The following is a 72,089-nucleotide window of genomic DNA, read 5'->3' as shown; positions in this document are numbered from 1 at the left end:
AAGGCTGCCATGTTTCTGTAGTCCTGCATTTTGCGGTGGTCTTCCATTAAAAATGGCGGCCATGACAGTGGAGCCCTGTGGGCGGTGATTTCGGCGGTGGGAGCCCCTCCTCATCCCCTGGTGCTGATTATCCAGGTGGCTGCAGGTGCTTGTTTCTACAGGTCCCAACCATCCATCGATGCACTGACGGTGGTCCTGGAGTCCTTTTGTGTCCCGGGTGGAGGTGGCTTTTGGGCAATGGGCTTGCAAAAAGCCCCCCCCCCCCCGCGTTCCTCTGTCTCATCTGGTCCACCGTGGATGTGGGTAACCCTGCTGGGGTCTGCGACCACGTGCCCGGAGTCCTCGGATAGTGAGGATGATTCCTCCACATCTGCAACTGCACAGTAAAAGGCGCTGGTGGAAGCACTGATTGTGTCTGTGCATGAGACTTTGAACATGGATGATGCAGCTGCGATGGAGGTGCAGGTTCCCTTTGGCACTCGCAAGCCATCTAGAGCGGCAAAAGGATTGTGAATGGCAAAGGGAACCTGCGCCCTGCCTATATTTTCAGGTTGAACAAGGCAACCATTATTCCGGTTGAAGAGTGCCCGGCCTTTAAGGATCCAGCTGAGAGGAAGTCGGAGGCTGTGGCCCGCAATATGTAGACTCTGGCTGGTTCGGCACTGAGGCAGGTATTCACCATTGCCCTGGTGTCGCAAACTTGAACTGAGTGGGCTAAGCTTTTATGCCGTGACCTGGAGGGAGAACAGCTCCCCTCTGCCTTTGCTGAGCTGGTGGACCAGCTGGTCCAGGGGCTGCAGTTTATCTGTGATGTCTCTTTAGATGTGGCTTCCTTAGTGGCTCGGCTCTCTGTTTCGGCAGTGGTCCTTCGACATGTCTTTTGGCTTAAATGCTGATCTGCGGACCTTGACTGATCTCCTCTTTCAAAGGGATCGCTTGTTTGGGGCTACCTCGATGACCTCATTAAAGGTCTCACAGTGGGAAAGAGTACTTTTCTTCCACAGGCTACTAAGGGCAAGGAACCTTGTCGTAGACGTGGGCCCTCCTTCTCGACTCATAAGAGGTTTTTTCGTCCCTCAGGGTCGACTGACAAGAGCTCAAAGCTTTTCAGGGCCTACCCTGGAGGATCCAGACAATCCTGGTCTGGCAAGCCGAGAGTGGGCTTTTCCAGACCCGCAGACAAGGCTCCTTTAGCATGAAGGTGCGCTCTTACCCGTATCGGGGGTGGGGGAACGTTGTCGCTGGTTTCCGGCCCGTGGACTTCCCAGGGAAAAGACAAGTGGGTCCACAAAGTGATTTGGTCTGGCTACAAGATCGAGTTTTGCGCTTTGCCCTGGCAAGGTTCTTTCCTTCTAACTTGCGCCTGTCCCCAGATCGCTTACAGGGTCTGTTTGGGGCAGTACAAGACCTGTTGCTTCACAGGGTGATTGTCCCGGTTCCGACTTAGGAACGTTTTCAGGGTTTCTACTCAAACCTGTTTTACAGTTCCCAGGAAGGAAGGCAAGATGCATCCAATCCTGGACCTCAAGGCGCTGAACTGCTTTGTGCGGGTGCAGAAGTTCAGGATGGAGTCCATTCGCACAGTGGTGGCATCCCTGCATCTGGGATTTTCTTTCCTCTATCGAAATCAAGGATGTTTACCTTCACATTCCAATATATGCCAGTCACCAGTGCTTCCTCAGCTTTGTCAGAGGAGCGGAGCATTATCAGTTTGTGTCGTTACCCTTTGATCTCGCCTCTGCTCCTCGAGTCTTCACAAAAGAGCATTGTTCCGCCAACAGGGGATCGCGGTACTGGGCTATTTGGACAACTTTCTTCTGCCAACGGAGTCTCCTACTGCTCTGGTGAAAAACCTGGAAATCCCCATAAGAACTCTGAGGGAGTTCGGCTGGATTCTGAATTTTCTGAAGTCTGATCTGGTTCTTTCCACAAAGCTGGACTATCTGGGTCTGACTTTGGACTCGGCCCTAGCCAGAGTGCTCCTTCCTCTGGACAAATTCCATAAACTGCAGGCTGCAATTCATTTCCTACTGTCCAGCAGATGGTCATCCCTCCAGGTTTGCACATAAGGAGTCTACCATCAAGGCGTTTCCGTCTGCACAGGTCGAGGTCCCTGCAAAGGGAGATTTCGGCCACATGGGACAAGACTCTGCAGTCTCTGGAAAATCAGATCCGGCTGAGCTGGGGAACAAAGGAGTCCCTGATATGGTGGCTTCGTTCTCCAGCTGGGCAAATCCTCCACTTGTATTGGACAGTGGTCACCACGGATGCCAGCCTGTCCGGCTGGTAAGGCATCCTCGGCAAAAATTCTGCTCAGGGGATCTGGACACAGGAATAGTCCAGACTACTGATCAATGTCTTGGAACTCCGAGCGATCAGACTGGATCGTCTTCAGGGATGTCCAGTGTGCATTCAATTGGACAATGCCATGGTCGTGGCTTATGTCATTCACAAAGGAGGCGCAAAAAGTGTCCTGGCGGCTGTGGAGTTAGCCGGCATTCTGAGGTGGGCAGAACGGTTCGTTCCAGCCCTCTCCGCCGTACACATTCCTGGGGTGAAAAACTGGCAGGCGGATTACCTCACTTGGCAGGCGTTGGACCAATGGGGGTGGTCCCTTCATCCGGAGGTGTTTCATCAGTTGTGTCTCCGGTGGGGCATCCCTGAGGTGGATCTGTTGTCGTCAGAAAGGTGCAGAGGTTTGTGGCTCGGTCATGGGATCCTCTGGTGGACACCACAGACGCGCTGGTGGCCCTCGCGGGGTCAGTATCGTCTGATTTGCGCCTTCCCTCCTCTCAAGCTTCTGCCAAGACTTCTACGCAGGATCGAGGCAGAAGGGGTTCCGGTCATCTTAGTGTCTCCAGACTGGCCTCGCGGGGCTTGGTCTGCTGATCTGATGCAGCTGGTCGCCGACGTTCCTTGGAAGCTTCCTCCTTACATCCTGCCTTACAGTCGCTGGCTTTGATGGCTTGGCTGTTGAATGCCATGTGCTGATGGATAGAGGTTTATAGAGTCGGTGATTCCAACGCTGTTAAAAGCTAGGAAATCTACTTCTAGGAAGATCTACCATTGTACGTGAAAGACATACATTGCGTGGTGTGAGTCTCTTGAAGTTCATCTTCCCTCCTTCTCTGATCTTGACCTTCCTTTAACGGGGGTTGAACATAAATTGGCCTTGAGTACCATCAAGGGCCAGGGGTCGGCTTTTGCAGTCTTCTTCCAACAACCCTTGGCCACACGCTCCTTGGTGCGTACCTTTCTTCAGGTGGTCCGACATTTGGTTCCTCCAGTGGGGTCTCCGTTGCTGCCTTGGGACCTCAATTTGGTGCTTTCGGTCCTCCAAAAACCTCCCTTTGAGAATCTTCAGGAGATTCCCTTGCTTACGCTGTCTCAGAAGGTGCCTTTTTTTGGTGTCTATCATCTCTGCTCGCAGGGTGTCGGAACTGGCGACGTTATCCTGTCATTCAACTTACTTGGTGATTCACAGAGGTAAGGTGGTTATTCGCCCTTGTCCATCGTTCCCCCCCAAAGGTTGTCTCTGATTTTCATTCGAATGAAGACATTGTGTTGCCTTCCCTGTGTCCCAGGCCAAAACATCCGAAGGAAATTGCCTTGGATGTGGTCCGGGCAATAAGGGTGTACCTGGCATCTATGGAGTCTTTTAGGAAGTCAGACTCCCTATTTGTGCTCACGAATGGGCCTCAGAAAGGGTTGTCTGCTTACTTTGCAACCATTTCCAAATGGATCAGACAGACAGTTAGTCAGGCCTATTCCATCAGGGTTTAGGTGCCTCCTTTCCCTGTCAAGACGCACTCTAATTGGGCACTTAGTGCCTCTTGGGCCTTCCGTCATCGGGCATCAGTAACGCAGGTTTGCAAGGCGGACACCTGGTCATTGGTGCACACTTTCACAAAGTTCTATAAAGTGGATGTGTTGGCATCTGCGGATGCTTCTTTTGGCTGCAAGGTTGTGCAGGCTGCTGTTAGGGGACCTGACCCTCTTTGAGGGTGTATTGTTTTTTCAGGTGGGATCCAGTTGTTTTTGGTTGAGCTCCTGTTGCCTGGTTGGCTACTGTTTAGCCTTGGGGGATTTTTTTTTGCTGTTCCCACCCCTAACGTTTAACACTGCTTTGGGACGTCCCAATGGTCATGAAGATCAGGCACTATGTCCGTCGATGAACGAAAGAGAAAATGGGATTTTTGACCTACCGTAAAATTCATTTCTCTGATGTTCATTGATGGACACAGCATCCGACCCCCTATGGAGTTGTAATTCTTCTGACACTGCCTGTAACAAAACTGAGTAACTATAGCAGAGAGAGGGACTGCCCATAGGCATAGCCAGATTCTTTTTCTGCCTAGTGTCCTACTCTTGTAGGGGGCAGTATAACCCATTGGTCATGAAGATCAGGAGCTGTGTCCGTCAATGAACATCAGAGAAATATAATGTTTTGGGGTTCTAAGTAGTTTTCAGGAAAAAAATGATACATGGTAACTAGTTGTTTTTGAGTGGCTCAGCTAATACAATGTATCAATGTTGGTTTTACATTTTACCAAGCACTGATGTTGAAACAAGTGTTTCTGGTGATCCTTTCTCAAGTTGCAATTTATTTCAGCTGTCTCGCAAATTGGTACCACAACGATGTATTCTAGGGCACACAAATTTATGTCCCTGAGCCCCCTAACTGGTCATAGTTTAAAGTGGTTCTAAAGCCTTAAAGAGGAAGTAAATGCTGCAAAGTAAAGGTGTAATGTGCTCGTATGCATCACATACTAGCACTTTATGTGACACCTATCTGCAAACAAAGCCCTCGTTGTCACCACTGGAAGCCGCATCCATCTTCCTTGCGGGTCCGCAGACTCTGGCTATGTGACTGGCCAGAGCCGCGGGAGGTGCCAGTCACAGCACAGGACTCTAAGGAAATGGCACAGGTAGCCGTTCCTTCAGATGCATGCGCTGATGATGTCATTGGCAGCATACACAGTAAAAATATTTACAGTACCTATAGGTAAGCCCTATTATAGGCTTACTTATGGGTTCAAACGATCCATGGAAGTTTACTTCCTCTTTAAGGTTTTTTACCTTCTTGCATTCTATGCATTAAGGTGAAAAACCTTCTGTGCTGCAGTCCCCCCCCCCCCCCCAAACCCCCCTTATTCTTATCTGAGTCCGATCCCATCCAGCGATGTGCACAAGCACTGTCTCTCTCCAGGGCCAAGTTTCGCTGTCTGCGTCAATTAACGCAGCAGTGGGACTCCAAAACGAGCCCGCACGGGTGCCCCCAAGGAAAGTGGCTTTCCATGGGGGTACCCAATGAAGAGAAGGGGCTTGGAGCGCCGGCGGGGGGACCCCAGAAAAAGAGGGTAAGAGCAGGTAAGTATAGGCATGTTTGTTATTTTTATAAAAAAAAAAATGTTTACAACCACTTTAACTCCTTGGTGACAGCATAAGGTGTATATGCAGCAGCCCATTGCTGTTGACCCCTATTTGCTCTGCTACATGCCACAGTATTGTTCTGGGAAAAGCTTAAAGTGGATGTAAACCCTCACATATACCCAGTGAAGTGAACAGCCTCACACTTTACACAGGGAATAAACAAATCCTCTTACATAAGTTTTACTTGTATATGTGCAGTCTTCAGCTTTCTAGACTGTTCAGAAAGTGCACATCCTATTAGAATTTTCTCTTCCTGATTAACCTGTGGGAGAAATGTTTGGCCATACACCATGAGACAGCTGTTTGGAGGAAAGCCACACACTCCCTTCTCCACATATGCAGAAACAGGAAGAGCTGTGCTGTGAATAGACCAGCTCTCTGCTAATCTATTTATAGCACCCACCCCGACAAAAAATTCAGCCTGGTTTTATCTGTTGACGGAGCAGGAGAATGCCTCCGGACTTAGTGCTTTGAAGAGAGATAGGTAAACACTACAGATATATGTGCCCAGGTCAAATTTCATGAATCAGGAATTTACATCCACTTTATTTGATGCCTCCAGAATGGACATCAACAGCTTACTGTCAACTACTAGTAATCGGTATTACAGGCTTCTGCTAATGTCATCAATATGCAGCCATTCTTATATTTATTCACTTTTGTCCTTGTTTACCACAGGATGGCGCTGTTTCCCATTTTCCTCAGCTTTACAATTACTACCCTCTTTGGTAACGCTATCGCCTTTGCAACTGGAGTTTTATATGGACTGTCTGCTCTGGGGAAGAAGTAAGTTGTTATGGATACAAGTCGTTTATTAATCTTTAGATGCTTATTTTAGCTTCATGTGGCTGCTTTTTAAAGAAGAGCTCCAGCCCCCGCACAAAAAAATGAAAAGTCAGCAGCTACAAATACTGTAGCTGCTGACTTTTAATATTAGGAAACGTAACTGTCCTGGAATCCAGCGATATTGGCACCCCAGCCTATATTTCCATCAGCTCTCGGGTGCTGCCGCTGCCATTGTCTGTAAGGGAAACCAGCAGTGAAGCCTTGTGGCTTCACAGCCGATTCCCTAATGCACATGCGCGAAGCGTGCTGCGCTTTGTGAATGGCCCGGTGGCGAAGGAAGGAGAAGGTAGCCGAACTTCCGGGGGACCTTGGCGCATCTAGCCGCAGCCAGGTCTCCCGGAAATTCCAATTTAGGGTGGAACTCCGCTTTAAAGAGGCGTTCCGCTTGGGGGGGAAAAAAAATTAAAAGTCAGCAGCTACAAATACTGTAGCTGCTGACTTTTAATACACCACAAATTTTCATATTGGCTGTTCAGATGCTGTCCCCGCCATTCGTCATTAGAGAAATCCGCAGTGAAGCCTTTTGCCTTCACAGCCGGTACCCTACTGTGCATGCTCTTTCTAATTGGCCCAGCAGCAGGGGCAGGAGGAGGGGGCCCAACTTCCATGGGACGGCACCTCGCTGCCATCTCCTGGAAGTGGGGAAGGGTACATGTCTTAAAACAGGTACCGTTACCCCCTCCCCCCTGAAAGGTACCAAATGTTTCACGGGGGGGGGGGGGGAGGAAGTAGATCAGCAGAAGTTCCACTTTTGGGTGGAACTCCACTTTAAGTTCAGTCACTTGCCAGCTTCTTTTATCTCTGGAGGCTCCAATGGTAAGAGATCTCTAACAGAATTCCTCATTTTTCCAACTGTCACAGCTGTTACAAATCCAAATAATGATTGCACACTTCCCCAATGGGTACTGCCTAAGTAAGTGGTATTTTTATGGGCACCAACCACATGACACCTTTTTTGTAAACCTAAAATAATACTATTTTAGTTAACCTCATACTGTTATTGTATTGTTCCCATATCTATCCATCCAAAGGAAATGAACTTCTCTCTCTTGATGTAATAATATCTTTTTCCTAGTACAGTGATGGCAGACCTTGGCACCCCAGATGTTTTGGAACTACATTTCCCATGCTGCTCAACTACACTGTAGCATGAATGAGCATCATGGGAAATGTAGTCCCAAAATATCTGGGGAAAAAAAAAAAACACGACTATGTAAGAGCGCTAAAACCGCCAGCATATGAAGGGTAAATTAGGGAGAGGTGGACCGCTGAGCCATAGACTGCTTCATGTACGGATAGACGGCACCCTCCAGAGGAAAAACCTACAATCTTTGAATTTACACTGCCTGTATAATGTGGCTTCTAGTGAGTTGCTACATTTTATGCCTTATCTAATAATAAATATTGTCTGCACTTAGAGCGCTTTTCTCTCTTTTTTTCAAAATATCTGGGGTGCCAAGGTTCGCCATCACTGCGTATGTTCGCTTTCACAACTGGAAGATATATGCTGGTAGTTTTTGCCAAAGAGGTCTTGGTGCAGAGAGATGCCCAACCCTATGAACCCCATAACCTTAACCCTCTCTGTAACCCACTCACTAACACTCCCCCCCCCCCCCCCCCAACTCTGATACAAACCTGCCCCATCACCCATGTACTGACCACTGTATATGGGGTTGCTGGGATCCTTTGTGTTGAAGACCAAACCTTCCTATGTCGAAGGATCCCAGCACTGAAGAACCAGAACCTCTTGCCTCCAGCTTTCCCAGCTATGCTCCTGCATTATTTGTGCTGTCAATCACATTGGTGTAGTGATGAGGTGACACAACAACCCTGCGACTAATTATCTTCCTTCTTTACAGGGGTGATGGAGTTGGTTACGCCAAGCTTCAGCAACAGAAGAAGCAGACAGATGAAGAGAAACAGGCCGGGACATAAATAATTTAGAGCCTCACACCTAGTCTTCTAGCTTTAACCAATTCCATTTTCTCTTTTTTTTTTTTTTTTTTTGATGTGATCATGTGATTTTAAAAAGACTTTTGGATCCTTTGTGAACCGTTTTTACATCTGAGAATGGAACTCTCAGAATTTTTTTTTTCTTTCAACTGACGATCCAATTTTATAATAAGCTTCAGATATTGGAACTCTTTCTGGCAAACATTACATGTTTTGTCAAGCACAAAATAAAAGGGAAGTCTTGCCTCCCCTTTAGATTCTAATGGTAAATCTGCAATGTCCATATTTAAACAAGGAATCGCAGACCTTCCAGTGGTTGCAGACCCAGCATTTTTGTGTAATTTAAACTTTTTAACTTGCGAATGGAGCTGAATTTCACTTTTTGGATTTAGCGTTTAGTGGAATGCTAGTACGATGATCTGAATTTAGTTTCACCTCCTTTATCTGAAAACTTTTAGGAGATATCAGTTTGGGAATTTTTTGAATCATTTTCCTCGAGGTGGCTTTGCTTTCTAATATGATCTATTTAGTAATCTAAAGGTTCATCCTTGATATCCATTTCAAAATAGTTTGGAGTGCTTTGAAAGTGGAGAGTATCAGACCTCATCCGATGTTGAGAACAGCGTGTTTGGGTTGTGTCCACGTTCTTGGAACCAGAAAAACCTTTTAACACAAGTAATTTGGAGAGATTTTTCCCGAGAACCGTTTCTACAAAGGTGGAAGGTTTTTGCACACAGTTTTTATTGGAAATAACGCACCTGACTGTATCCAAGGCACTCTGGGATTATCGTCACTGTTTTTAAAGACTTTCTGCTGGTGGGAGGAAGATGTCGCTGATTAATAGCTCTGCCCTAAACTACACATAATCCTGTATTTTTAGTAGAGATGAGCAGTTCCATTTTTGTAGCTTGCCGCTCCGAACTTCTACAAATAGAAAAATGTAGAGATGAAGTGGGGTGATATTCGGCAAAACGAAATGCAATTATTTGAGCAGTTTTTAGTAGGCCCTCAGGTCTGTGCTGTCTCGGATTTTGCAGGCGGTTGTGTCGGCTTGTTTCAGTGCCTCCCAGGACTACCAGGACTCCTCATCTTGACTCAGGAAAATCTTAATGCAGGGATACCATCATCCTTTACACTCGGAGATAAAAGAAATGTTTGGATACAGAGTTCATCCAGCAGGCTGGAAACTCTCCAGTTGGCAGAAATGTTTCAGTGTTTGATCTTGGATTACACCTCACAGAGCTCTTTGTCCAAATATTGCTCCAACATTCAGTGCAAGCCCCCAAACCTGGAATCTCTGTGTAACAGAACCGTGACCCACACTGTTTGTGGGCTTCCGCCAGAAAACTGCTTCCTTCAGTCTTGAACATAGATATTACAGCGCCCCATACAAAACTAGCCGAGAATAGCTTGTATAGATCTGGAACAATTATTGAACAGACTCACACACAATATATACCACACAGGTCAGGTGCCTGATTACATTATCATATGCAGATGAAATTGTGTACAGAAATATAATTAACCTGAGCTATTTACCTAGCCATCTGGACAGAAACAATAGGTGAGTTTATTAACAATTCAAAATGGGACAGACATGCTTAACAGAAAACACATCACACCTTAATACACAGACAATAGCAGGAGACCACCAGTAACAGACTGCCGTCTCTTACATTGAAGAACATGGAACAGAGGCCAATGTTACCAGCTCTTTCAATGAACATGTTCAGAATCAAACAGGCCAGGAATAGTCTCCATATATTTTTTGAGATAGATGGTTGGTAAATATTACTGTCCCATTTGAAGTAATCCAAACCATATTCTCAGTGTCCATTAAGTAGCTGTCCATGATTTCCTTGGTCGCCCTGTGTCCCTAATAGACACAGGGTGACTTACACATAAGAGGGGCCTAGGGAGCTGAGAGAGGGATTTCTCAAACTCTCTAAGCTAAGCTGGGTTCCACAGGACTTCCAGCTCACTTACTAGCCAGCCTGCAACAAACCGAATTGTCCTGTCAAAAAGTTCATGGTAAAAACCAAGGGGGTTTAGTTTGCACATGTTTTTAAATACATGCATAAGCTCCAGTGGCCACGTCATGGCACCCCAGTGTACTGCAGTCCTAACTCTATCATTTTGAGAGTCTCCGGAGTTGGAGCACATATATAATAGTGGATAGATTGAGGGTAGGTATGCCAGGATATGCTCACCCCTTTTTAAAGGTATAGGGACTCACTGGACACCAAGCAATAGCACAATATAAGTGAAGGTATCCAGTGTGCTCCCTCACCATATCACAACCAATACAAATAAATGACAACCACCCCAACCTATCAGTGACCTTTGGAAGGGCAACGCATGTAAAAAAAACAACAAAGAAAAATTCCCAGCTCCCTTACCAGCCAGCCTGCAACAAACCAAATTGACCCCTGTCTAACAGTACATTAAAATAACAAGGGGTTTAGTTTACACACATCTGCAAATACATGCGTAAGCCTCAGCACCCCAGCGTATTTCAGTAATAACTCTCTAAATATGAGAGTCTCCTGAATTGGAGTCCACCCTCCTTAAAAGTATAGGGACACCCAGCAATAGCACAAAGGCAGTGAAGTTATCCAGTGTGTCCTCTCACCAATTCACCAACCATACAAACAAATGGCAACCACCCCAACTTATAGCTGGCCTTTGCAGCAAGAAGCACATGGAAGGGCGATGCATGTCAAAAACAAACCTATGCCTATGAGGAAAGTGTGTAGTCACTAATTTGATGAGGAAAGTGTGTGTGTGTGAGCGCATCTTTTTTTAATGAAAGTGCAAGTGTCCTCATGTTCCTTCTCTCTTGCTATTGAGTGAGTGAAAGATTGGTCCTTTCACACATTGATTTTCTGGCAATTTGAAAAATCTTTATGGCAGCTGGGCCATTGAAAGGGCTAACTTTTTTGGTTTTTAGGGTAGTCCTAATCAGGCTGTTAACCCCAACTGGGATTGGGGCAGGATCTGGCTGTTTTATGGCTATTTTAGGTGCAGTTTCCTACAGGCAGAGTCTCTATAGGAGCTTGGCACATAAGCAGTCCCCATATCTCAGCCTCTTTGAACAATGGCGGGGCAGAGGAGGGCAGTAACCCGGATAGAGGAAGAATTTTTTTTTTTTTTCTGTCCTCAGAGTGGCATAAAAGGACATCAGAGAGGTAGCAGGGCAAACACAGAAAATGCCATCTCTCTCTCTTATCGCCTGTGGCAGACACAGAGGTGATGGACATGCCTTTTTCGTCACCCCTGCTCCATGCTGTCTCTCCATAGTTTTTCATTTTGAAAGAAAACATGACAGAGCGGAGGAAGACCTTTTTTTACCATGTTCCACGCAGAGTTTGAAGGGCTGGTCCACTTGGAACTGGAAATTAGTTTTTTTTATATCCTTCGAGAACTTGGTGATTCCTGCGCAGGTCTTCCGTTCTGCATAGCTGCTGTTCCTGCAGCCTTTACTCTGTTTGGATTTTAAGCTAGAAAATGGTGGAAGAAAATGGAGCTACTCTGTTAAACCACGCAGTCATCAAACGCTTCTAAAGTAGAGACTACTGGGAAATCAACAGCAGAATGGATTCTTGTGCATAATTTGAATGTTAACAATTTCTGAAAAACTAATTTTATTGTAGGTCACTTTTTGTTTACATAGTTTAACACTTGTAATGTAAAAATTACTAGGATATTATAAGGGACATTATTCAGGAAACAATGGGGGAGATTTATCATCTTTGCTGTTTTAGGAAGACAGTGCGAAGTAGGAGCAGAATTGTGTTTATTATCCAGATTCGCTATAGGCTCGCACCTTGTTTCCAAAATTGCTTCTCAAAATCTCAGGAATAACTGCTACAAAATAAAACCTGACCAGAGCAATTCTTACAGCTCTGTCTGTTTTTCAAGGATAATTGTGTTTTAACTTTAAAAAAAAATCTTTAACCACTTGCTGACCGCCCGCTGGCTTTTTACTATGGCAGGGCGGCTCGGCTGCGTCCAGTCACTTAGTATTACGTGACTGGAGTGCATGTGGTTTTGGCGGGGCCACGCTCCCGGCCACGTTGAGACACAGCGGGAGGCGGGCCGTGGGAGGAGAGGCGGCGATTGCCGCCTTCCTCCCGCGATCATCTGGGAAATGGAGAGAAGACCCGCCTGATTATGTAAACAAAGCAGGCGGGTCTTCTCTCAGACAGGCAGGGACAGATCATCAGCTTTATTGCCCTAAACTGATTAAAAAAATTGAATTTTTAAATTTTTTCTATTGTGAATGTTTTATAGCAGAAAGTAAAAAATATGGCTTTTTTTTTTTTTTTTTTTTTTTCAAAATTGTCGCTCTTTTTTTGTTTATAGTGCAAAATCTAAAAACCGCAGAGGTGATCAAATTCCACCAAAAGAAAGCTCTACTTGTGTAAAAAAATTACATCAATTTTATTTGGGTACAGCGTCGCACGATTGCGCAATTTTCCGTTAAAGTAACACAGTGCCGAATCGCAAAAAATGGCTTGGTCATTAAGGGGGCAAATCCTTCCGGGGCAGAAGTGGTTAAAGTAATTGTAAAGTCTTGTGTGTTTTTTTTTTTCTATTAAAATAACAAACATGTCATACTTGCCTGCTCTGTGCAGCTGGTTTTGCACAGGGCAGCCCGGATCCTCCTCTTCTTGGGTCCCTGGCTGACGCTCCAGGCCCCTTTCCCCTGTTGAGTGCCCCCGCAGCAAGTAGTTTGCTATGGAGGCAGCCAAGCTAAGTGGAGCCACAGTTTGGCCCTTTTCCCTCTCCCTCCTTATTGGCTAACTGAGTTTGACAGCAGCAGGAGCCAATGGCGCTGCGGCTGTGTCCCAGCCAATCAGGAGGAAGATTCCTAGATGGCCGAGGCGTTCGTGGGCAACGCTGGACCGAGGGGGCTCAGGTAAGTATTAGGGGGGCTGCTGCACACAGAAGGCTTTTTATCTTCATGCATAGAATGCATTCTAAGAAAAAAAAATCCTTTTGCCTTTACAACCACTTTAAGCCACTCTTAGCATCACTCAGAAAAAAGCTAATTAAACTGTAGTTTGATTCAAGACAAATGCTGCTGTTGGCCAGGCTGGGGACAGAAGTAGTGGAGTCTGTGGCATACCTGACCCACCTCCCCCAGACTTTGTGTTTAAAGTGGTTGTCAACCTCCGACCTAAAATATGAAAACAAATCCCTCTATAGTGTACTTGTCTCAATCCAGAGCATTAAGTGTCATTTCTGACTGTTGCTTCCTTCCTCTGCTATCAGCATGAGTCACTTCTGACAAATTTTCCTGACACCAAGAGAAAATTGGTGACAGGGGAGGGATCTCTAGCAGATTGACAGCCTCAGCTCTATGGATGGAGGTGTGTCTCCTCCCTCCAATCAGCTATCAGAGCTCTCCTCACTTATGTAATTTTAAGCTCTCCGCCCCCTGCTTTTCAGAGCTTGAAGATCCTTTGTAACTTCTGCACTTTGAATGGATGTAGGGGTAAGACGGCTGTAGATAAACAGGTAAAGCTTATTTAGGGAGGATTTGTTTCATCTCTGTATATCACCTGAGGCCAGTCACTTCCATTTTAAATGTACAGGTTAGCAAGCTAGAAAACGCCACCCTAACCAATGGCACATTGTTTTTTCTTAAAAATAAAGGTATCTTGATAGATTTTTGGCAGGGGTGTCCAGGAATATTGCGTGTAGATTTTTCCTACTTCAAAAGTGAAAATATCCTTTCATTTAAAAATGTCATTGGTATAGAAAATACATTTTGGTGCAAATGTTTGCACAACCATTGTGGCAGTATATCCAGGAGCACACAGAAAGCACATGTATTTCTTCCATGAATAAGAGGCAGTAATCTCCCCGATAAATATTTTTTTCCTAGGAATAATAGTGAGATATGTTTTAGGAGGACTTTCTTAAATTGTATCTGGTTTTTCTGAGCTAACTGAATTTTTTTGTGTATTTATAATTTGAACAGGATGACCTAAACTAATATTTCCTAGGATCAAACTTTGCAGCTGAGTGATGTCACAAGTTCATCAGTGATCACATTCTCGAATTTTGGTTTTGGAAAATAAGGCAAAGCAAAAAGTGACATCCAAATTTAGTTGGCCATCCATCCAACCAGACAGTAGTTTCCTGAACATCAGAGCGATGTCTGGTTGCCACACTTGTCACATCCTAGTTGCTCTGCCTATGCCTAAATAAACTTGGATAAGTCCATGCTTATTCATTCACGTATGTCTTGTTGAATGATACTGAAAACTAGTTTAAGCCATACACAAAGGAACTTTGTGACTTAATGAATTTTGTACACATCAAAGCTGAAGTCTAAAACTTGCCGCCCTGTGAAACTACAAATTGTCCTATGATTTTCACAAGTGGTACCAAAGAACTGGACTTCCCTTGTAGTAATCTGGTCATGCAAACATGATTAGGAGTGTTTGGAAATGAGGAACGTCAACCTTGCAGGCTGATGTCCATCAAAAGTAATCTTGTATAGGTCAATTCTTGGCTGCTACAGGAATAGACAATGGCATCCAATTCAATTTTTTTTTTTTTGCCTTCCCTTTAGACTTGGCAAAAATATTTTCTTCTTAATGGGGATCCCTAAAGACAACTTGCACTAAAATTAAAACAGTCCTTTTGGTGGAACTCTGCATGGTGCTAACCTTTGTCAAATCCAGGGGCGTAACTACAGGGGTTGCAGGGGTTGCAATTGCAACTGGGCCTTATGCTCCAGGGGGCCTGTGCGGCTCCCCTGTACACCTGGATAGGAGGGGTGGCGGGGGCAGCATGTAGAGAAATCACTGTCCTCCTTTTTCCTCCTAGTTCCTCTTTCCTCTGTATGCTGCCCGCTCCACTCCTCCTATCCAGTTCACTTGTGTTCTGCTGTCTCTGGGCCCCTGTGTGCTCCCATTGTTCTCCCCCCCCCCCCCCCACTGTGCTCCCTTCCCTCTCCTGCCGGCTGCTGCAGGGGATGTGTCACAATACAGAACCAGGAAGGGGTCGGTAAATGTTATTTGCCAGCTCCTTCCTTTTCTGAATGGACAGAGTCATAGTCAGTGACATTGTAAAAAAATAAAATGATAAAAAATAATACAATTAAAATACCTAAAATGAAAAACTACTGACACCAGTGGGTGAACTTCCAGGATTGCAAAGGTCACACTTGCAACCGGGTCCTGGCATTCGACCACCGTGGGGAGGACCCAAGATGGCAGGAAGGGGGCCCACTGCAGAAAGGGTCCCACTGTGGGACCGTAATAAAGGACCCCGCATCGAGAGTAATCAGTGGGAAGAGCCCCAGGCTTGAAGGGAAGGGCCCTGGCCAGGGGGGGGGCCTTCATGGTTTCTTGCTCCGGGGGCCCTGAAGGTTCTAGTTACGCCTCTGGTCAAATCTTTATTTCTCTGTGGCACTGCTACTCTTGGCACACTGGGGAACCAATAGGAAGGTCATTTTATCCTGCCAGCAGAGCTAGTTGTTAAAGTGGAACTTTATTCCGAAAATTAAGCCATGCTAGATGACTTCTGGCTGGCCCTTTTTGCAGGTATAAATATGTAAAACATTAAAAATAAGCGCCTATACTGTTTAAAATCCAGTAATACGCTGTCTCACCCTGCTCTGAGTTGCTCTCTATGTTTAGGCACTGTGCCGAATATGTAGAGGCCGATCTGTTGACAGCCTGAAGATTTAGGCCTCTTGCACACTGCAGCTTAAAGCTCGGTACAGCTTTTTTTTTTTTACTGAGCTAATATACAGCCGAATAATTATAATGTGCATATGCACACAGGCACGTAAACGAGCACTGTGCATTCTTCAGTAAAAACAAAATGGAAAAATCTGCATTTTTGGTCAGTAATTTACACCTCATGCGCGCAAATACGCCCGTTTGTGCACACGTGCGCAAATGCCTATTTACATATAGTGCAGAACAAGAATGAGAGAATAAGTTTACGTGCATTTGCACAAAAATTTGCGCAAATACATACAAAAAAAAAAGTCTTAAAAAGTAGATGCTCAAACAGGAGTTTAGTGTGCAAGAGGCCTTACTGCTGTTCAGGACCTCTGGGCTTCAGCAAAATGGCAGCCTCCAGCAAGAAGAATTAGTAACAATGCTGGAGACAATATATAGCACACGTTTATTTTGGTAGCATAATTATTATCGTTGAATGTATGTTTCAAAATATATTTTTATTAAATTTATGGGTTTAAGTTCCACTTGAACTGGAGCTTTCTCCGCATTACCATGTTAAATCCACTAGAGGGCACTGAGCACAGAAATACTATATACCAGGGATCTTCAAACTACGGCCCTCCAACTGTTGCAGAACTACACATCCCATGAGACATTGTAAAACTCTGACATTCACAGACATGAATGGGATGATGGGAATTGTAGTTCCTGAACAACTGGAGGGCCATAGTTTGATGACCCCTGCCATATACTATTCCTTCTGGTGAATTTATTATAGAAATATGGTATATAGAAATGTTCAGAGGCAAGACCGCAATAGACAAGGCAATGTGTGAGCTTTCAGTGTGTCACAGCCTGGCGGGGAGGTGAGGACTCCCTTGTGCTGTTAAATACGTTTTTTTTCTTTATCTGTTTTGTGAGATTCCTCTCTTTCTGTCATTTTTGCTGGACAGGAAATAACAAAAAGAAAAAAAAAAAACAATTTTTCCTCTGCTCAGGACGCTGGCACCAGTCAAAACCATTACAACTGGCCGCTGTCTTTTCCGGACTGCAATTTAATCCCTAAAGAGAAGGGGCATTGTTCAAGCCCCCCAAAACGCATGGGTTGTTTTATCCTGTTTATGGTCTAATTTATATTTTTGGGCTCTTGATTCTTTCCAATTTTCAAGAAATCAAAACCTGACCAGTAGTAACCCTCTCGCTCCAAGAAGCATTCTGTCTTGCCATTAACAATAGGCGTTCTGAAAACTGTTCCGCCAGTAGTTGCTGCGCTTTTTTTTTTCTGACTATAGATGTACACAATGCTAGGATTGTTACTTTCTTGGCTTTTTTTCAGTCATTTTACACTCAAGCAACAGAAATTTTTGAGCCAGGCGCAGGCTCCTATCACAGGCTATCACCCCGATAGGAACGCTTGTAATCAGCCATTGGTTATGCCTTACCAGATTACTGCAAACAGCTCCAGTCTTTGTTGTACCGGGAAAAAAAATGTGTAATAATAGCTTATGTATCCATCAAGATGGCTGAAGCATTCTAGCTTTGTCTTGGCTGGTGGACCATATGACCACACTACATGGTAGCCTTCATTATTGCTGGTTGTAAACAAGAAACTCTTGATCCTGCTAGTACAGGCTCGTTATTTTCTGTTCAAATATTTGCAGCAATGGTCAATACTCTTCCCAACTTGTTTCATAATGCAATGCAGAGCGCAGGGAATGTGTGCAATGGGGAGTAACCCACAGCAACCAAAACCATCTTTGAAATCTCATTGGTTTCTCTGGCTTGCAGCAAATTGCACATTGGTCTTTGCATTGCCCTCTCTAAACCAGCCCGATTGTATTGTCTTTTATGATTATTTGATTCAAATTTGTAGCAATTTTGCGAACACTAATGTGTTATACTGTGAACTGGAATTGTATATTTATGTATGTAGCATCTTACCAGCACAATTTTCTCTCTTAGTAATTTCTAGCAGAGCTAACAGGAGATTTACTAATCTCATTAATAAATACACTACGTTGATACTTTTTAAAATTGCTGTAATATTAATGTAGTATTTTCAGGTACTGCAGTAGTCTTCTTAATAGTTACTTAACGTTGAGATTTATTGACTTCCTGTCTATGCAGTGAATAAAGACGATACCTTTCTACCTCCAAATGTCACGGTCTATTGTTTGTCTGTATTTTAGAAGGAAATCCCCCCCCCCCCTCCCAAAAAAAAAAAAAAAACCTGATATTTTTAAGATTGATGGGCGCTGAGGTTTTATTTAGAAAAAAGGAACACAAGGGGTGCCAGCTAAGTGCAGCATCAATGGGTTTATTACGATTAAAAAGCCAAATGCAAACTCAAAGAAATACAAAATCACAGAGCTTGTCTGCAGCCATACCACATTGGATGAAAGCTGTCCACCAAAAGAGCCACTTTGACAGCAAACAGCCTGTAGTTCTTGAGGAAACTAAGTATGGCTAAGTAGAGGCTAACACATGTGGATGGTGCATTGTCATTTGTTGGTGCCACGATTCAGATGTTTGTGCAGAGGTTTAATTTAGGTTAATCTCCAGGATTAATTTGCCTGTAAATGGTTCATTGGCCCAAACAAACTATTTGCTACACTAACCGGCAGTTTCTGGGCACGCTGTATAAACTTTGTGTAGCCTCAGCTACATACAGTATACGTGGGTTCCAGCAGTGAGATAGGAACTTCCTGTCTTGCTCCTGAAACAAAATAGAGTCGGTCTGTGTGCCTGTCAGCCATTAACAGGAATCTTTGTATTTGTATCGCTTTCTCTGATTGGCTGAAGTGAAAAGGTGGACAAATGACATCACAATTTCTGACTTAGCCATTCAGAGGATGCTTTGTATTCATTAATAGAATACAAAGCTTCCTGTGAATGACTGAAATGCGCTCAGACTAATTCCATTTTTTTCCAGGAGCAGGATGGATAGCCCCTGTCTCAACTGCCGAAACACAGCACTGTGTACACCATATGTAGCTAAGGCTGCATATAGTTAATATTGTGTGCCCAGCAAGCACACCTGTTAGTGCATTAAATAGTTTGGGCAAGCATTTGCAGGCTTTAAAGAGACAGTAAGCAAGAATAATCACTTTAAACCGCTTGACCATTTCATATATCTCTTGGGAGATCTGTTTGAGATCTCTACACTGAGTTTGAGTCTATATACCGAATGTGACCATTATGTGGGATATTTTATTTATATTATGTGGAATGAACCTGAGGAGGGGGGACACCCAAAATTCCAAGGTGTACAGAGTTTTATATTGAAGTATCATGCTGTAATATTCAAGACCTATATGAAACTGGGGCTTAGTCTTCCCCCCCACATTTAAACTAAAATATCACTTTTTCGATGAATAGACTGTTTAAGTCATGGGAGCTCAACTTTTGGCTCTCCAGCTGTTGCAGGACTACAAGTCCCATTAGGCATTTCAAGCTGTTGACAATTACAAGCATGACTCCCAAAGGCAGAGGCATTATGAGAGTTTCAGTTCTGCAACAGCTGGAGGGCCACAGATTGAGTACCCATGGTTTATGTGGTAATAAGAAGAGCCAGCCTACAGCTGCCATATGTCTGCTGCTCTTAAGATGATAAAGGCAACCTTAACCACTCAAGCCCCGGAAGATTTTACCCCCTTCCTGACCAGGGCCTATTTTGCGATTCGGCACTGCGTGTCTTTAACGGACAATTGCGCGGTCGTTCGCTGTACCTAAACGAATTTGATGTCCCTTTTTTCCCCACAAACAGAGCTTTCTTTTGGTGGTATTTGATCACCTGTGCGATTTTTTTGATCATGCGCTATAAACAAAAAAAGTGCGACAATTTTGCAAAAATAACAATATTTTTCACATTTTTTTAAATTAAATTCCCCAAAAAAAATGTAAAAATCAAAATTTTTTAACATTTTAGGCCAATTTGTTTTATGCTACATATGTTTGGTTAAAAAAAATCGCAAAAAGCGTATTTTGATTGGTTTGCGCAAAAGTTATTGCGTTTACTAAGGGAAAGATTTTTGTTTTTTTTTTTTAACGAGTAATGGGGGCTATCTGCGATATTTTTTTTTTTTTTTTGCGGGACTGCGACATTGCGGCGGACAGATCGGACCATTGACTGACATTTTTGACACTTTTGGGGTTACCAGTGACATTACTTCAGTAATCAGTGCTATACATATGCACTGTTACTGTAAAAATGACACTGGCAGTGAAGGGGTTAACTTTTGAGAGAGACGGGTTAAGTGTGTCCCTAGGGGCGTGATTCTAACTGTGATTGGATGTGGCTTGAAGTGTAAGAACAGAGATCAATGGTCCTACATAGCAGAACCGTTTGATCTCCATTCTTACACAGGGAAGAATGACAGGCGGCTTTGTTTACATTAGCCGCCTGCCTTTCTCCCGCTGTAACGGACGATCGCGAGTGACCGGCGGACATCGGGTCCCCCGGTCACACGTGCGGGGGGGGGGGTCCGTGACCGAGCGGGAGCGCGCCTTCCGGGGCGCGCGCTCGCTCCCTAGAGCCTCACAGGCTAGCGACGTAGTCCTACGTCGCTTTGCCTGTGAGGGGCTGACCGCCGCAGCGGTCGGCAAGCGGTTAAGATTGCTGTTGCCAAGAGCCTGTTTTTCTTTTCTATTGGAATGAGTCCTAGGTCTGCAGAATTGTAAAAACAACTACAAATGCAATTATTATGGATCCAATCTGACTTCATACCATTTGGCCTCCCCCTACTGCTTCTCATGTAGGTAATATATAAATGTAATGCACTTTTTACCATACCTTTACTCTTTATATAGCTAATAAAACTGAACTTTAGACAAATGGCTACATGCATATAATGGAAATGTTTTACTTGCCATATGATTTGTAATTCTGTTCAGCAAGTCTTTTGAGGCAAGCTTACCTGCCAGACAGCACAGCCAGGTCCCTAACACAACAGGATGTTAAAGCAAATCTCCCCAGCAGGTACACAGACTACAAGAATCCTTCTCCCATTCCATCCAAATCTAATGGCTCGTACACACGCAACGATTGTTGGCCGTGAATTTTCGGCCAACGTCCGATCGGCCAATTGTCGGCTTGTTAGTATGATGCTTCCGACAACCGACTTCGACTTTTCAGCCGAACAAAATCTGGTGTGCATGCTATAAAATTTTTGTTCGCCGTCAACAGAACGGCCGATTTTCCGTCAGTCAGTACAGATTTCAGGAGACAAAAATCTGATGAGCAAGACTGGGCATGCTCAGAGAAGAAAAAACACACGGAAAGTAAACCAGCACATGACATCACTTCAGAAGTTGGTTTTTGTTGGCCGAGAAAATTTGTGTGCAGTCTAGGCACATTCCAACCAACACAACAACACTGGACAAAAGTCGGCCGATAATCGTTGCGTGTGTACGAGGCTTAAGAAAAAAACCCTTGGACTTTTGGTTTAAGCATTGTGCCACAGAGAAAGCATTTGCTGGGGAATGATATTACATTTCTCAGTTATTATTGCTCCTTACCTATTTCTTTAACCATGCCAAGTAAAGGAGAACTGGAGGGAGAGCTAAGGAAATGTGTGTTTGCTAATGTCCTGTATATGTAGTGTCGTAGGTCAGTGCCAGCTTCCCACAAACAAATGGCGTAAGAGGTGATCACACAGGCAGTTCCAGTAATAGACACACTGTCATGACGTTTTACTTTGAGTTAAAGTGAACCTGTCACCTTCTGACTTCACTAAAGAACGCCCAGCGCTTGATAGACTCCAGAGTTGGTTTATGTGACGTGATCTCTGCTATTAAGAAGAGGTCTCAAGGCAGATGCAGAGTTGGCCATTCAGCAGCAACTCTTCACCCTTCGGCAGAGACCATAGGCAGTGTTGGCCTATCGGCAGCAACTCTTCACCCTTCGGCAGAGACCATAGGCAGTGTTGGCCTATCGGCAGCAACTCTTCACCCTTCGGCAGAGACCATAGGCAGTGTTGGCCATGTGGCTTATACTGCAGGAGGAAAGAGTTTAGAGGATTAAAAAAAAAGATGTATTTGACACCTCAGTGATTTTTATTACATAAATGTTAGTGAATTATATCATTCCACATTTAGGAAAACACAAGTCTTGTAACTAATTTACAATGTATACATTGTTTACAGTAAATAGCTGTTTATCCATGTCTGCTTTGCTTTTTGAATGCACTTTTGGATGTCAGAACTTCATTTCCAGAATCTTATGCTCAATCCAGTGTCTTTGTACCACAAACACACCAGACCCTTGTGGCATTTGAAGCAGCAATAGACTGTCCCACATACTATGACCGCAAAAGTGACCCAGTTGCTGGAATCTGAATTTAATCTCCAGTGCAGGGATCTTTGCACCTGAAATATAGTCCAGAGTGGTGGAACAATGTTTTGTCCTATAGGTACCTCAATGTACATTCAGACTCATTGGAGAACTAGAATTGTTTTTTTGAACCTGTCTCTTTGGCACACATCCAGTTTTGGTAGCACGAAGCTACTGGTTAAATTTCACAGCAGTCTTTCTACCTCAGCGCTAGAAGGCCTTCCCTGACTATCTGATGAAAGAACGTCGACCTGACTGGAAATAGCATTCAATCTGCTCCAGTGTCCGCCCTTTGGTTTCCGGCACAGCAAAGTAGGTGAAGATGAGGCAGCAGACACAGATAAAGGTGAAGAAGAAAAAAGGAGTCTCCAGCTGGAAGGCGCTCTGAAAAAAAATTAAGAAATTTGTTCAACTTTTTTATGTCCGATGAGAGGAAATCCACCATCTTTTAAATTGGGGTCTCCAAACTCATTAAACAAAGGGCAGGTCAGTTTATTGTCCTTCAGGCTCTAGGGAGGGGGGCAAACCATAGCCAGTGTGAGTAGAAAATGTCCCAGCATAAGTGGGAGTAAACGGTGTCCCATCATTGGTCTTAACAGGAGGAACAGTGCCGCTTTGTTGGTTTTAGCAGAAGGAATAGTGCCCAATGGTTGATATCAATGGGAAAATAAGTGCCTCATTGATGGTGTTAGTGGGAGGAATAGCACCCCTATCAATGGTCTTAGTAGGAGGAATAGTGGCCCATCGATGATGTCAGTGGGAGAAGAGTGCCCCATTAATGGTGTCAGTGGGAGGAATGGAGAGACCCATCATTGGTCTTGATAGGAGGAATAGTGCCCCATCAAAGATGTGAGTGGGAGAAGAATGCCCCATTAATGGTGTCAGTGTGAGGAATAGTGCCCCATTGATTATTTGAATGGGAGAAGAGTTCCCTATTAATGGTGTCAGTGGGAGAAATGGTGCCTCATCATTGATGTCAGTTGGAGGAATGGTGTCCCAAGGGCTGGATAGAAGCAAGCAAAGGGCCATGATTTGGAGACCACTGGTTTAGAAGAACGTCAACAATTACCATCTGTATGTAAATATAGAACCTTTATCATTTAACAATATAGAAAGGCAATGGTCAACTGCTTACCACGACAGGAAGGAAAGCCTCAGTAAGAACAAAGCCTGTGAGCCAGCTGACCACCACACATAGACCAGATGCCACTCCACGAGCTTTTAGTGGCAGAATCTCCGACATCAGGAGCCAGGTGATTGGACCCCAGCCAAAGGCATAGCCTGAAGAGGACACAGAAGGCACTCAGTTTTTTATCAGAAGAAATTATAGGGAAGGAAAACAGCAAAACCAGCACAGATACTAAGAATTATGTCTGGCATACTGAACAAGAGAAGTGCTACTGTGCTGCATCCACACATTCAAAATAAGAACCAAAACAGAAAACTATATCTTACCTACAGAATAAAATAAATATTACCTAGCAGATTTCATACATACAGAATAATAATGAAAAATAAAATTAAACCAGCATACAAAACATGAAAAGTGCTGTTGTTTATACATACAGAATAAGAGCAGAAGCTCAGAATTTCACTCTACATATAGAACAAGAGAAGTAGTACTGTGCAGCAGAAAATGGATTCATACTACAGTATGGTGACTATTAAATTGTTAACGTCACAAACACAGACTATGAACATTTTCTATGCAAAGCACATAATGAAGGAAACTGTATTTCCACTTACCTAAAATATACAACATGATGCATACAAGGGGGATAACAGTCAGATAGTTTGTCTCTACGTGAGGCCCAGGCCCAATCAGTGTCATATTGAAGGTTGTGGTATTGTGTTTTGCGTCGACTGTGAAATGAACATAGAGGCCCATTGCCAGGGAGGCCACCATCATCAAAGAGCCTAAAGTGTATAAAATCATTATTATTACACAGGATTTATATAGCGCCAACAGTTTGCGCAGCGCTTTACAATGTGGGGGAAGACAATACAGTTACAGTACAATTTAATAAAGGAGGAATCAGAGGGACCTGCTCGTTAGAGCTTACAATCTAGAAGAGGAGAGGGATAAGGGTGGAAAACATTTGTAACTGTATTACCTTTACATGGCTTGATATGTTTATTTCTATGGTTACAACTGTTGTTTGAAAGAATCCAGTTGTGCCAATCTCTTTTTCTTTTCTTCTAAGAAGTGAAAGTTTTTTTGCTTTTGCTCACATGTGTAGAACCCTCTAGCTAAGTGTGCTAGTGTACCTAGTTGTAGTGTAGAAAATTTGGCTTTGGATTGAATCTGGTTCAGGGCTGAGTGACTCATGGAGGCTGGATGACTCAGCAAGCAGCACCTCTGGTAACTCCCCCCCTGCTCTCTGGAACCTTGTAGAAGCTTCCAGACGTAGAGGGTGGATTCTAGGAGGAGCTGCTTGGAGTATTGATGAGGGCCCCAGCCAATCCCAAGCAAAATAAGCTGGCAGGAGGCAGGCACCTCATAACCACTTCAGCTCCGGAAGATTTACCCCCTCCTTCCTGACCGGGCCATTTTTTGCGATACGGCACTGCATTATTTTAACTGAAAATAGCGCAGTCGTGGGAGGCTGTACCCAAATAAAATCTATGTCCTTTTTTTTTTTCCCACAAGTGGAGCTTTCTTTAGAGTGTATCTGATCACCACTGCAGTTTTTAGTTTTTGCACTATAGACAAAAAAATACGACATTTTAATATACAGTATATATATATATATATATATATATACACAGCTGCAAGAAAAAGTATGGGAACCCTTTGGAATGATATTGATTTCTGCACAAATTGGTCATAAAATGTGATTTGATCATCATCTAAGTAACAACAATAGACAATCACAGTCTGCTTAAACTAATAACACACAAAGAATGAAATGTTGCCATGTTTTTATTGAACACACCATGTAAACATTCACAGTGCAGGTGGAAAAAGTATGTGAACCCTTGGATTTAATAACTGGTTGAACCTCCTTTGGCAGCAATAACTTCAACCAAACATTTCCTGTAGTTTACAGGTAAGTAGTCTGGATGGCTACCTATAGCGCTTGCTTTAAATTGATTACCATATAGATTAGAGTGAATAAATAAATTAAATAAAATTAATAGTGACCAATAATCAAATGTGAAAAATAATCAAATCTGTTTTCATATAAAATGTCCACCGTGGACATTTTATATGAAAACAGATTTGATTATTTTTCACATTTGATTATTGGTCACTATTAATTTTATGTAATTTATTTATTCACTCTAATCTATATGGTAATCAATTTAAAGCAAGCGCTATAGGTAGCCATTCAGACTACTTACCTGTAAACAACTTTTATTTTCTATAGCAGTTGCTACGAATACACATTTTAAAATATTTTATGCACACAATCAATTGTCATTCACAGGAATTTTAATATTTATTTACATATTTATAATATAAAATAAACACGTGGCGCGGGGCATATACACTAGTATATTCCTTACATATTTCCTGTAGTTGCAGATCAGACGTGCACAACGGTCAGGAGTAATTCTTGACCATTCCTCTTTACAGAATTGTTTCAGTTCAGCAATATTCTTGGGATGTCTAGTGTGAATCGCTTTCTTGAGGTCATGCCACAGCATCTCAATCGGGTTTGAGGTCAGGACTCTGACTGGGCCACTTCAGAAGGCGTATTTTCTTCTGTTTAAGCCATTCTGTTGTTGATATACTTCTATGCTTTGGGTCATTGCCCTGTTGCAACACCCATCTTCTGTTGAGCTTCAGCTGGTAGACAGGTGGCCTTAACTTCTCCTGCAAAATGTCTTGATAAACTTGGGAATTCATTTTTCCTTCGATAATAACAATCCGTCCAGGCCCTGACGCAGCGAAGCAGCCCCAAACCATGATGCCCCCACCACCATACTTCACAGTTGGGATGAGGTTTTGATGTTGGTGTGCTGTGCCTCTTTTTCGCCACACATAGTGTTGTGTGTTTCTTCCAAACAACTCAACTTTGGTTTCATCTGTCCACAGAATATTTTGCCAGTACTGCTGTGGAACATCCAGGTGCTCTTGAGCAAACTGTAAACGTGCAGCAATGTTTTGTTTGGACAGCAGTGGCTTCCTCTGTGGTATCCTCCCATGAAATACATTCTTGTTTAGTGTTTTACGTATTGTAGATTCGCTAACAGAGATGTTAGCATTTGCCAGTGACTTTTGTAAGTCTTTAGCTGACACTCTAGGATTCTTCTTCACCTCATTGATCAGTCTGCGCTGTGCTCTTGCAGTCATCTTTACAGGACGGCCACTCCTAGGGAGAGTAGCAGCAGTGCTGAACTGTCTCCATTTATAGACAATTTGTCTTACCGTGGATGAACAGCAAGGCTTTTGGAGATACTTTTATAACCCTTTCCAGCTTTATGCAAGTCAACAATTCTTAATCGTAGGTCTTCTGAGAGCTCTTTTGTGCTAGGCATCATTCACATCAGGCAATGCTTCTTGTGAAAAGCAAACCCAGAACTGGTGTGTGTTTTTTATAGGGCAGGGCAGCTGTAACCAACACCTCCAATCTCATCTCATTGATTGGACTCCAGTTGGCTGACATCTCACTCCAATTAGCTCTTGGAGATGTCATTAGTCTAGGGGTTCACATACTTTTTCCACCTGCACTGTGAATGTTTACATGGTGTGTTCAATAAAAACATGGCAACATTGCATTCTTTGTGTGTTATTAGTTTAACCACTTAAGCCCCAGCCCTATTTCGGACACTTTTTGTTTACAAGTTAAAACCAGTATTTTTTCCTAGAAAACTACTTAGAACCCCCAAACATTATGTATATTTTTTTAGCAAAGACTCTGGAGAATAAAATGTCGGTCATTGCAAAACTTTTTGTCAAGCGGTATTTGCGCAGCGGTCTTTAAAACGCCATTTTTTTGGAAAAAAATTGAAAAATCACATTTCACTGCATTTAAAAAATACTAAACAGTAAAGTTAGCCCATTTTTTTTGTATATTGTGAAAAATGATGTCATGCCGAGTAAATAGATACCCAACATGTTACGGTTTAAAATTGCGCCCCCCCGTGGGATGGCGACAAGCTACGGTCAATAGAGATCTCAATCTGCGATGCTTTAAATTTATTTAACGGTTACCAGTTTAGAGGTAGAGTGTAGCTCTTTTTTTTTAATTATTGCGCACGCTCTGGCGATCGCGGCGATACCTCACATGTGGGGTTTGAACAGCGATTTCATTCGCGGCTCGACTTGCGTATACGGTTTTTTTTGTGCGCGAGCTAACGGTGACGGGGCGGCGAAATTTTTTTTTTCCTATTTATTTTTTATTTTTTTTAAACTTTATTACAGGTTTTTTAAAAAAAAAAAATCTGATCACTTTTATTGCTGTCACAAGCAATGTAAACATCCCTTGTGGCAGCAATATGTGTGAAAGGTACACTTTATGGAGGGATCGAGGGTCTAAAAGACCCTAGACCCCTCCACTACACTTCCCTGTATGCAAAACGCCCAAAAACTGCATTTTTGCATACAGCCGTTTTGCAGCACAGTAACCCGGAAGTGACGTCATGGACGCCGCCTCCGGGTTACGTCATCGGAGCCCCGATCTATGCCGTTTCCGGCATTCATCGGGACTCCATCCAGCCGGCGGACGTGCCGGCTGGGTGCTCGGGGCTCCCGGTGGGACGGGAGCCCCGGGCAAAGCCACGGAAGGTAACGATCGAGAGGCTCCAGAGCCAAACCACGGTACCGGGATGATGCCTCTAACTAGAGGCATCATCCCGGTATAAACCCGCAAAGTGTACCGACGTATCGGTACGTTACTATGCGGTAAGTGGTTAAGCAGACTGTGATTGTCTATTGTTGTGACTTATGCCCCGTACACACGTGCAGATTATCTGCAGACTTTTGTCTGCAGACTTACCTTTTCTATGTAGTGCAAGGGCCTGCCGGATTGCATACAAATTGAAAGTGTTTAGGTTTGACCTCATATTATATGGTTTTGGTAAGTCTGCAGACAAAAGTCTGCAGATAATCTGCACGTATATGGGGCATTAGATGAGGATCAGATCACATTTTATGACCAATTTGTGCAGAAATCCATATCATTCCAAAAGGGTTCACATACTTTTTCTTGCAGCTGTATATATTTATTTTTTTGTAACTTTTGGATAAAAAACACATCCAATTAAAAAAAATTAAAAAAATCGAATTTCTTCATAAATGTAGACCAATATGTATTCTGCTACATTTTTTTGTTAAAAAAATCCCAATAAGCGCATATTGATTGGTTTGCGCAAACGTTTTTAGCGTTTACAAACTATGGAGTATATTTATGGAATTTTTTTTTTCTACTGGTATTGGCGCCGATATTGCAGTGGACAAATTGGACACTAACTGACACTTTTGACACTTTTTTTGGGGACCAGTGACATTTTAACAGTGATCAGTGCTTAAAATATGCACTGTCACTGTACTAATGACACTGGCAGGGAGGGGGTTAACATCAGCAGTGATCAAAGGGTTAACTGTGTGCCTAACTGGTGATTTAGTGCAGTGGAATAGGCACTTTGACTAGTGGAAGGCATGAATCGATATTCCTGCTTTACAGGATGTTTTGAAAAGGGAGCGCGGCTACCGCAACACTCGCAGCGCGCATGCTCAGAAACGCATCGCAGACTGGCGACGCCACAATCCCACGCCAGCAGCGTCTCAAGCCTTGTTTTGGTCGGATCCACCACCACCATACAGCCGGCTTTTCCACAGAGACCAACAAGACTGCATGACATCAGGACCGCTCTGCAGGACGCCGCTAGCACCAGGGACTTGACCTCCACTGGGGATCTAATATGGATGTGCCTGTCTACATTTACCTCAATGTGAGTTTATATTGTTTTTATTACATTAAAACTGGAAAATCTACACTTAGAGGCGCCTCTCTCCTTTATCTCTTGTTTACAGAGACACATTGCCGTTCTGTCTGTGTACAGAGCGATCAGTGGGTGCCAGCAGACATAAGGTTGGCGGGACCCGCTGATCATCTTCCGCTGTGTATAATCACAGCAGGCACCCACTTGAATTCACCTGAGTGATCTGGTGAATGTGAACCTGCAATTTGATTGTCAGATTATCTGCTATGGATTTTTAGCATTAGGTGAACCAATAAAGTTTGTACCTATTACCAATCCACTTCCAGATAACATTGCTCCATATTTACTAAGTGTGGCTTCAATAAACTACATGGTGAATAACATTTTTAGCGGTTATTGAGAAGTACACTCTTTTTGTCCTATCTATAGAAGACACTCAGGAGTGGTGATTAGCAGACTTGCTGGCACAATCTGTAACTGGGTGCCAAAAAATTGGTAAGGGATTATACTGTTGGAGTAAATTGGAAACTTGCAGCAAACACATTTGGTGAGCCAGTTCACTTATCACTAGGGCTTGTCCAGTTGTGACAATCAATGTCACAATCTGTCACATCATGTGCTAATGATCGTGCCAGACACGAGAGACATCAGAAGGAGGTCAGAAGATCAGAATTGCTCATTGTGGAATTATATTGACCTAACCATAAAAGCTTGCTCCAGCCAAGAATACGTGTTGATGGCCTGTGCTTTAATATTATCACTGATGAATAAAAGCAGAGGAGAAAATGTATTTCTTCTAACTGAATATTCAGAGCTGGCCAGAAGACACTACATAGTCATTCTGTGTATACAGGCACACATTTGTATCCTATACTGACTGTATTGGTCAAAACAGACAATGATTATCTCAAGTCTGTAGTCTGACATAAATTTAAGCTAACCATAGATGAGTCTGCTTTTTTTTTTTGTACAACCAGCGGGCTGAATGAAAAAAACTGACCAGATTCCCCCATCTACACATTTGTGGGAAAATCCTCCCTGCTGTGTCATTGTATTCTAACAGGGAGACTTCCCCATTATCTGAATGCACTGATCAGTGCTGTAGGTTATAACTTGCAGTGCTGATCAAGAGGAATATTTTCCAGCAGGGCAGTTGTACAGAAGTCGATCAGTAGATGGACTTCTGTACAGCCACAGTGCCCATGTCTCATGGATCGAAAATATGGGCGGTCTTTACTGAACTTCCCAAATTTTTATTAATCCATGAACATCTTTACTGTGTGCCAAGTCTTTTTTTCCTTTATCAATATGTATTAGGGTTCTTTCACACAGGGCGGACTCTGCCTGCAATCCGCTTGCTCAGCAGGTGATCTGTCCACTGATCCCCGCTGAGCAGGCAGGTGATAGGTCCGTGCCTGCTCTGCTTATGCAGTGCAGACACATCCCGCTCTCCTCTATGGGTGGTTGGATGTACACAGATCACCTGTAAGTAACAGTGAATACCATAGATGCATTTTTAAACTAAAAAAATATATAAAAAATAAATTAATTAAAATTGAATACAATATGTAAATCCTGTGGTCTAATAACCACCTCTAAGAAACCCCAAAAATACATCAGTATCCAAAGCAGAAACATAAATAATAGAAACATCCAATACACCAGAGGAATAATTATATAATATCAGTTCGTAATAATAATAAACTGTCAAAGGAGAACCTAAGGAGTTGCAGAACCTGATATGTAATAAATTTCACGTGTAATATAATTATAATTCATATTGGTACCTCCTCCAAAGAGAAATGGAGGACTAAAAGTTTAATTGTAATAAACACCTGGAATATATTAATATAACACGCCAGGTGTAACTTGACATCAAGTAACAGCCTACGTGTGCTCTATTTCGGCTCTGAAGTTAGCATTGGATATTGTTGCGGGATTACACACCTTTTTACAACCCATTGTTTACGTGTGTATAACCTTTTGTTTTGCCCGGCAACAATCGCATCACGTTTGAGCTGTTTTTTTCTATTGGCCGCAGTAAAACATCTAACTCCAGTTGCGTCCGGTTGCCTAGTAACCACCTGGTATAAATATAAGCGGAGATGGCGTGGCTGACGCTGCTCTTGATGATGTCATATCGACGAAATGCGCAGAGCGTCATCGCGTCATTCCCGCTGGGTTGGAATGCATTTCCGGAATTTGGAACGCACTGCGTTCCAGAAGTGTGCCGCGATATTGGAACCAAGCGGCTTCTGTTACTGCTCGTTTTTTACCTTCTGTTTGTGAGTCCCTTTCTTTTTGATTGAATAAAAGGTTGGAATTTAACAAAACTTTACTATATGAGCTCTTTCCTTTCTTTACACGTCCCAGATCTCTATATACATACAGTGGGTACGGAAAGTATTCAGACCCCCTTAAATTTTTCACTCTTTGTTATATTGCAGCCATTTGCTAAAATCATTTAAGTTCATTCTTCTTCCTCATGAATGTACACATAGCACCCCATACTGACAGAAAAACACAGAATTGTTGACATTGTTGCAGATTTATTAAAAAAGAAAAACTGAAATATCACATGGTCCTAAGTATTCAGACCCTTTGCTGTGACACTCATATATTTAACTCAGGTGCTTTCCATTTCTTCTGATCATCCTTGAGATGGTTCTACACCTTCATTTGAGTCCAGCTGTGTTTGATTATACTGATTGGACTGGATTAGGAAAGCCACACACCTGTCTATATAAGACCTTCCAGATCACAATGCATGTCAGAGCAAATGAGAATCATGAGGTCAAAGGAACTGCCTGAAGAGCTCAGAGACAGAATTGTGGCAAGGCACAGATCTGGCCAAGGTTACAAAAAGATTTCTGCTGCACTTAAGGTTCCTAAGAGCACAGTGGCCTCCATAATCCTCAAATGGAAGATGTTTGGGACGACCAGAACCCTTCCTAGAGCTGGCCGTCCGGCCAAACTGAGCTATCGGGGGAGAAGAGCCTTGGTGAAAGAGGTAAAGAAGAACCCAAAGATCACTGTGGCTGAGCTCCAGAGATGCAGTCAGGAGATGGGAGAAAGTTGTAGAAAGTCAACCATCACTGCAGCCCTCCACCAGTCGGGGCTTTATGGCAGAGTGGCCCGACGGAAGCCTCTCCTCAGTGTAAGACACATGAAAGCCCGCATGGAGTTTCCTAAAAAAACACCTGAAGGACTCCAAGATGGTGAGAAATAAGATTCTCTGGTCTGATGAGACCAAAATAGAACTTTTTGGCCTTAATTCTAAGCAGTATGTGTGGAGAAAACCAGGCACTGCTCATCACCTGTCCAATACAGTCCCAACAGTGAAGCATGGTGGTGGCAGCATCATGCTGTGGGGGTGTTTTTCAGCTGCAGGGACAGGACGACTGATTGCAATCGAGGGAAAGATGAATGCGACCAAGTACAGGGATATCCTGGACAAAAACCTTCTCCAGAGTGCTCTGGACCTCAGACTGGGCCGAAGGTTTACCTTCCAACAAGACAATGACCCTAAGCACACAGCTAAAATAACGAAGGAGTGGCTTCACAACAATTCCGTGACTGTTCTTGAATGGCCCAGCCAGAGCCCTGACTTAAACCCAATTGAGCATCTCTGGAGAGACCTAAAAATGGCTGTCCATCAACGTTTACCATCCAACCTGACAGAACTGGAGAGGATCTGCAAGGAGGAATGGCAGAGGATCCCCAAATCCAGGTGTGAAAGACTTGTTGCATCTTTCCCAAAAAGACTCCTGGCTGTATTAGATCAAAAGGGGGCTTCTACTAAATACTGAGCAAAGGGTCTGAATACTTAGGACCATGTGATATTTCAGTTTTTCTTTTTTAATAAATCTGCAACAATGTCAACAATTCTGTGTTTTTCTGTCAGTATGGGGTGCTATGTGTACATTCATGAGGAAGAAGAATGAACTTAATTGATTTTAGCAAATGGCTGCAATATAACAAAGAGTGAAAAATTTAAGGGGGTCTGAATACTTTCTGTACCCACTGTATACCATCTACTGATGCCCTTGATTGAGTGAGATACATCCCTGTGAGCCTTATTTCGCCTACTACCCCTGTGGGCACATATATCTGGATTTCTATATACAGTAAAACGTTGGTTTGAGAGTAACTTGGTTTGAGAGCGCTTTGCAAGACAAGCACATTTTTTAAATAAATTTTGACTTGATATACAAGTGATGTCTTGATATACAAGTAGTGTCATGTCACAACTGGGTATAAAAGAGAAGAGAGGCACCTCTAAGTGTAGCAATATGGTTACATTCAATGAAGGTTCAATATTTAGCAGCTCACATGGTTGATGATTAAAACAGGCACACCTAAGTATGCAGGCATCTGGGGTAAAGCTGTCCACATAGACCATCCTCCGCACTGCCATCTTCATCACACCCTTCCACGCTGCGCTCCACGAGCGATTCAAATTCTCGCTTTCAGATCACTCTACTGCAGGGTAGTCTTCCCAATCACAATTGCAGACTGACATCTGTGAGAGCCAGTGGTTCAGGAGATGGTCTATGTGGACAGCTTTACCCCGGATGCCTGCATACTTAGGTGTGCCTCTTTAATCATCAACCATGTGAGTTGCTAAATGTTGTACCTTCATTAAATGTCCCCATACTGCTACACTCTCTTCTCTTTTATACTCTGTGGCTCCTGCTGGATTTTGCTTCTAATCCCCTTGTGGAGGCTGCCATTTGTGGATGGACATTTTATAATGACACAACCTATCACATTGCTATAATCTTTGTATATAGACTATAAACTGAAAGACTTATGAATAAATGGTTGTGGAACGAATCATCTGAGTTTCCATTATTTCTTATGGGAAAATTTGCTTTGATATACGAGTGCTTTGGATTACAAGCATGTTTCCGGAACGAATTATGCTCGCAATCCAAGGTTTTACTGTATATATGTATACCATCTATTGATGTACTTGATTGGATGGGAATATCCTCTTGAGCATAACTACGCTTGTTACCCCTGTGGGGGTACATATATCTGGTAAGTGCGTTCTTTACAGATAGCAGAGCACCAGAGTTTCAGTCACCTTTGGATCACTTTAAGATTTTTTACATTTTCTGAATTTAATAAATTTTTAATTTTTAAATTTTTTCACTTATATGGACTATGGCCTGATGTGCACTAAGCCACTCTGCACTAGTCCCTTTATTATATTTATTTGTGACATGCATCAAGTCACTTTGCCCTAGTCACTTTATTTATATTAATTGTGAATTGTATATTGGATGGATTAATTACGATTGCAATATTTATCAATTAACAGTGAATAATTCACTTTATGTCACTCATCCTTGCACATTGAGTCACACTTTTGGTTTATGATATTATTTATGTATAAGTGACACATTTATACTCCACTATTGTACTTTGGCACTTTTGTCACTCCAATATTTATTGTTTTTTGTTGATTTTTAATCCTTTTTAGTGATGTGTTACTGTCACTAGACATTTTGTATACGTTTATGCTATTGACACTTAGACCCGGTCCACACTAGCGCGACTTGTCAGGCGGCTTGTCAATCTGACAAGTCGCGCTCCCTCGCAGTTCATTGACTGCTACAGGACCCGTTCTAATAGGAGCGACACAAGTTGCTCCAACTTAGAAAAAGGGTCCTGTACTACTTCGGGGCAACCTCGGAGTGACTTGCATAGACTTCCATTATGTGAAGTCCATGCAAGTCGCTCCGAAGTCGTGGTGCATGGGAATGCACAAGTCGCCCCAGAAGTAGTACAGAGTCTTGTCGCCCCAGTGTGAACCGACTCTTAGGCAGCACCATATACCTTCATTTAACTTTCCATCACACAGTAGGAGTGTTTGGAAGAATCCCTCACCAAAGGAAAGGTTCATACCTACCCATACCCCAAGAGATGGACTACTCGGTCAAAAGTATTCAATTGAGCTTAGAAATATCTCACTCCAACTCTCCACTCATATGAGGTGAAAGATCTCTAGCAAGCTGACAGGATCCACCAATAGACTCTCAAAGCATATACATGTAGGGATAAGCAGGGAAAAACTTAATTGGGCAGTATTACTCACAAAAAGTTTATTGAACAGAGCCAAAGTACCTACAAACAGAAGCATTAAAATCTCATGTCAATCCTCATGGTATTAGTAATGTTTCCAACCGATGAAACACAAGCGACGTCACGTGACCAGACTCCTCCCGACACATTTTGTCATACACAGACATCATCAGGGGCGTGGTCACGCATAAGCGTATCACTAAATTTATATAGCAGGGGCCAGAAGTAGAAATAACTAATAGCGCCATTAGAAACCCGGAAGGAGACCAACAAAACTATACCGTGACGTGACTGCATTCCAGAAAGCGGACATGGTACATCGCTTAACCAGAAATGATGCAGGAGCGTTCCGGGCAAAGAGAATGCCAACAACATCCGGAGGACAACTAAATATTGTCAAAGGAAATAGCACATCTCCCATCACTAAGTCCATTTGGTAAATGATAAATAAAAAATAAAATAAAACTAGCTCATATTTCATGACAAACTTGAGCTAATCTTAAATATATATATATATATATATATATATATATATATATATATATATATATAATTTTTTTTTTTTTTACCAATACCATGAGAATTGACATGCGATTTTAATGCTTCTGTTTGTAAGCAATTTGGCTCTGTTCAATAACATTTTTGTAAGTAATACAGTGCAATGAGGCTTTTCTCTGCTTATACCTACATGTACTGTATATGCTGTTAGAGTCTATTGGTGGATCGTGTCAGCTTCCTAGAGATCTTTTACCTCATATGAGTGGAAAGTTGGAGTGAGATATTTCTAATCTCAAATGACTACTTTTGGCCGAGTAGTCCATTTCTTGGGATAAGGGTCAGTGTGAACCTTTCCTTTGGTGACGAATCCTTCCAAACACTCTTCCTGTGTGGATTTGCACTTTTAGACTATTTTTCTTAAAGATGTTCTTCAATACAGTTTGATCCATAGAGGAGAATGGAGGTTCCGATCAGACCCAATTGGGAATGAGGCCTTGGTTTTAGTAATATTGACTGAGGTAACCTGCAGTGAAAAGTGAATTGCACAATTAAATAAAACCCCCCTTTCAGGATTGTTTCCTAATTCCATACACCTAGTATTTACCAGAGATGAAGAGCAGAATTTTCCTTCCAGCTTTATCCATAACTGTGGCAGAAACCAGGACTGCCACCAGTCTTACCAGTCCAACAAGCGCAGCATCATACTTTCCTGGCTAAAGAGGAGGAAAAGAGAAACGTATCAGTCAAGTCACCCCAAATACTACATGACAAGATATCTGTGTAATATAAAGATCACAGAATATCTGAACCGGAAACTATACAACATCTTGAAAATGGTTTTCAGTGTAAAAATTAGATTTTGAAATACCCCTTTATTAACAATAAGTGTAAAATTAATGAACAACTACTACTGGGACTATATAAGGGAAGGGTAGAAAGGAAAAAAAGGAACTTATTAGAAGTTTTGTTCTATTTTTGCCCTAATTTAAAAAAATAAAAGTTAATAAATAAATAAATACATTGAAATTTCCGATGACAAAAATTTGATATAGTGGGAATAACAGAAACCTGGCTTGAATAAAGTCATGACTAAATAATGATTTTGGAATGGATAAAGAAGTCAAAAAATTTTATCTTTGTAAAATCTTTGATAACACTGAATTACTGTCTTACAGGAATATCCTTTTTTGTATAGTACTGATTTTAATCCAGGGAATGAAACCTGGCCCCATGCTCACTGGACGTTATCAAAACTGCATTAGAAAGCTGTAGCTGAATAATTCGTTTTTCAGCATTTTTGCAGTACCGTTTTTAGCATTTTTTAGCGCTTTTCAGCTGTAGTAATATTTAGCTTTTTTTTTAGCAAAACTATACTCCCACAAAAGTTTATGGCTCAAAAACACTGATAAATGCAGAAAAGCTGCAGGAGTTTTTTGGCATTTTTCAGCATTTTTAAGCTTTTATTAGTTAGAGTGTTTTTACAGCTGAAAAACTCCTCTCAAAACCCACTAGTTCTGGGGGTATTTCCAGCCAGAAAATGCCCCTGCCAAAAACTGCTGATAACTAACTGCTGATAACTAACCGTTATGACTGTGTGAAAGGACCTATTGGTCCTTTCACACGGTCCGCTCCATCGGCGGACTCCGTGCTGCTCAGCGGGGGATCTATACACTGATCCCCGCTGAGCAGTCAGGTGACAGCTTCCTCTCCGCTCTGTGTGCGGAGAGGGAGGTGTCAGAGGCCCATGCATCTCTATGGGGGAATCGGATGAGACCGGACCGCCTTTCCGCTCTCATCCAATCCCATTCGATCCCCTGGATGGATGGAAAATAGGGTTTCCATTCATCCAGATTTCACGGACAGGATCGGATGGGGATGGCAGCGGGTGTCAGCGGACATGTTTCCGCTGACATCCGCTGCCCCATAGGGATGTATGGGGGATCCAATCAGATCAGCCTAAAAAACTGACAGGCATATCTGATCGGATCGTTCGTGTGAAAGGACCCTATGTGTGCATGGACACATAGGATAACATGCTGGTGAGTTTATTGGCTGCAGAAAAACATGTCTGAAGCCAAAAACAGCAGCTATAACCAATGTGCATGAGGCCTAAAGGCCCATACACACGCACCGATTGTTGGCCGTAAATAGTTGTTAGTATGATGCTTCCGACAACCGACTGCGACTTTTCGGCCGAACAAAATCTGGTGTGCAGGCTATAAAATTTTTGTTGGCCAACAAAGAATGGCCGATTGTTCGTCAGTCAGTACAGATTTCGGCCGACAAAAATGTGATGATCAAGACTGGGCATGCTCAGTGAAGAAAAAACACACGAAAAGTAGACCATCACATGACATAACTTCTGAAGTTGGTTGTTGTTGGCCGACAAAATTCATGTGCAGTCTTGAGCACTTTTCAACCAACAAAACAGCACCGGACAAAAGACGGCCGAACGGTCGGTACGTGTGTACGGGCTTTAGAATCAGCAATTGCCCCCTCCTTCCCACCTGATGAGATAAAATTGCCCAATGTTTAGTTTTGCTTTCCTTTGGCCTCGAATTGCTAGAGGCTCTGAATGGTTGAACGCCATAGTCAAGATTCTTTATTTCAACTTTGTAACTATGGAACTACGGAACTCACAGTATTATCTTTGTAGATATGGTTTATAATTGTGCTGTCAAACAGTAGGTGATAGTGTTATCACTAATCTTGTCTGTATTCCCATCGCACACGTTCCTGAATTACAGGCCCATCTGCAGCGGGTGCTGTAGCGATTAGCAGCTGGACACTGGATACATCACAGATAAATACACGTTTACCAGCACACCATGGACCCTAACCCACGCAGGACCCTTTCGTCAGGCATGTGATCACATGCCCAACAAAGGGGTCCTGCAAGGTTCCATAAAGTTGCACTTATTCTGTTGCGATATGATCTTCCCCCGCAATAAAAGTTTTGGACTACAATTGAAGATACATGGTGTGCTAGCGAACATGTGTATTTAATTAAGTGTTATCACTTATTCACTGGTAATACACAATGTTTAGGGGCTGGGGATAATAACCAGGTAACTTTGGGTCAACATAGGGCAAGTTAAAGGTTCCCAGTCTGTTCCAACCCTCTGATTGCCAAGTAAATGTGGAGAAAAGTTAATTTTATCTCCTGTGTATCAACATCTTCATCCGCAAGTTGTACATTAGCAAGTCTGAGCCTGAAATAAAAACTTAAAGGATTGGTTCACCTTTACTAAAAAACTGCCTACGCATATAGGGGGCGTCTGTAGATAGAAATAAAGCTTTGCGCAGCTTTGACCAAACTTGAATAATGCTTTTGCTATAGGTGTAGGCCATTTACAGTGGGTACGGAAAGTATTCAGACCCCCTTAAATTTTTCACTCTTTGTTATATTGCAGCCATTTGCTAAAATCATTTAAGTTTATTCTTCTTCCTCATGAATGTACACATAGCACCCCATACTGACAGAAAAACACAGAATTGTTGACATTGTTGCAGATTTATTAAAAAAGAAAAACTGAAATATCACATGGTCCTAAGTATTCAGACCCTTTGCTCAGTATTTAGTAGAAGCCCCCTTTTGATCTAATACAGCCAGGAGTCTTTTTGGGAAAGATGCAACAAGTCTTTCACACCTGGATTTGGGGATCCTCTGCCATTCCTCCTTGCAGATCCTCTCCAGTTCTGTCAGGTTGGATGGTAAACGTTGGTGGACAGCCATTTTTAGGTCTCTCCAGAGATGCTCAATTGGGTTTAAGTCAGGGCTCGGGCTGGGCCATTCAAGAACAGTCACGGAGCTGTTGTGAAGCCACTCCTTCGTTATTTTAGCTGTGTGCTTAGGGTCATTGTCTTGTTGGAAGGTAAACCTTCGGCCCAGTCTGAGGTCCAGAGCACTCTGGAGAAGGTTTTTGTCCAGGATATCCGTGTACTTGGCCGCATTCATCTTTCCCTCGATTGCAACCAGTCGTCCTGTCCCTGCAGCTGAAAAACACCCCCACAGCATGATGCTGCCACCACCATGCTTCACTGTTGGGACTGTATTGGACAGGTGATGAGCAGTGCCTGGTTTTCTCCACACATACCGCTTAGAATTAAGGCCAAAAAGTTCTATTTTGGTCTCATCAGACCAGAGAATCTTATTTCTCACCATCTTGGAGTCCTTCAGGTGTTTTTTAGCAAACTCCATGCGGGCTTTCATGTGTTTTACACTGAGGAGAGGCTTCCGTCTGGCCACTCTGCCATAAAGCCCCGACTGGTGGAGGGCTGCAGTGATGGTTGACTTTCTACAACTTTCTCCCATCTCCTTACTGCATCTCTGGAGCTCAGCCACAGTGATCTTTGGGTTCTTCTTTACCTCTCTCACCAAGGCTCTTCTCCCCCGATAGCTCAGTTTGGCCGGACGGCCAGCTCTAGGGAGGGTTCTGGTCGTCCCAAACGTCTTCCATTTGAGGATTATGGAGGCCACTGTGCTCTTAGGAACCTTAAGTGCAGCAGAAATATTTTTTGTAACCTTGGCCAGATCTGTGCCTTGCCACAATTCTGTCTCTGAGCTCTTCAGGCAGTTCCTTTGACCTCATGATTCTCATTTGCTCTGACATGCATTGTGATCTGGAAGGTCTTATATAGACAGGTGTGTGGCTTTCCTAATCAAGTCCAATCAGTATAATCAAACACAGCTGGACTCAAATGAAGGTGTAGAACCATCTCAAGGATGATCAGAAGAAATGGAAAGCACCTGAGTTAAATATATGAGTGTCACAGCAAAGGGTCTGAATACTTAGGACCATGTGATATTTCAGTTTTTCTTTTTTAATAAATCTGCAACAATGTCAACAATTCTGTGTTTTTCTGTCAGTATGGGGTGCTATGTGTACATTCATGAGGAAGAAGAATGAACCTAAATGATTTTAGCAAATGGCTGCAATATAACAAAGAGTGAAAAATTTAAGGGGGTCTGAATACTTTCCGTACCCACTGTATGTACCTTATAAAGCCTGATTGGAAAGCTCCCAGAGATTGCATCTCCCTTGTCTTTTTGCTAGGACGTTCCTATGACACTCCCACCTGTTACTGTTCTCCACCATCACAGGAGTGAGATTTAAACCTTCTTACATGCATCTTCTCTCTCCTAATGCGGTAGCTCTGAGCTCACTCCTGATGAGGAGTCTTGTCTTTACTCTTTTCTTTTCTGGTCTGCATAATTGTTCTGGGGTGGTGTCGCAAAACGTTAGAGCTAATTAGCATTGTCAGAAATAGGCCAGCAATTGTGGCCACTTTATTCCTCAGTACAAAATTACTTAAAGCCCAAATCCAGGCTCAGATTCCAATGCATAATACAATACATTCTCTGAATATACCACAGCCCTACCAGAATGACTTTGGTCTTGTTGAAGATGGGCTCCAGGTATGTCAATATTGGGTTGATTCCAGACATCTGTTGTAAGAACCTCATCAGGACAGCAATGAGGATGGGTTTGTAGTAGTGCCGTTCGGACAGCTCCCTGCAGGTTATTGAACTGTTCTGAAACAAGATGTGACAGCATTAATGCTGATTAACCTTTTTACAAATTAATGGCATACTTCACATCTCATCAAATATCAGTGTGTCACTATTCTAGGGTGCCCAAATGTCAGTGTTTTAATATTCTGGGGACACCTATTTGTCAGTATGTCAGTGTTCTTGAAACCCCAACCCCCCCCCCCCCCCCCCCGTCAGTGACAGTGCAATTGTTTCTCTCCCCAAAAATCAGTTTGTCATTTTCTGGAACTCCCCTATATATGTTTTGTCATTGTTCTTGATCCCTAGGTGGCAGTGTGTTATTCTTTTTTCACCATCAAATGTCAATGTGCCATTATTCTGAGAGCCCCTAAATGTCAGTGCTTCATTTTTCTGAGAGACCCTAAATGTCAGGGTGTCCTTTTTCTAGCAACCCCAAGTATCAGAGTAGCACTGTTTTGGACCCTAAGTGGCACTGTTCTGAAGATCCCAAGTGTTAGTGCGTCATTGTCCTGGGGCCCCTCAAAGTGTCACTGTGTCATTTTTCAGGGAACCCCCATGTGTCACTGTCAGAGTTCTTTGATCCCAAATTGTTAGTGTGTCATTGCTTTGGAATACCAAGTGTCAGACTGTCATTATCCTGGGGACACTGATTTGTCAGTATGTCAATGTATATTAGTCATGTTGGTCCCCAAGAATCAGTTTGTCATAGTCCTGGGACACCCTTTCCCTACTGTGTCATTGTTCTGGATCCCTTGTATCATTGTAGTATTATTCTGGACCTCGATATGTGTTAGCATACAAGGTTTGTATTTAATCAGCAACAACCACTGTATGTCATTACTGTGTGCCTATTACATTGTATGACCACTAGATGGCAGTGTTACATTTGTGAGTTCATGTTTTTGTCTATGCCTCAAAAGGAATAAACGAGTTCCTGCTCCGAACAAAAGCAGTGTTCAGTGAAACAACAGACTGTCTACCTGTACTTTGTTTAGCTCCAAAAGGTTATGTCTAACAGGTTATGGGCCCAGTATGTAGTTGGCATATCAGCATCAAATAGCATGCTCCTCCCACTTTCACACAGTGTGCGGTTCATTCTCTCTGCAACTCCATTTTGCTCTGGGTTATATGGAACTGTTGTCTGGAACATAATTCCATGCTTCCTGAGAATGGCTTGTGTTTTACCACTTGTATATTCTGAGCCATTATCTGTTCGTAGCACTCTGGGCATTCCGCCAAAAATATTATTTACTTGAGCGAGATACTCTTCTAATTTCTCTGGCACTTCATCCTTATTGTGAAGTAGAAATACTGTGGTATATCTGGAGTAATCATCAATGAAGGTCAGGAAGTACTTTTTCTTTCCTGGAGTCATAGTTTTCATTGGACCACAAAGATCTGAATGTATTAAGTCCAGAGGTTTTTGGGATTTGCTGTTGGTCTGCTTGGGAAAAGGTGTCCTTGCCATTTTTCCTTTAATACAGCTTGTACAAATCATTATGTGATCACATGGATTAATCTTAATACCACTTGCATAGTTATTCTCAACTATTTTCTTTATTGTATCAGAATTTCTGTGCCCCAATCGTCTGTGCCAAGTGTGGATGCAGTTTGAATGTTTATCCTCTTTGGCTATTTTAACCATTTCACTGCAGTTCAGCTGATACAGTTCATCTATGATTTTAGGCTTTGCAAGCAAGCAATCCCCTTTTGTTATGATACAACTGTCACCCTGAAATGTGACTACATTGCCTTGGTTAGTGAGTTTCTTTACTGACAAAAGGTTGCTTTCAAGATCTGGCACATACAGAACATTCCTCATATGGATCTTTTTAGTGATATCTGGAGAGATAGGACAGTATAGAAAGCCATCTCCTATTCCCACTGATTTCATAAATTGTCCATTAGCTGTAGTTATCCCTTCTGTTTTGCTTTCATCAAGCTGAGTGAAGAAACTTCGGTCATTTGTCATGTGACTTGTAGCACCTGAGTCCACACACCATGCTTGCACAGAGGTGACACAATTTTTGGATCCGAATGCATACTCCTTTGTTTCTATGACATTCTTAGCTTGTTGCAATGCACTTTGTTTTTGCATTATAGCTTTCCAGATTCTACAATCTGCTTTTAGGTGTCCTGGTTTCTTGCACACAAAGCATTCCCGCTTTTCTAGCTGCACGTTACTGTGTACCTGTACTTTGTTTAGCTCCAAAAGGTTATGTCTAACAATATGTCAGTGTGCCATTGTTCTAGACTTATAAATGTCAGTATGGCATGGTTTTGGAACTCCTAAATGTCAATGTGTCATAGTTCTAGACTTGCATATGTCAGCATGACATCGTTTTGGATCTCCCAAGTGTCAGTGTGACATTGTGCTTGGATGCATCATGTTAGTGTGTGATTGGATTGGGCCTCCTAAATGTCAGTATATCACTATTATTGGATCCCAGTTGTCAGGGTATCACTGTTGTGGGGCCATCAAGTGTCAGGATGATTTTGTTTTGGTTTCCTCAAGTATCAGCGTGTTGCCTTTTGGCCAGCAATACCTTGTTCAGGATGCTTTCCTCAATTCTCTTGAACTCATCTCTGTATGCTGTATTTGACCCTCGGAGCCACTCTAGAGCCTTAAGGGCTCTTTCCGTTTTCCCTTTTGAAATTAGGAATCGTGGGGAGTCTGGCATGAAGCACAGGAGGAGGATCATGGTAATTACAGGTAATTCACCCACTATCGCCAGCCAGCGCCATGGCACAACTAAACCTGAAAAGACAAATTTAATACTCATCTGCATTGAAAAATCTGGATATGTTACTTTGAGGTAATAAGAAAAATAATTACAGATGGTGGGAAAGCTTATGTAAAAGAAAAGTGAATAACATTTATGAATAGACATGTTAATATTTTCAAATTTCTTCAAAAACAGACATTTGTGAAACAAAGTGTATTCTGCATAGCCTAAATTCTGCTCATAGCTGTCTTTTAGCCTCCTAATTTGTTATAATGACTACTGTCACAGAAACATAAAGTAGCAGGAAATCCAAAATGTTATGGCTCTCACCATAACAAGAAGTGAGCAGGAAAAGAAAAGACATGTTGTCCAAATCCCGAAATAAAAATATAATTTTTTGCAGCTTACTGGCCTTTAGATGTGGTGGCTGCATTTGTTTTCTTTATTTTCAACTGGTAATCCTGTGAACAACACACTTCATGCTCCTTCATGTCTACACTAATTTCTGCAATGCATCAATGGAGGGAGCCATGGTCACAGAGGCTGGACTTCAAAACACCTTTAACTTTGTTCATTTCCATTACAAGGGGAAATGGGGAGATTAGTAGTCGACACCAGTATTTCAACCAGGGTGCTGTTTGGGTTCAGAAATGAAAATAGTGATGCTGAGCACCCTGCTCCTGCTCTCAGAACTAGGTCCTCAGGCTGCCTCTATCCCGGAACTCACACTTGGCATCCACTATGGCTAAGCTTTGCTGCCCTCTACGACCGGGGTGGTCAATAAAACACTGCAAAAAAAAAACAAAGAAAAGGGCGCACCAGCCTAGCGCATTATCCTCAGCGGGCTTTTAATAACATAAGTTTAAAATCAGCTACTCACAAACATGCCTAATAATCCAGCATATCAATTCCATAGCGCAGCATCTTTTTAAAAGTCCAATGTCTCGTGAAGACGGAGGGCTGACGCGTTTCGAGGCCGTGCCTCTTCCTTAAAAAGATGCTGCTCTATGGAATTGATATGCTGGATTATTACGCATGTTTGTAAGTAGGTGATTTTAAACTTATGTTATTAAAAGCCCGCTGAGGATAATGCGCTGGGCTGGTGAGCCCTTTTCTTTGTTTTTATTTGCAGTGCTGTTTGGGTTCCCCTGGGGTGTCGTGAGAATTAGACCCAGTTTGTCCTGGATCAGAGTCATAAGTTTCCTTGGTGTGGGTGGGCTGGCCCCAGCACTATAACAGCCAATGACGTTCTAGGGCAGTAAAGGCAGCATCATTACTATGGTGTTGTGGACCAGCCTTTCACACCCCCACACCACAGCTACACTAGACACTGATTCAGGGCAGAAGGCATGCAGGACTACCTCAAGCATTCAGTAAAGGACAAAAGTCTTGACTCCTCCAGATCTCCTGCCCTCTGTGGTGCTGCTGTAGCTAACAGGTCTGTTGTGAAAAAGAGACTCAGTCACTGGGTGGCTCTGTTATTAGGGGTCTTTGGTGCGATGAGAACATTTGGTGACGAGGGACTCTGATGTAAAGGGGGTTCTTTGACATATAGGAAGGACTCTGATTTGATGAGGGGACTCTGAACCGACGGGGGGGCTCAAATTTTCTGGCATCCTCCTGCTTACTGAAATAGGCTCATAGCATCTCCTAGAAGTGTACAGTGAGGTCAAGTAGCATTTAACCTGTTGCATATGTTGAGATATACTGCCCTCTACTGTCTAAATTTGTAAATGTATGTAAATACAGTAAATTGTGTATGCACTTCCTGCCCCTGGTTTGTTGGCCAGTGAGAAGTCCTGTTCCAGGCTGGTTTGACAACAGTTGGAGGATACCTCCATGACCACTGATCTTGTCTTCAGGTCTCCGACACATCACACCACATCATCCTCAGGGGTTCCTGCAACTTGACTTTGCTACAACATTCAGCCGGAGATATCGCTATAAAAAATAATATATATACCCAGGTTTATGTACACAAAACCTCCTATCAGGCCTTTTCTTGATAATATCCGTACATTATATTGTACATTGTATGTGTGTACTGTTATTAGTCTCTTCTTATATAAAGCTTGTATTCTTTCTTTACTGACATGCATCTATATGCTTATAGTTAAAGTGATTGTAAACGATCACCTTGTAAAACAACCCATTCACTTTAAAATAGAAATGAAAGGCAAAACATTTGTGTATAGATATATATAAAAAAAAACATTATAACAACCTTTTTTCCCCTTTTTTTATAAGTGATCACATTCCCTCTGTTCTCAGCTACGTAAAAGCTAGAGGAGGAGAAGCAGCAGCACACCGAGGTTCCCAGTGAATAGCTGTGCAGTGGGGGCATGTCTGGACAAGTCTGATCATTGGAAGAGAGCAGGCTGAGTTCCCAGCATAGCCAGAGAACTGACCCCAGTGTTCTCTCCTGCTTAGTGTGATCAGTTTTTAATAGGAAAGCAAGGGGACTAGAAGGAACACCAGGTATGGCTCTTAAAGGAAGCAATAATAAGAGAACAGGATACTTTCTCTTACAAGTACATGGTACAGCAGGCACATATCAGGAATATGAAATGTTGGGGTAACAAACGCTTTATTGTTATATGCTGGTTGCAGTAGTTCTGCCTTCAATCGCTTTAATGATATTATTGGTTAATTTCCCATGATCCCTCTGTTCACAGAGGCCCTGTCCTGGGTGGAGGCACTGCCAACTTTATTATCAAATCCACTTTTCCACTTAGCAAAGGTTCTGTTTCTCCTAATCTCCATGGATACCGCCAAATCCTGTTTTTTTCTTTTTTTTTTGGGGGGGGGGGGGACTTCTCATAACCCCTCCCTAAAAGAGGGCTTCACATAGAATATGGGATCCCTGGCAATGAGTTTAGGTTTACTGGACAGAAATGTTCAACTCTTGTGCCAATTTGCCTGCCAATTTGCCTGAAAGGCCTGACATTAAATAAAGGTGCAAGTTGGGGCTGTTATCTGACTGTTGTATAATTTGCACTCTATAACGAAAATGACATCACAGTTCATCAGAATGGCTCTGCACCTTGGTATTTTAAACTATAGCTGCCTTAGAAAGTAGATACGAATTGAGAGCTGCCCCTTACGTGCCATAATCCCAATATTGTATAACACAGGAAAAAATGGAAGGTACAACATAAGTTGTCCAAACATGTATTGTGGCGGACTTTCAAGGCACACGTTGAGTACACATACTTATTTATTTAAAATACTTGTATTTATTAAGAAAGTTTTTTAAAAAACATACAAAAAAAGGTAGTTTAAATGAACATTGACATAATTGCGCTTTCCTATACTTCCTATACTTTAGAAAGTATATATTTTTAGGTTAAAGTAAAACTTCAGCCAAAACTTTTTTTATTATAAAAAGTAATCCTCATCAGGGCTATACATACTGAGTGCGTACAGGACCAAGGCACCACACACTGCCATGAGCTGAGGACAAGCCCCCAGTGCGCCCCTCACTCCCGCGTGAGAGATTTCTGAGATATAAACCTGCAATATAAACAGACATGATACATTGTTCAGTATATAAGGCAAAGTCAATGACAAAATAAGTATAGAATACGTTTTTTTAACTATTGAGCTAAAGTGTATTACATGAGTTAATCATTAAAACAAGAACCAGTTTGTTAAAGGAGAAGTAGGGCCAAAGCTCTTTTGGCCCTACTTTTCCTGGGGGTCACAGGAGTGCAGTTCTGTGACCCAGATGAAGCTGACAGTGGGCTAAAGTCTGCTGTCAGCTGATTTCACGGCAGCAGCCCAGGCTCTGCAGGGATCCCGACAATGATGTTGGGATCTGCCCAGATGCCTGACTGGCAGCTGGCTCAACCTCTCATTTGAGCCAGCCGCTCTGGCCCCTTCCGCAGCCCGACGCTCCGGTAAAGGAGGGGCACAGCACAAAGCAGTGATTGACAAGCACCATTTGTTGAGTGGACCCGAGAACTGAGTGTTCAATTGCTCAGTTCCTGATGTAGAGCCACAGAGAGTATATATATATATATATATATATATATATATACTGCATATATACAGTATATATACATTATATATTTCTTTTTTTTTTTTTTACCCACATTTCTCTTTTAAGACCAGTACATGTCCTATTCTATGTCAGACATGAACAAGCGCCAGATGTTAAATTATCAAATAACTACTTGAGCCAGCATACCCTGTCAACAAGCCACCCCTGCCAGAGAATGCAACATTTGGGGGATACCAGCTGCAGCAAATAAAAGGGCTTAACAGGGGTGCACTAGGTCGGTGAAATGTGTGTAATAGTTCTCTGGTTTGATAGAGACAATAAGGGAGCAATTCAGTTACAGTAAAATGGTCTCCTAAACAAACTGGGCTGACTTGAAAATCCATAGGAATAAAAATAGCAAACCTGACAATACACAGTCTATAGATGGGCAAATCCGATAATATTTGGCAATGTATAGAAAATCATGACAATGCTCAGGCAACTAACAGGCAGTTTTACATGGACAAACAAATAGGCCAATTATGACAGTTGTGAACAGAAAACATGCAATGGTGCAATATCAATAAATGAGCCATTGTTTCAATACAAAAGCAACAAGCGTGCTCTCATTACAATACACAAACTGGCAATAGTGAAAATGCATGGGCAACAAATGGGCAATTCATAAACTGGCCATACACTGATCAATATTTGTCAAAAGTGTGGATATTATTGCTCAACAGAAGTCAATCATTTGACTTTTGTTGAAGAGACATGTTGGAAAATGTTCCTCAATCAGAGACTGCAGCCAATCAGCTGTAGTCGCTCATCAGTTGATTCTGATAGCAGCAGGTGCCGCTGTTAGAATACAATATCCTAAAAGGGGAATTCCTTCATCTACTTTGCTTATATTGATGGAGGAATCCACTAGCTGAATAAGGGCTCTTTCACACAGGCTGACCGTTCAGATCCGCCTGTAAGTTTTTTTGGCGGACCTTAATGGTCACCCCATGCATCTCTATGTCTATATCACATGTCCACTGACATCCGATCCGTCAAATCTGGACGGATGGAAACCCTATTTTCGATCCGTCCAGCCGATCGGATGGGATCGGATGAGAACGGACAGACGGTCCGTTCCCATCCGATTCCCCCATAGAGATGCATGGGAACCTGACAGCTGTGTCTCCGCACACAGCACGGGGAACAGCTGTCATCCTCCTGCTCAGCAGGGGAATCGGCAGATCGATCCCCCGCTGAGAAAAACTAAGTCCGTCCGACAGACTCCACGTGTGAAAGAGCCCTAAAAAAATTTGATTTGGAGTTCAGATTTGAACCTGTTGCGCACACATCCACTAACACCTACTAGACAGGAATGATAGCGAGAAGTTGGATGCTTTGTTTTTGAGGCAGATTTGGGCATTTTGGCCCCACAGACTTCAATGGAAAAAGCTGTAAACACTTGAATCAAGCGTTTTCCAGGTTTATTTCAGAACTGACCTTCTCCACCTAGTGCTTTCAATTGGCTAGAAGACTCGCATTTTTAAGGCGTTTTCAAGCAGAAAAGACACCTAAGTGCTCAAAAACACACAAAAAAGTGTGAAAAAGCATGAAAAAGCTGAAAAAAAAAGAAGAAGCTCAAAGCAGCTCGAAAACACACACAAAAAAAAAATAGGAAATGAGCTGGGGGGGGGGGGGGGGGTTGTGAAAAAAAACAAAACATTTATGCTCAAAAAAGCTCAAAGGAGCTCAAAGAAGCTCAATGAAAACAGGCAAAAGAGCCCAAAAAAGCATAAGCTGAAATAGAAGTTCAAAACAAATAGAACAATGAACAATGTAACAATGTATCTCTCTTATAGGGTTTTAGCAGGAATTTCTGCAGATCCTGGCATCCCAAATTTCAGCAAATATAGATTTCCTGCCAGTCACACATCAGTGTAAATTTTATGGCAAGTGATTGTGAATTTACCCGTGTCACCACTAAGTACAAAAGCCGCACTGTCCCCAATCACACAGAGATGACAGTGACAGCGTTCCACACATTTCTCCATGTATGAGCCTCATGTCTCTGTTCCAGGAATATTACTCTATTGGAAACCTTCTGACTGCACTGAACATCCCTACATTACACCACTGTATGCAGGTTGATGTTTTATTAAATAAAAAAAAGGTAATTGAAACGTTTTCTTTCACATCTTGTCTTGTATAATGAAAGGCTAACCTTTTACTTAGAAACACTTTGGCTGTGGGAACACACTCAGAAAATGTGCATGTCCCCGTAGTGCACAAATAAAGTTCCTTTTTTGTAGGAGTGCTACAGTGCCATTAATTGTTATTGGCTCCTCTACTCACCTAGCTAAAGTGCATGAGAAACCATGCAAGAAAAAGCAGTAACAAAGTACCATACATTTTACTATGGCGCAATTTAAAAAAAAAAAAAAGGGCCATGAGCTCCTTTGGTGTGATTTATATGCAGGAGGCAGTCCATTCAAATGAAAAGGCTGCCCTACCACAACGCATGTATATATGTGCAGCAACAAATGTGTGTTGCTGTATTGCATAACATATGTGATCCAACACTTACAGCCATTCTACAGGAAAGACCCAAAGGATTGTTTACCTGCCCTTGCATTTTCACGGAAAAGAGAAGGGCTATGTGATATCGGAGTCCAGGTCTGTAATTAATTGTATTTAAAAAGATCAGCCTACAGGAGTGGCGATTCCATAAATATTTCTGTGAAAATTCACCCATGGCAGTATTTCCCTTAACAACTAACGTATCTCATCACTGCTGCTTTCAGATAAGGGATAAAACTTCGCACAGCCCTTAGCATTCCCATGGACATTATTATATAGAGGGATATAAATCTTTATTAAAAAAGAATAGCGCGCAAATGTAAAAGAAATTACTACCAAATCTGAAGACAATCCATAAATAAAAATGGGGATTTGGTCCCACCACATGGCCATATCGTGCTCAGGCACACTACTGCGTCAAAGTACCCCATTATCAGTGGGTCCTACACTATCCATGAAAAAGAGATGAATCCAGCCTTTCTAACCCTTGGAGATAATACTCCTTGCTGGGAAAGATGTGCAAATGCACTACAGGGGACTCCTCCTATATCCACTTGATGGTGGACACTGATTGAGTACAGGTGTGTGTGGGGAGGTGGGGAGGGTTGCTCAACCTCGATAGTCTGGTCAGACCGAATACATAATAAACAGGCAAAAAATTTGGGGGAGCATACCCATGTATTTCTAAAGCTGCTGCAGCTATAAACCAAAAGACATGTATATTAAAAAAGAATAGCGCGCAAATGTAAAAGAAATTACTACCAAATCTGAAGACAATCCATAAATAAAAATGGGGATTTGGTCCCACCACATGGTCATATCGTGCTCAAGCCCACTACTGCGTCAAAGTACCCCATTATCAGTGGGTCCTACACACACACCTGTACCCAATCAGTGTCCACCATCAAGTGGATATAGGAGGAGTCCCCTGTAGTGCATTTGCACATCTTTCCCAGCAAGGAGTATTATCTCCAAGGGTTAGAAAGGCTGGATTCATCTCTTTTTCATGGATAGTGTAGGACCCACTGATAATGGGGTACTTTGACGCAGTAGTGGGCTTGAGCACGATATGGCCATGTGGTGGGACCAAATCCCCATTTTTATTTATGGATTGTCTTCAGATTTGGTAGTAATTTCTTTTACATTTGCGCGCTATTCTTTTTTAATATACATGTCTTTTGGTTCATAGCTGCAGCAGCTTTAGAAATACATGGGTATGCTCCCCCAAATTTTTTGCATATAAATCTTTACATAGAGACCACTTTATTTACTGGAGATCTTGTTTTCCAACAGTTTTATGATACAACAGATCTATTTTAACATTCTGCATGAACATTATACATATTCCTTACATATTCTACATGTTAATCCATACACCACCCAATTATTGAAAATAAATCCTCTGCACAGCAACGGGGCTGCTGTTAGAAATCACAGGGCCTTGTACAACCAAAATGGCAGCCCCCCCCCCCCCCAATTTATTGAGTCAATATTTACACTAAAAATACACTAAAATCATAATTAGTGGACACAACATAACAGAGAATTTAAAGAAAAAAATGTATAATTTTTTTGTAAATGTTAACAATTTTTACAATTCTTTCATTTTACATTTTTTAAATTATTTATTAAAATGTTTAATGATTATTTTTTTTACATTTTTTTTTTTTTTTTTACAGGACAGGGAAGTCTGCAGTGCTGCGTGGGGGCATCACAGTGAAAAGGGGGGACATGGGAGGGGGGGGTTATCAGAAGCAGGCAAAACAGGGAGGGGGATCAGTGTCGGAGAAGCAATTACAGGAATGGTGTCCTGTGTCTGTGTCTCTCCCTGCAGCAGCTGAAAGCTGGCAGGAGCGGGAGAAACTGGCTTTCAGCTGCTGCAGAGAGCCACACAGGGCTTCCTTCTGTAATTGTCCCTCCGCCTGACCGCACCGATTTCCCTTGCTGTTGGGGCCCCCCTGTGTGCCCGGGCTGGTGGTCCCCCCCTATAAGCGGCGCTGCACAGCAGTAGTGGGACTGAAAGTGGCCGAGATGTCAGTACTGTAACCAAATAATGTACTCCTCAATTGAACACTGCTGTCAGTCTAAGGCTAGCTACACATACATAGATTTCTAACGGATTCCTCCATCCACAATAAACAGCATGGATTAAGGGATCTCTGCTGCCAGCTATTGTATTCAGCTGCCGCGCCACCCATAGTTGCTTGAATACAAGAACTACAACTGCGTCTGATAAGATAAGATGCAGTCACTGTTCAGTTGACAATTTTCCACCCGACTCCTTCAATTTCTCAATCCAAGTTTGTTAAGCTGAATAGTGCCAACAGGGCCACCAATGGTTCAAATTTAAGCTGATTCAGGTTATCAAAGAGGGCTCACCACTACGAAGAAGAGCTCTTGCACTCACAGGCTGGGGTCACGGGGTGGGTCCTTGAATAATTTGTATTGCTCATAATACAGAAGAGAAAAGCAAGGTCAGGATATTGGTGACATGGGTGAGTGAATCCCAAGACAGCCTGAACAAAATTACAATATATATATATATATATATATATATTTATATATATATATATATATATATATATATATATATATACTATATTGTCAAAAATATTGGGGCGCCTGCCTTTATACGTGCATGAACTTTAATGGCATCCCAGTCTTAGTCCGTAGGGCTCAATATTAGGTTGGCCCACCCTTTGCAGCTATAACAGCTTTAACTCTTCTGGGAAGGCTGTCCACAAGGTTTAGGAGTGTGTCTATGGGAATGTTTGACTATTCTTCAAGAAGCGCATTTGTGAGGTCAGGTACTGATGTGGATGAGATGGCCTGGCTCGCAGTCTCCGTTCAAATTCATCCCAAAGGTGTTCTATTGGGTTGAGGTCAGGACTCTGGGCAGGGCAGTCAAGTTCCTCCACCCCAAACTTGCTTATTCATGTCTTTATGGACCTCATTTGTGTACTGGTGTGCAGTCATTTTGGAACAGGAAGCGGCCATCCCCAAATTAATCCCACAAAGTTGGGAGCATGAAATTGTCCAAAATGTCTTGGTATGCTGACACCGTAAAAGTTTCCTTCACTGGAACTAAGGGGCCAAGCCAAACCCCTGAAAAACAACCCCCCACCATAATCCCCCCTCCAGCAAATGATTTGGACCAGTGCACAAAGCAAGGTCCATAAAGACATGGATTGGTGAGTTTGGGGTGGAGGAACTTGACTGGCCTGCACAGTTTTTATTTATTTATTTTTTTTTTAACTGTGTATTTAGCTGCTTACTTGGTGATCTTTTCTTACAGGAGATGCATAGCCATGACGAAAAACATGAATTATATTATCTAGTTTTTGATGATGGAAAGGGACAAAGCATCCATTGTGTTGTTATGAGTTACACAGGAATTTCAACACATACCAGCATAAAATGAACTCTGGGCTATCACTGACTGAACGCTGAGTAAAAAGGCCACGTACAGCCACAAACACCATGGATCCAGCAAACAGGTTACTTTATCAACAGTAATTCCTTGTTGACAGTCAGTGGCATCGTTTCTGAAGAAATGGGAGTCAAAGTGTTTTCTGGCTTTTCATACTCAACTAACTGTGATCACAGGCTTCTGATGAAATATTTGAGAATCCAGCTCTATCCACTAGTACTATTTAACTATATAAGCCATACAGGAATAGGAGTGTTCTAGAAAGTGACCCACTCACTGGTATTGAGGATGATGTCAAGCCTCCGGCTAGACCTGTGAGGATTCTTCCCAAGAGAAGCATGGAGATGTGCTGAGCGCTCCCCATAAGCAAGAAGCCAATTGCTGCAGGAACTGCGGAGAACATGATGCTGAGCTTACGTCCGAGCCAATCATTCAGGAACATTGAGCTCAATCCACCGACACAGGTCCCCAGTGCAAACACTGACTGCAGGGGAAATGCAATAAAGAAGTTATTAGAGTGATTTACAAAGTATATCAGATAGGAAGAAATAAATAGTGGAAGAGGAAGAATCCTCCAACAGTCCAGAGTATATAAGCAGAGGAGTTGGACAGTGGAAGGAGAAGAGTCATTCAACTGTCCAGAGTATATCAGATGAGAAGTTAGATAGTGGAAGAAGAAGAGTCATTTAACTGCCCAGAGTATATCAGATGAAGAGTTTGATAGTGGAAGAAGATGAGTCAGTCAACTGCCCAGAGTATATCAGATGAGGAGTTAGATAGTGGAAGGAGAAGAGTTCTCCAACAGCCCAGAGAATATCAGATGAGGATTTAGATAGTGGAAGAAGAAGAGTCATTTAACTGCCCAGAGTATTTCAGATGAGAAGTTAGATAGTGGAAGAAGAGGAGTAATTTAACTGCCCAGAGTATATCAGATGAAGAGTTTGATAGTGGAAGAAGAGGAGTCATTCAACTGCCCAAAGTATATCAGATGAGGAGTTAGATAGTGGAAGAAGAGGAGTCATTTAACTGCCCAGAGTATATCAGAAGAAGAGTTAGATAGTGGAAGAAGAGGAGTCATTCAACAGCCCAGAGTATATAAGAAGAAGAGTTAGATAGCGGAAGAAGAGGAGTCATTCAACAGCCCAGAGTATATCAGAAGAAGAGTTAGATAGTGGAAGAAGAGGAGTCATTCAACAGCCCAGAGTATATCAGAAGAATAGTTAGATAGTGGAAGAAGAAGAGTCATTTAACAGCCCAGAGTATATCAGAAGAAGAGTTAGATAGTGGAAGAAGAGGAGTCATTCAACAGCCCAGAGTATATCAGAAGAAGAGTTAGATAGTGGAAGAAGAAGAGTCATTTAACAGCCCAGAGTATATCAGAAGAAGAGTTAGATAGTGGAAGAAGAAGAGTCATTCAACAGCCCAGAGTATATCAGAAGAGGAGTCAGATAGTGGAAGAAGAGGAGTCATTCAACAGACCAGAGTATATCAGATGAGAAGTTAGATAGTGAAAGAAGAAGAGTCATTTAACTGCCCAGAGTATATCAGAAGAAGAGTTAGATAGTGGAAGAAGAAGAGTCATTTAACTGTCCAGCGTATATAAGATGAGAAGTTAGATAGTGGAAGAAGAGTCATTTAACTGCCCAGAGTATATCAGAAGAAGAGTTAGATAGTGGAAGGAGAAGAGTTCTCCAACAGCCCAGAGTATATCAGATGAGAAGTTACATAGTGGAAGAAGAAGAGTCATTTAACTGCCCAGAGTATATCAGAAGAAAAGTTTGATAGTGGAAGAAGAGGAGTCATTCAACAGTCCAGAGTATATCAGATGAGGAGTTAGATAGTGGAAGAAGAGGAGTCATTCAACAGCCCAGAGCATGTCAGAAGAGTCGTCAGATAGTGGAAGGAGAAGAGTCATTCAACTGCCCAGACTATTTCAGGAAAAGTTAATTGATGATGAAAGGAGCAGAGTCTTCCAGCAGTGCAAAATATTTTGGAACTATTTAGTAATTTTGATGAAAACTATTTAAGCCAAAGCAGTAAACAGTATATAAGGACCCAGTCCATACTATTTTCATCATCAGTCTAGATTTCTGCTTTAAGACTTTAAACTTTATACAAAACGTTATTCTCATTACCCCAAACCAAGACGTCTCCGCTAATGTAATGTGCAAAGTAGGATCTGTATCTTTTTCCAGAGCTGGAATGACCGGTGAGGGGTAAACCAGTGCGTAACCAAATGTGAAGTTGCCCAAGACGGCAGAAAACGTAGCCAGGAACATCTTCCTATTATCTAGTGTTCTGTGGAGAAAAGACACAAGTAAATAAGACAGTTGCTTATGGTCTCTGTACTCAGAGGTTAGACTTTATTTACCTGTACAAGTTGTTAAAGCGTAATTCCACTTTTGTTGGAAAAAAAAACATTCCCCTCTGGGTGATCTATGTACATTGCAAGGATTAAAACAAACTTTGTTTCATATTCCTACCTTTTGTTATTCTGAAGAAATCACTGTTTGTTCCACTGTGCTAAGTGGCTCTAATGGGAGTGGTTTCATAATTATCATTCAGCTGTGGCAGCTGCAGAGCACTAATGAGGAAAGCCGCTGGGCCTGCATCCCTTTAAAAGGTGTTCCTATTGGGAGTATCTCAACAAAAATGAAATTTCTGTTCCAGGGGATGCCAGGATTCTGACTTGTATCTTAGGCAGACTTCTGGGAAAATTAGTGAGCCAATAACATAAGCAGGAAATGATGTTTCTGGGGTGTGGCCAGTACACATTCTGTGTACAGAAGAACTCCAGGCAGCCATATTGCATTGCATTTTCAGAAAATTTACAATGGCTGCAGATTGAAAAGGAAAGGTAATTTTTAGTAACATTCAATTACAATATGATTTGTGTCACAATTGTATACGCTATATTATTTTTCTTTGTTTGCTGATTTCTTCCTCCCAAGAAAGTGGAGTTACCCTTTAAAGCTGGCCCAATTAAAAACCAGGATTATTTTAAACTTTGGAGTGCAATCCTTAAAGGCCACCTCCTTGCAAAACAGTGATACCAGTTCTATTTTACTTTTAGCAAGCACAATCACCCCTTTGACTTACATCTGTGAATAGTCACTCCCACCAGTAACTTTTGGAGATGTTGAAACGCATGAAAAAAACAGAAGTGGAAATGACTGTTTTGCTTTCTGTCTCATGTTAGGAGAATTAAGCAATGGACATGTTTTTCTGCGAGTGATTCAGTTAGATTTTTGTGTTAAATTACAATTTGTCCAGTTTTCAATATTGGCCTTTCCTAAGTAATATCATAAAGCATGTGCTGCTTTACAAAGTGCAATTTTAAACAACTGCGTTTTTTTTCATTTGTCCTCTGGGTGGCACTGTTAAAGTTGCTGGTATAGGGATGGATGTTGACTAATGACTGACAACGATGGGTACACCAACCAGTATTTAAGCTGGCACACACTATCCAATTCAATTGTGTGTTTCTGTGATATCTGTTTGTTTTTTTTCCGCCAACAAAGGGCAAAAGTGGACCTAAACAATCCATTTTAACAGTTGTTCAATTAACAGATACCTTCTTCTAGCTGGTGCATTTAAAGGAGATTGCACAATCAGACAGTAGCATGCTAATGAGAAACTTCAAGCTTTAGCCCCGGCTGGCAGATGATAGGTTGTGACTTGTAGTTCCTCAACAGCTGGAGGGCTTTAGCTGTCCACTTGCTGGATCTCATCAGATCATTTGGCAGCTGCCCAGCCTATTTATCTATTTAAAATTCTAAAGGGCCTATTGATATATATGATTTGTCAGAAGGCTCCACGTTAATGGATGGCTATATTGGTGTTGCTCTGCAGTGCCATTCAGCACATTTATACAGTGCGGGAAAAAACACAATTTAACTTAGTGCACCACAACGCACAGATGTGAATTTTACGCGAATTAATAAATAAATGAAAAAAGCGCACCGACATGGGCTGCCTTAAGGGTGGATTCTTAGTTTTCCTTGGCTTTTTGTGTGCATTATCAACAATTGTGTGTTTTCCTACATGGTCATTAAAGCGGATCTTCACTACATCTGAGCACCAAAAACATTATTTAATTCATTATTAATCTTTAACCACTTCAGCTCCGGAAGGTTTTACCCCCTTAATGACCAGGCCATTTTTTGCGACACGGCACTGGGTTGCTTTAACTGACAATTGCGCAATCGTGCGGCGCTGTACCCAAATAAAATTGATGTCTTTTTTTCCCACAAATAGAGCTTTCTTTTGATGGTATTTGATCACCTCTGCGTTTTTTATTTATTTGTTTATTTATCAACATTTTGAAAAAAAAAAATTTTTTTACTTTCTGCTATAAAACATTCCCGATAAAAAAAATTTAAAAATCTAATTTTTTCATCAATTTAGGCTAATATGTATTCTGTTACATATTTTTGGTAGTATATATACGTGATCCTGTGCAGCGCTGTCGGAAAGTGGTTATTGGCATGCTTTAATGCAGGGGTGCCCAACCACTAGCCCAGGGGACACATGTGGCCCGCGGAGCCCTCTGATTTGGCCCCCAACCTCCTGCTCAGGGATGGCTGGTTGGCAAGCCCAGATCGCGGGTTGCCAACTCGCAATCCTAGAGCATCAGTGTTGTGAATGAAGCCAGCAGTAGAGGAAGCAAGCAGTTGCAGAGCAGAGCCACATAAGCCAATGCTTCCTGTAAAGAAGTGTATAGTCAATCAACTATTAGCAGCGCAATTCCTCAATAAATAGACAAGGTGCTTAGGAACTAATGTGATAAAAAAATATACACATGTAGGCAAGCTGGGACTACTATATATATATATATATATATATATATATATATATATATATATATATATATATATACACACACAGTACATACACATACTGCAAAATATATACAGTAAGGTTCACTGTTATGATAGATGTTGCCAGAGTACCCCTTTAAGGCTGCAATTTGCATTGGAAGATCGGCTTCTTCCGGAAATGGACGAATTGGATTGTGGGAGATATAGTCTAGGATGGGAGGCAGGTTGTTGTTGGAATTGCTGGAGGAACTATACTCCCAGGGAGCTATGGGAGAGTGAATAATAAAGGAGTAGTGGATATAACTATCTGCCTCACAGAGCGTGCGCTCTCTTGCTTCCGGGACTGACCGAGGAGAGGTCAGCCTGAGAGGTGTGTCGGGACACCGTTCGTGACAGAGGCCCAGGGCGTGCGGCCTAGGAAAAGAGTGGAGCCCATCCTAAGTGGTGCGGATGCCGGTAATCACACAGCGGTGATAGATCCAGTAGAACTGAGTAGACAGTGGGTGAAGCTGAACTGACTGACCGGGACAGCCGAGTACTGAACACTCCCAGTGACGCAGGAGCGTGGGAGAGCACATCGCCCAGGTTACAGGATGATTACAAGTGGACACTGACAGACGGAAGAGTGCCGGGCCGGAGGAGGAGAGGCAGCGATTGCCGCCTCCCTTCCCCAATCATCAGGGAAAGTGTGAGAAGACCCGCCTGCTTATGTAAACAAAGCAGGCAGATCTTCTCAGTGACAGACAGGGAGAGATCACAGGATTCAGCATAGCTGAACCTGCGATCTCTGTCTGTGTCTCAGAACCCCCCCCCCCTACACACACACACACACACACACACACGTCAGTAAGCATGAGGCTCACATTTAACACTTTGATCACCCATAGAGTTAACCCCTTCCCTGCCAGTGTCATTATTACAGTAACAGTGCATATTTTTAACACTGATTATTGTAGTAATGTCACTGGTCCCCCTAAAAGTGTCAAAAATGTCAGTTAGGGGTCCGTTCTGTCCGCCGCAATGTCGCAGTCCCGCAAAAAATCGCAGATTGCCACCATTACTAGTAAAAAAAAAAAAAAAAACAATAAAAATTACATAAATCTTTCCCGTAGTTAGTAAACGCGATAACTTTTGCGCAAACCAATCAAAATCCGCTTATTGCAATTTTTTTACCAAAAATATGTAGCAGAAAACAAATTGGCTTAAAATGTTAAAACATTTTGATTTTTAATTTTTTTTGGGAATGTTATATAGCAGAATGTGAAAAATATTGTTTTTTTTTTTTCAAAACGTCGCTCTTTTTTTGTTTATAGCGCAAAAATTAAAAATCGCACAGGTGATCAAATACCACCAAAAGAAAGCTCTATTTGTGGGAAAAAAAGGACATCAAATTTATTTTGGTACAGCGTTGCACGACCACACAATTGTCCGTTAAAGTAACACAGTGCCAAATTGCAAAATAGGGCCTGGTCAGGAAGGGGGTCAAATCTTCCGGTCTTAAAGTGGTTAAAGCTGATGCTATAGCAGGATTGCAATATCCATGTAATTTATTATTCTTTCTTTTGCTGTATATTTACATTCATGGTGTCAGTCCATTGAGCCTCCTGGTGTTAAATGGGGTTCAGTTGACTGACACTGCTACACTTTATTATTTTTGAGTCATGTCAGTTATCAGTAAGTTATATTGGTTTACCTTTCAAGTAAAATAACCAGTATTCTAATTGTGTCAGTGTGTCTTTGAAGATTATATCCAAAATGTTGGAACCTAAAGTGTCCAGTGGGTTGGATAATTCTCAGGGTTAGGTGAGTGCAGAGGAACATCCGATGACCAGCAGCCCTCAAGGGGGCAGTGCTACATACATATCATACCATGGAAAAAGTGCTCAGGTGCAATAAATAACTATATTAGTGATAAATATCAATAGTGAATATCATTTCAAGCATATAAAATGTCCAAAATAAAGTGCAAAACAATAGTCCAAATGTGTTGAAAGTGCACCAACAAACACTGCTTGAATTACAAAACAGCATAAAATCTTCTCAAAAGTGCAACGTGCTTTTAACCAGGTTCAGTAGTGATGGTGACACCCTCCGTGTGCTAGGAAAATCAGGGAAAGTTCAAACTCACCAGATGTTGTTGATCTTTTTTTAGCTTATGGCAAAAAAGATCATATAACGCTTAGGAGATCCCCGTGATCTCTGGTCCACCAGCCCACATTTGCTTTTTTGAGGATGATCCTAGATGTAGATGTTTGGAAACACAAGAGACGGACTCCTCATGGTGTAGTGTTTCTTTAAAAATCTCAGGCTCTTACTATATATTTTGAAACAGGACAACAGCGATAAATAAATATAGATAAAAAAGCTCTGTTTCCAGCCAAAGGCTTCCCGTGTGGGTTGCCCGCACACTTGCCGGGGAGCCGCACTGCTTCAAAACCTCCTATTGTGGCATGTGTTCCAGACTGTACTCAGTGCGAGGCAGCATGCGTGTCAACTTGATGTGTTTCATCATCAAAAGTGACATCATTGGAAGCATGCTTCCGATGACGTCAGAGATACTGTTCAAGCTGAGCTGGATGAATCTCGACGCGTTTCGCGAAAACACTATTTCGCTTTGTCAGGAGAGAACACAGATATGTATCTTCACATAGAACAACAACTTGCAATTTAAGCCATGGTCAAAATCCACCAGTGTAATCACTACTGTTTTCCTATGTCCAGACCAATAAATTAAATAACGACAGAGGATAAAACATTCCTCCTCACAAAGAGAATGTTTGTGCTATTCATTGGGGGAGAGAAGGGACACCGGGCCAGAGAGACACATAGAGGCACAACCTCCAGATGGAAAGGCCAGATCTCATCACAAACCTGGTTGCCAGACTCATGCTTTAACAGACCTTGAAGGTTTAGGTTTGTACCATCTTCTGGCCTTTCCATCTGGAGGTTGCGCCTCTATGTGTCTCTCTGGCCCGGTGTCCCTTCTCTCCCCAACTACCGGAGGGAATGAATAGCACAAACATTCTCTTTGTGAGGAGGAATGTTTTTTCTTCTATCGGTTTTTCATTTATTGGTCTGGACATAGGAAAACAGTAGTGATTACACTGGTGGATTTTGACCATGGCTTAAATTGCAAGTTGTTGCTCTATGTGAAGATACATATCTGTGTTCTCTCCTGATGAAGCAAAATAGTTTCCGCAAAACTCGTCAAGTTTCATCTAGCACAGATTGATCAGTATCTCTGATTTGTCAGAAATAGATGAAATAACTATGTGTATGTATCTTCTATTTTCTTTTTGATGATCATCTTTGTCCTTTCTAAAGTATTATCAGGGGAGAACTGAGCCAGGGGGCAGGGGGGCAATTGCCCTCTGGGCTGTTCTGGTGCCCCGTAAAAAGACTGCACTGCTTCTGCCACAGACATGCCTTAAGGATTCCTGGTGAAGAGAAGTAAAAAGTCCCTGCTACTGATCTACTGAGTGTGGATTGAAGACAAGGACAGAGCACAGGCCTCCCCCCCCAGCATGGATGGTGTAAACTGTGTCTGAGCAGAGACCGGTTCCATGCCCCACTAGAGAATCTTCTCCCCCGGCCAGCCCCGACCGAGCTGTCCCAGCTCCCCCCAACCACCCCCTGCTGGCCAGGTCGGGAACCCGGATTCAGCCGGTAAGTAGAGAGAATCTGGAGCAGGGCTTGAGCTTAGAATGGGGGTCAGGAGGAGGGCGGGAAGAGGGAGAGTGGGGCTGAGTCGCTGCACCATGGGCTTCTGGTTTGTACTTGCCCCCTGGGCCGAAAGTTGCCAGTCTGCCCCTGAGTATTATGTATGTATTTTTATACAATGTTTATGTAATAAACTAATGTGATGTTATATTTGGCGTGTGTCTCTTAAAAGTACATGGGTCCTAATTTCCTGTTTTTTTGTACTTTATTGGGGATTGAGAAACACCTGGATTCCATACATATCAGCTCAGGACTTTTGTTTTAAATTATATGTTAGATTTCCGGATTCACAAGCATATTCAAGTATGTAAGATTTTATCCAAAAAAAACCACATTCTCAGAATTTCATTCATTAAAGAAAACATGTCCATTCTTCTCCCTTGATTTTACTCATCACGTTGGTCAAAACAGATCAATCGATTTGATATCTTTAACTATTAAAAAAGCAAATTATGGAGAGAGTCGGACAGTTGGTTCTTTAGACTGACTGGCCTACACCTCCACCCCTCAGCTTTGCACAGCTAGGCTCACAGTAAGCCCATTATCAATCAGAACACCTCAACTCCCTGAATATCCCCACTACTGATTTTAGTAGACTCTTTTTGCCCCCACAGAGGGGAACAGTGCAAAACCACTTATTATCTTCCAAGATGTATATGGCCTAGGCCTACCTTGATTATACTCATGAAACATGTTGTTCACCTCAGCAATATCTTCCTTACTCATGTTTGCCTGTACATCTGCTCAAGTTTTATCTTGTTTTGTCTTGTTCTCAGAAATTTATTCTGATTGTATTACTGTTCGCATATGTTAATTGCTGTGTATTTTGTACTGATATTCAATAAAATTGTTTGGATAAAAAAGCTAATAATGTTGCAAATTTTTTTTTTTTTTAATTCTACTGGTGTATGGCCAGCTTCAGAGGGATTTATAATAAAGTTACAACAGCAAAGTTTCACAGAATTGTCCCTGACACAATTAGCAGAGTTGCTGGCTGGGTGTTAGTGGAGTTGTCAGCTTTATTCATCATTTATAAAATTGTATACTTCTCTGAGTTGTAGGGTTATTATAACCTCCTCGCTTAAATGAATTCAAAACATTTTTTATTCACAATGGATTGATTTAATGCAGGTTTGTTTTTTGTCTGGTCCTCCTTCTGTGCTGTCAAGCATTGCAACTATCAGAATTCCATAATGCATGTTCATTTATTGATGATACATTTGGCAAATTTACAGTAGAAAACTAAATTGCCTGTTGGCATTTTCTCATATCAAATGCATTTAGATGAACTGCACACGAAGCACATAAGTGCTTATTTTGATGCCACTTTTGCCTTGCAGCACTGGGGTTAAGGATTCAGTTACCAACAGGAATCCCTTGTTACTGTGCTCTCCAGTGTTTGTTTGGATTAATTCCCAGTGGACTAAAAATTAATCATATTATCCCCAAATATGTGTCAGACTGTTAAAAAGTATATTAAACTGTAAGCCCCTTTGGGGCACAAACTTATTTACATGATTTTTGAATTTTGTAAATGCAGAGTGGACTACATACATATAGATAAATATATATACATATTATTCCTCACTTACTTGACATATTTCTTCTCTGCTTCTCTCAAAGTCTTCCCCACAGACTGGTAATCAGAAGTTACGGGGTTTCTGAGCAGCGGTCTTGTGTCCATGGCGATGGCGGTGTGGAGGGGTCAGTGTGTCCGGCGTAGTGAGGTCAGTATGGGTATAATGTTAGCTCATGGTCTGCTCTGTTCTGATCTCATCAGATGGAGATGGAAGGGACAGAGTATCAGTTCTGCATCCTGAAGATGAATTCCTATCACTGGGGAGGGACAAGAGGAGCATTGCGAAAAAAGGGAAGAACTGCACATATATATAAATAGCTCAGATGCAGTTCAGGATGTTGGAAACCTCAGCTGTGTTGAGTTCTCACTGCAAATACAGTACAACTCATCAGAAACTGGGCAACCACCAGTACCAACTTCATTTTTCCAGATTTTCTGCTATGGGAATAAGAGATCACTTTTCCGGCCAACATACTGTATATGCCCCAATGATGCACCCTACAGCAAAAGTTCTTGGATTTACAGATATCAACAACAACCATGTGGCATCCTTTCCTTCCTAACACATTTCCCAATCCATATCAGTATAGATATCCAGCATGATATTTTTCCCCATTGAGATCTGATGTGTTTTCAAGGTGTTCCTTTCATTTTTTTGAGCAGTGTATACAGTATATGTGTTTCAAAAAAAAAATGTACATACTATATAAACAACATGGGGTTTCAGCTTAGCTGAAATTCATGATCTCTCCCTGCCTGTGTGACATCGGGTCCGCCGGTCACACGCGCCGGCTTCCTCTGGTACGAGCGGGGGCAGGAGCGCGCCTCCGGCGGTGTGCTCTCGCCCCCTATTCGCTCCCAGGCTAGTGATGTACTGGTACGTCACTTTGCCTGGGAGGGGCTGACCGCCGCCGTATATAGTGGCGGTCGGCAAGTGGTTAATGCATATAGTGCATTAAGATAAAAAAAAAACACTTCTGACTTTAGAACCACTTTAATGCTGGGTTCACACTATTGCGATGTTAAACATTACTTGTGATTCACACCGCACTGCTGTGCAGATCACATTCAATGTCTGTACGATGCAAATTCAGCCATACAGATTGTATGGCTGAATTCACATTGCATTCGCACCAAAATGGTGCAGGCCAGGACCCTTTTTTTGGTCCCTACTGGAATGTGAACACCTATGCGATCCGATTCCTGCACCGTTTGGCAGTTCACATTGCGAACCCTTCTGGGGGTGTCATGAACTTTGTAATAATGCTCACAGCGGTTTGCATAGGGCGGCGTGAACTGGCTGCAAGAGACATGCGATGGATCTCGCATCGCAATAGTGTGAATTGAGCCTTAGCTTTGACAATAAATACTATAAATTGATTGGCTACTATGCACACCTGCATCAGATTCTAAGTGCACCAGTTTTAATAACCTCCCCTCCCCCCCCCCCCCAAAGAATTCAGGGAACGAATGTCACAGAATTCAGGGAACAAATGTGTAGGGACCTTACCAAAGTAAGTTTCAGATTATTAGGATCAGACTAGAAATAAAAGAAATACAATGTGGAAATGAATATATGATTTTATATTTTGATCATGAATGATATATGTGTTAATATTTTTTACCATGTTCCTGATGGAAGAGAGATTCCAGTAACATACAATCCCCCCTTACCATTGACTATGTTTCACTCACTATATTCTGCAATGATTTACAATGGGAAATCCCCAAATGAACACACAAGGATTACCATGATATAACAGAAAATTAAAGTGCTTACAATTTTACAAACAAAGTAGGGCTGAAAGTCACAAATAAAAATAGGGCAGAAAGTCACAAATGTACAAACAATTCCACTTACACATTACATAGCATACATGTGCAAACATGTGCGAAAAATAATATATGTGATGACTGATCCACATTATATTACTTCTGCCCATTACGTAGAATGTGCACACTGACAGTTACAGTATGATGGGGATTATTCGTAATAAAAAAACTGTTATTTTAAATTAAAACAAAGTGATGGCTGTGGAAGTTCTACATTCCATTGTGAAATTTCTTGGAAGTTTCCACTTCCTCTTTTACATTCAGCCACATCCAGTATTGGCCCAATCAAATATCTACGTTTACTTCTTTATTTTACTTGTATGTTTTATTATAGATTGTGCGTTTCATGGCATCTGTTTCCAATCAGCGGACCGACGATGAAGAAATTCAATACTAATATAGAGAAGTTGCCCTTGTGTGCTTGTACTAACATTGTAATAAAAATTCTTAGAAAAATAAAATAGCAACAAGTAAACATCACCAGACCAAAATGTCTTCTAAGCCCTGGTTCATACCAAATCTGACTTTGACATTGTGCGACTTCACTTGAAATCACACAACTTCAAAGATGCATGTCAGTGCCACTTCAGGTGGGACTTGGCTGACATCTATGCGACTTCATGCACACATGTCTATGCAAGTCGCACCTGAAATTGCCAAAAATAGTGCAGGAAATTTTTTTTCAAATTGGTGTGACACCGCACATTTTTATTGCCAACAATAGTGTGTGACTTGTCATGAGATTCGGACCTGTCAAATTGCATGACAAGTTGCACCGGTGTCAACGGGGGCTAGGGCTCCCTTCACTCCATTCAGATGCGACAGGTCATGCATGCGCTTTGTGTTTCCTTGCGTTAGAGTAACCCAGTAATTTCAATGGGCTGCCCTATGTGCGAGAAAAGCGCAAAAGAAATGCCTGACCCTTTTCCAAAATCACACCATACCAAAACACATGGTACTTTGCGCTCGTTAGCAAGATTCATGGAGGGTGCCAATAAAAATGAATGACACTGCCCCATGTCTGCAGAAGGGCTGCATGTTTTTGTGCATTGTGGGAAAGTATGCAATTTTAAAGGTATGGATTGGACAACTAAACAAATATGACTGTTATATCTACGCAGATCATCAATTTAAATAGAGCAGATAGCACTGTGGCCTGGGCTCCCTCCTCAGGCCCTGGACTGAGTTCCCACAAGGACTCTGTATGCATAGATTTGGTATGCTCTTTCAGTGTTTTGGGTGGGTTTCCTCAGTTTTCAGGGTGGTCTGGTTTTGTTGTGGGAACAGGACAAGACATCCCCATACCGTAGGGTGTCCAGACATCCCCGATTTCTGGGGACAGTCCCCCGACTAAGGACACTGTCCCCGGACCAAGTCTGTCCCCAGTTCTGTCCTCGGATCCAGGGGCGGCACCCATACCTATTGCTGGCAGCCTAGCAGGACCTGCAGCAGTAAAAACATCCATCCAGCACAGGCAGGCAGGGATTGGTGGGCAATCCGGGGCGTACTGCCACAGTTACAGTGAGAGTGAGTGGAGCAGAGCTGTCAAATCGAAGCTCTGATGTCAGTGATGGGCGGGCCGATATGCGGAGCTCCTTCTCCCTTCCACCCACAGCCAGTCAGCAGGCAGTATAAAACTCCTCTCCACCGCCCCCTCTCCAACCCACCACATTTGACTGTAAACAGGTGCTGGAGCAGGGCTGAATGGGGGGCAAGGAGGGAGATACAAGAAGGAATGACCACAACTACAGCAAGCAATACTGATTCTGCAGCACACACAACTCTAGCTGAATGGAAACAACTGACACACCAAATATATATAATATATAAATATATATATATAAATATATCCCGGGGAACGGATGTTAGCCTAACATCAGTAGTCTGCAAAATCTTGGAGGGAATGTTAAGGGATTATATACAAGACTATTGTAATGAAAACAATATCATTAGTAGTAATCAGCATGGATTCATGAAAAATCGTTCTTGCCAGACCAATCTATTAACCTTCTATGATGAAGTGAGTTGCCATGTAGATAAAGGAAGGCCTGTGGATGTGGTGTATCTGGACTTTGCAAAAGCATTTGACACAGTTCCCCACCAACGCTTACTGTACAAACTAAGGTACATAGGTATGGACCATAGGGTGAGTATCTGGATAGAGAACTGGCTCCAGGGGCAAGTCCGGAGGGTGGCGATAAATAGGGAGTACTTGGAATGGACGGATGTGGAAAGTGGGGTCCCCCAGGGATCTGTCCTGGGACTAATCCTGTTTAATTTATTCATATACGACCTAGAGGATGGGATATCTAGCACGATCTCTGTATTTGCGGACGATACTAAGCTAAGCAGGCCAATAACTTTAATGCAGGACGTGGTAACCTTACAAGCAGACCTGAACAAAATAATGGGGTGGACAACTACATGGCAGATGAGGTTTAATGTTGAAAAATGTAAAGTAATGCCCTTGGGTGTCAGAAATTTGAGCGCAAGTTACTCACTCAGGGGGGAACCTCTGGGTGAATCTAAGATGCAAAAGGACCTGGGGGTCCTACTGGACAACAGGCTTGGCAGTGGCATGCAATGCCAAGCCGCTGCAAGCAAAGCCAACAGAATACTGGCATGTATAAAAAAGGGATTCATTCCAGAAATAAAGAGAATTTTCTCCCACTTTACACATCTCTGGTCCGGCCACATCTTGAATATGCCGCCCAGTTCTGGGCTCCGGTCCTCAGAAGGGATGTGCTAGAACTGGAAAGAGAACAGAGAAGGGCAACAAAGATAATTACTGCAAGACTGCAAGAATTGAACTTATTTTCTCTGGAGAAGAGACGCTTGAGAGGGGATATGATATCAATGTACAAATACTGTACTGGTGACCATAACATAAGGAACAAAGTTTTTAGAGTAAGGGAATTCAATAAGACACGGGGCCACTCACTAAAACTAGAAGAAAAACGGTTTAACCTTAAACTACGTAAGGGGTTCTTTACTGTCAGAGCGGTAAGGATGTGGAATTCTCTTCCACAAGCAGTGGTATCAGCAGGGAGCATCGATAGTTTCAAAAAACTATTAGATGGACACCTTAAACACTTTAGACCCGGAAGATTTGGCTGTTCGAAGACCAGGCCCTATTTTGCGATTGAGCACTGCGTGACTTTAATGGACAATTGCGTGGTCGTGCAACGCTGTACCCAAACAAAATTGATGTCCTTTTTTTCCCACAAATAGAGCTTTCTTTTGGTGGTATTTGATCACCTGTGCGATTTTTATTTTTTGCGCTATAAACAAAAAAAGAGCGACAATATTGAAATATATAACAATATTTTTCACATTTTTCTATATGAAATTCTCAAAAAAAAAAAAAGTAAAAATCAACATTTTTTAACATTCATTTTAGGCCAATTTGTTTTCTGCTGCATATTTTTGGGAAAAAAATTGCCATAAGCGTATTTTGATTGGTTTGCGCAAAAGTTATTGCGTTTACTAACTACAGGAAAGATTTATGTCATTTATATTGTTTTTTTTTAACTAGTAATGGCGGCAATCTGCGATTTTTTTGTGGGACTGCGACATTGCGGCGGACAGATCGGACCCCTGACTGACATTTTTGACACTTTTGGGGGTACCAGTGACATTACTACAGTAATCAGTGCTATAAATATGCACTGTTACTGTCAAAATTACACTGGCAGAGAAGGGGTTAACTTTATTGGTGATCAAGGGGTTAAGTGTGAACCTAGGGGTGTAATTCTAACTGTCAGGGGGCGTGGCTTGTTAGATCATCACAGAGACATGCGATCCTATATAGCAGGATCGCATAGCCTCTGTGATTATCTAAGGGAGAATGACAGACGGCTGTTTACATCAGCCGTCTGTCTTTCTCCCTCTGCTGCGGGAGATCGCGAGTGACTGGTGGCCATCGGAGCCACCGGTCACTCGCTCTAGCTCCCAAGGGAATGCGCAGGGATGGGAGCGTGCCTCCGGCGGCGCGCGCTCACCCCCCACAGGTGGCTGTGATGTAGGCATACGTCACTTTGCCCAGCAGCAGCAGAGTGCCGCAGTATATGTGCGGTGGGCGGGGCGCAAGAGGTTAAAGACCACAACATACAGGAGTATACAATGTACGGTTAGCAGCAAACACACACACATTATGGGTTGAACTGGATGGGCTGATGTCTTTTTTCAACCTCACTAACTATGTAACTATGGCGGGTAATCCTGGCGGGTAATGCTGGCGGGTACTGCTGATGGGTACTGCTGGCGGGTTACGCTGGTGGGTACTGCTGGCGGGTAATGCTGGCTCCTCTGAGACGGAGCGTGTGAAAGAAGCGGTACTGGAGGAAGTATGAGGCGGCAGTAGAGAGAAGAGGTGCTGCTTCCTGTATTGCTCCTGTCACAGGCGGAGTACAATTGATACCACTCTGCCTGTGACAGGAGCCGGAACTATGGGTTGAACTGGATGGACTGATGTCTTTTTTCAACCTCACTAACTATGTAACTATGGCGGGTAATGCTGGCGGGTACTGCTGGTGGGTACTGCTGGTGGGTACTGCTGGTGGGTAATGCTGGTGGGTAATGCTGGCAGGTAATGCTGGCTCCTCTGAGACAGAGGGTGTGACAGAAGCGGAGCTGGAGGAAGCATCCAGTTGCAGTAGAGAGCAGAGGTGCTGCTTCCTGTATCGCTCCTGTCACAGGCGGAGTACAATTAATATCATTCTGCCTGTGACAGGAGCCGGAACTACACAGGAAGCATCGGCTCCGTTCTTCATTGACACAGCTGACACTGCAGCTGGGATATCGTGAGGCACTTGCGGGAGTCAGGGAGCCGCAGGCCAAATGCGGGAGACTTCGCAGGAGATTTGGGATGTCTGCTTTTGCAGGTATAGCTATGTAAAACATTAAAAAAAAGTGTCTATACTGTTTAAAATACAGTAATACCCTGCTTCAACCTGCTCTGCACATGCTCAGTTGCTCTTCCATTTTAGGCCTTTTTAAGCACTGCTGAATTTGTAGAGGCCGATTTGCTAACAGTCTTAAAGCAATATTTACAGCCAAGGAAGCTGCTTCTGTTTAAACTGCAACTGCCATGTGCTACACATGTGATCAGTTATGAATCCAGGAATTTGATGGTTTGACAGTTTGGTTGAGGATACAAGGAAAAGTGACAGTTAGCATCCCCAGCATTCCAGAAATGTAATAGTTTTTGAATCCGTTAAATCAATGGGTTTATTTCCACTTTATGATTTACTGCTGTTTGGGGGCTCTGGGCTTCAGCAAAATGGCAGCCTCCAGCAAGAAGCAAGCTGCTGAGGGTAAAGTTCCGCTTTAAGGAAAAGGGACATTCTTTCAAAAACAGTGAAGAGCACATTTTGGATGGAGAGGATGACTAAATCACAAAAGGTAAAAAAGAGGCCATCTACTGTATGTGTAGCACCCTCCTAGGTAGGTGCTAGTGAGAAAGTATAGTTTTGAGCTCTGTCTGCTTACCAGAGGGGCTGCAGGTAAATCTGTATTGTTCTCTGCCTACCAGAGAGCAGGATCTGTCAGTGAGGTCTGCTCAATGTGCTCAGTATGCGATTCATTCAGTCTGAAGGGTGTTTCACGCTAGTCCAATAGGGAGGACAGTGGGAGAAACCCTGACGAATAGGTGCATAGGCTTTGATACAGTCCTGATGATTGGCAGAGGGCAGGTCGCCTCAGTGCATTCTGGGATACTGTATAAAAGCCAGGAGCACATGTGAAGCGGGGTCTTTGGCTGGAGAGCGGAGTCCCGGAGGGAGGGGGCAGCTGCCTCCTTCTCTGTAGAGTTGCCATGCGGTCGCAGGAGGTCGTCCTGAGGACCAGAGGAGCTGAACCCTGAGGTTCAGGAAAGCTGACTGAAAAGGGAGACACTGGAGACCCTGGGACTACAATATCGTGAGTACAGGGACTCATGTCAAGGGACTTCACCTGAGGGCGGCCACTCCCTGCTTGTAAGATAGTCAGTGGACTGGTGTCAGCAGAGGAAGAAAAGAGGATACTGGGGAGAGTGTCCTGAAGATAACTGTCTGTTCACTTAGTCGTCTTGAGGAAAAGAGACTCAATTCAAATTCATCCATAGTGGCAGGTTGAATAAACAGCCTGGTTGTATCAGAAGATAGGAATCCACAACAT

General features: G+C 42.6%; 2 protein-coding genes across 3 annotated transcripts in view; one reads left to right on the top strand and one right to left on the bottom strand.

Moving 5' to 3' along the window:
* The window catches only part of CACFD1 (calcium channel flower domain containing 1), a 25,962-nt gene extending 17,684 nt beyond the window's left edge, over positions 1–8,278 (top strand). The window contains exons 4-5 of one of the 2 annotated variants that reach the window (XM_082264698.1): positions 6,112–6,219; positions 8,139–8,278. In XM_082264698.1, the coding sequence (XP_082120824.1) occupies positions 6,112–6,219; positions 8,139–8,214 (184 nt within the window). In that variant the 3' untranslated portion in view covers positions 8,215–8,278. Of the gene's footprint in view, positions 1–6,111; positions 6,220–7,140; positions 7,188–8,138 lie in introns of those variants that run through there. The other variant, XM_082264699.1, reaches the window with a different exon arrangement.
* A 13,719-nt stretch (positions 8,279–21,997) lies between these two features.
* SLC2A6 (solute carrier family 2 member 6) lies at positions 21,998–64,369 on the bottom strand. Its single transcript, XM_082262778.1, has 10 exons — positions 64,114–64,369; positions 56,117–56,279; positions 54,259–54,465; positions 47,406–47,505; positions 43,813–44,024; positions 41,135–41,287; positions 36,356–36,464; positions 24,019–24,189; positions 23,408–23,553; positions 21,998–22,656 (listed from the first exon to the last, which is right to left on the bottom strand). Exons 1-10 carry the CDS (start codon positions 64,203–64,205, stop codon positions 22,501–22,503), a joined length of 1,509 nt encoding a protein of 502 aa, XP_082118904.1. The 5' UTR covers positions 64,206–64,369; the 3' UTR covers positions 21,998–22,500.
* Positions 64,370–72,089: the final 7,720 nt, after the last annotated feature.

This window comes from Pelophylax lessonae (assembly GCF_965119305.1).
Source record: "Pelophylax lessonae genome assembly, chromosome: 7".
Classification (NCBI taxonomy): Eukaryota; Metazoa; Chordata; class Amphibia; order Anura; family Ranidae; genus Pelophylax; species Pelophylax lessonae.
The sequence above is the reverse complement of the archived record's forward strand: the minus strand, read 5'-3'. Positions and strand labels throughout refer to the sequence as shown.

Coding starts and splice junctions, on each gene's coding strand:
- SLC2A6 (XM_082262778.1), bottom strand. CDS start 64,205: ATGGACACAAGACCGCTGCTCAGAAACCCCGTAACTTCTGATTACCAG. Junction 56,280..64,113: donor GCAGAGAAGAAATATGTCAA/GTAAGTGAGGAA, acceptor TTTTCTCCACAG/AACACTAGATAATAGGAAGA. Junction 36,465..41,134: donor ACAAGACCAAAGTCATTCTG/GTAGGGCTGTGG, acceptor CCTCCTCTTTAG/CCAGGAAAGTATGATGCTGC.